The 72089-nt window shown below is 36.4% G+C and overlaps 1 protein-coding gene across 4 annotated transcripts; it reads right to left on the bottom strand.

Annotated features, from left to right (window-relative positions):
* Positions 1–27671: 27671 nt before the first annotated feature.
* LOC110719439 (ubiquitin receptor RAD23d-like) lies at positions 27672–59071 on the bottom strand. 4 transcript variants are annotated; one of them, XM_021898388.1, is made up of 16 exons: positions 58757–59071; positions 57239–57400; positions 54271–54327; positions 33370–33440; positions 33231–33281; positions 32935–33112; positions 31970–32023; positions 30457–30521; positions 30319–30366; positions 30012–30192; positions 29711–29863; positions 29568–29636; positions 29405–29452; positions 29176–29285; positions 28963–29041; positions 27672–28293 (listed from the first exon to the last, which is right to left on the bottom strand). In XM_021898388.1, the coding sequence occupies exons 1-16, from the start codon at positions 58820–58822 to the stop codon at positions 28183–28185; spliced, it is 1503 nt and encodes a 500-aa protein (XP_021754080.1). In that variant the 5' UTR covers positions 58823–59071; the 3' UTR covers positions 27672–28182. The 4 variants fall into 4 exon arrangements, with proteins under 4 accessions (XP_021754080.1, XP_021754095.1, XP_021754102.1 ...); XM_021898395.1 differs by having other exon boundaries at positions 27673–28293; positions 30012–30189; positions 58757–59070; XM_021898403.1 differs by lacking the exon at positions 31970–32023.
* Positions 59072–72089: the final 13018 nt, after the last annotated feature.

Raw genomic sequence — 72089 nt, 5'->3', positions numbered from 1 at the left:
AGATATGTGTATTCTACCTTCTCTAACTGATCGGTAAGAGTTTCCAGATTAGTTTGGTAAGGAGCTAGGCTTTCATTCCTTACTTTCCACCTTTTAGATATTTGATTGATGATTAGAGAGGAATCTCCAAATATCCTTAACTTCTTTACTCCCAATGACAGGGCTGTTTCAAGGCCTACCACACATGCTTCATATTCAGCAGCATTGTTGGTAACGACGAAATCAAGCTTTATTGAGATTGGGACGTGTTCTTCTTTAGGTGATACTAGTAGCACTCCGACACCACATCCCTTTTGGTTTGACGCTCCGTCAAAATACAAGGTCCAAGTATCATCTTCGGTGACCATCAAATCTTCATCTGGAAATTCACTGTCCTGTATTGGTGTCGAGTCTTCTATTGGAAAGTCTACCAGAAAGTCTGACACCACGGATCCTTTAATAGCTTTTTGTGGCATAAACCGTACATCGAACTGGGCTAAGTTGACTATCCATCTTGAAATACGTCCATTGAGCGTTGATTTCTCGAACAAGTATTTGAGTGGATCCAATCGAGATACCACGAAAACGGTATGCACCAACATGTAATGTCTCAACTTAGTTGTGGCCCACACCAAAGCGAGGCACAATTTCTCGAGTGGTGTATAGCGTGTTTCGTATTCGAGCATCTTCTTACTTAATTAATAGAATGCATTCTCTTTGTTTTCTACCTCTTGTGCTAGCATGGCTCCCATTGTCTCTTTGGTAACCGACAAATATGACCTACGAGGTATTCCGGGAAGTGCTGGCGCTAATACGGGAGGATTTGCGAGATAGGCTTTGATCCGGTCAAAGGCTTTTTGACACTCGTCATCCCATATTACTGGTACATTCTTCTTGAGCTTTTTGAAGATTGGTTCACATATCGTTGTTAGTTTTGATATGAACCTACTTATGTATTGTAACCGGCTAATGAATCCTCGAATCTGTTTCTCGGTCTTGGGCGGTGGCATTGACATGATTGCTTTAATCTTGGTTGGATCTATCTCTATTCCTCTAGAGCTTATGACGTATCCCAAGAGCTTGCCCGAGGTGACTCCAAAAGCACATTTTGAGGGATTTAACCTCATATTATATTTTCTTAGCCTTTTGAAAAATTTCCTTAAGGCTACTTGATGGCCTGGACGGTCTTTTGATTTCACAATCATGTCGTCTACATATACCACGACTTCTTTGTGCATCATGTCATGGAGCAAGGCAGTTGTCGCACGTTGGTAAGTAGCACCTGCGTTTTTCAACCCAAATGGCATTACCGTGTAACAGTAAGTGCCCCATGGTGTGATAAAAGTTGTCTTCTCCATGTCTTCTTCCGCCATGAGAATCTGATTGTACCCTGCGTATCCGTCCATGAATGAGAGGAGCGCGTGATTTGCTGTGTTGTCTACCAGAATATCGATGTGTGGCAAAGGGAAGTCGTCCTTTGGACTTGCCTTATTTAGATCTCGATAGTCGACACACATCCTTACCCTTCCATCTTTCTTTGGAACTGGGACGACGTTAGCGACCCATTCGGGGTATTTGGATACCTTGATGAAACCTGCAGTTATTTGTTTTAGAACTTCTTCTTTTATTTTAAGTGCTACGTCGGGTTTCATTCGACGTAACTTTTGTTTTACAGGTTTCATTCCTGGAATTAATGGTATAGTGTGTTGAGCTATTTCTCTGTTAATGCCTGGCATATCTTCATATGACCAAGCAAATACATCGATAAATTCTTTAAGCAAGTTAATTAAATCGGTTCTTTCTTGTTTATTCAATGTTAGTCCGATTTTAACTTCTCTTTTATGAGTTGAATCATTTGAGATATCAACTGTTTCAGTCTCCTCAATTACTGGTGTTTTCTTTTCAAATGTTTCCATTGCTTTAATAAATTCTTTATCTTTTTCATCGTTAGCTAAGCAATGTTCGTCATCTTGGGTTAGGGAATAACACGAGAAGTAAGGAGAGTGAGCGATATTATTATACTCTGAGATCATTACATCAAAGAGTGATATGTCCTCGGGGACTGGATCACTAACTATCCTAGGAGAAGAAATAGAAAGGGAAGGCGTTATAACTAAAGACTTAGAAGATTCTAAAGGGAAAGACTCTGACCCTGACGATTATTCAAACATTGGCCCTTGTCCTGTCGTGATTGATATCTTCCTCCCACATGGAGTAATCACCTTGATAGTCTTGCGCCACCCTTGCAATAATCCTTCAGCTGGAGTAATTAGCTTCGAGGGATCGAAGTTTTCGCTTTGTAGGACCGTTTGAATGAGTGAGGAGTTGTCTTCCTCATAAACTGGCTCATTCTTTTCTCGCCCAAACAGTAATCCCATGACGTTAAAGTCAAAGCATGGAGGTGCTTTCTCCTTATGGACGGGAGTTGGGATTTCATCAGTGAAATAGCAATCCAAGAAAATCTCGAATCCTGGTTGTCGTATGCCATTTACAAAAAATGGTTCGGGAAATTCATAGCATGGATAGTCCTCTCCTTCTTTTATAAACTGACCATTAAGCGTAAGAGGGTACTGATCCATTGGAATTGCTTTCTTTTGAATGCGAGCGTCCCTACGTGCTTTCAATTTGTCCTGGGCTCGCTTGAGATCTTTCTGAGTCGGTTCGAAACCAAGTCCGAAAGTATCTAGTTTAGGGAGGCCAGGTGACTCTATCGATTTTGCTATCCCCTTCTTCTTTCCTAAGGTCATCCCAGGGAAGTGTCCTTGTTTTTTCAGCATAGTGTTGATAATCATGTTGGAATGGGGGTCGTGGCAAAGAGATGTCCTTTCATCCTCTTGGATTAAGGAGACTTCTTCGTTAAAGCCTTATAGGTCTTCATCATCTTCGTCGTGCTCCACGTTGATGATTGGATTCTCTATTGACTTGATCCTCATTGGCGAAGCATCAATGGTGATGGGGATTCCTCCAACTATAGCTTTCACTTGTTGGTGGAGAGATGAAGGGACGGCCTTTAGATCATGGAGCCAAGGGCGTCCTAACAACAGATTGAATGAGGCTTTGATGTCTACCACTTGAAAAGTAGTAGCATGTTCTATTGCTCCTGCCGTCACATTTAGGGTTATTTTGCCAAAAGCTTGACGTCGAGTATTATCGTAGGCTCTTATTCCTTGTGTGGACGGAGTTAAATCCTTATTCTTTATGCCGAGCATCCTCGCAGTCCTAAGTGGACAGACGTTAATAGCCGATCCATTGTCTACAAGCGTCATGGGAACATTCATTCTTTTGCAGACTACTGTGAGGTTTAACGCTTTGTAGTGCTTGTCACCTTCCGAAGGTAAATCTTTATCAGAGAAGGTGATTAGATTAATTGGACTAGGGAGATCACTCGTGAGGAAGTTAGCTAGTCCCTCAGGAGTGGTGTCAGAATCTATCCCGATTTTATCCAAGGCATTCATCACAGCCAACCTATGTTCTCGAGATGTTGCTAGAAGCTTCCATACATTCATCTCAACTTTTGTCTTCTTGAATTGTTTAACAATGTCATTGTCTTCGATGATAGGTATGGGAATTTGTTGTACAGTAGGCATGGGTTGTGTTGAAACAGGAGGTTATATTCTCCCGGATCTTGTGAGGACGTCTATTGATGCATCTTCTTCAGCCCAAATGTTGTCTGTGGTGTATGATATGGAAGGTGAAGGTTCTAATATTTCTTTTAGATAGACATCTTCTTCATCACTGTCCCATACTCCATTAACATTTATATCCTCTTCTTGTTGAACTTGGACTAATTCCTTTCTATCAATCATTTTCTGCACCAAATCCTTGAATTTGAAGCAGTTTTCTATGGTGTGTCCTCCTGACTGATGGTATTGACAGTAATATCTATCTGTTCTTTTTAATGATTCAAATGGTTTCGGTTCGAGAGGTTTGACCTTGCCACTCTCGGAGAGCATTTTAAACATTTGTGCATACGGGATCCTAATTGGAGTATAAATTTTATGGCTCTTCTTGGGTCTTTCGGTGACTTGTAAGGGAAAGTGTTTTGCCTCATAAGTCGTTTTTACTGGTGTGAATTCTCTCTTAGGTTCTTGATCATATTCCTTGCGAAGTTCATTCAGAATTTTGAGAGTTTCATGTAACAGTTGTGATGTCTCCCTCAGATATAGTGTGAGTATTCGTATCTCTACCTCATTTGCTAGTTCTGGAGGATTATCCTCGACATCGAAAAAGATCTCTTCTTCTTCTTCTTCGGTCACTTTGACAGGCTTAATGAGAGATGAGGGGTCAACTTCGCTTTCTTCATCGGAGATAACCAATGTGTGAGCTAGAGGTGCATTATCAATACTCGATTTCTTACTGGCAGGAGGCAACGGCAGCTTATTACTGTCAATCAGGTCTTGGATAGCTTCCTTAAGTTTCCAACAGCTTTCAGTAGAATGGCCCCTACCTTGATGATACTTGCAATGTGCATTGGGGTTCCAATTAGGCGACCTTTTCTCGACTGGTGGATCTCCGAATGGTCCAATGGGAGTTATAAGACCTTTTGCATTTAGCCGATCAAACGCGGTGTCATAACTCATGCCAATAGGAGTGAATTTTCTCCTAAACAGTTTCTATTGTCCTTGGTTGTTCATGGCTAGGACTTCTCCTAGATTAAAGGCGCTAACATTATTTGAGTGGGCGGTTTTGGAAGAAGAAGGATTGTCGTTCTTCTTTCCTTTCCAGCCACTGTTGGAGTTATTGTTGGCAGCTTTAGATTTAGCTAAGTCATCTTCAATATTAATCCCAATATCATAAACAGCCTTAAAGGTATGAAGGTTATTTTGATATTTAAGATGTTTTGAATATTTTTCTTGGAGATTTTTAATGAACAATCTCACGGACTCTTTTTCACTTGGTACCTCAATCATTTTAGCTGAGGTTTCTCTCCACTTGTTAAAGAAAGATGTGAAGCCTTCATTCTCCTTCTGCTTGAGAATTTCAAGTTCTCTATGGTCAGTTTCGACTTGAACGTTGCACTTGTACCTATCAACGAAAGCGTTTGCTATGGATTCCCAGGTAGAGGTCTTTTCTTTTTCAAGAGAAAAGAACCATTGTTGGCAAACGGTCTCGAGAGATAGCGAGAATAGAGAAGGGAAAATTTTCTTATCGATACCCTTGATACTCATTATTGTTTCAAATGCCCTTAGATGGAAGTAGGGGTTGTCGATTGCCCTAAACTTTGGGATGTCGTTGGCACTGAACTTCTGCGGAAGAAGATCCTTATCCACCGAGACCCCTTGGGATGTGAGTTCTTGAAACTTGTAGTCGCTGGACAACTTGCTTAGGCTTTCTTGCATGAGGTCCATTTGTTGTTGCTTCGCGGGATCCTCGATCTTAAGTGCGAGAAGCTTTAGTGTCTCAGTTACAGTAGCCAATTGGTTTTTGAGATCGTTAACTTCTTCCTGAGTTGCCATTATAAATCTTGCTTTCCTCTTGCGAGCTATAGGTTTGTCGAAAAGTTGGACTTGTATGAAGAGGTTATCTTTGATTAATCGTCCTTCCTTTCTTGACCACGCGCTGTAAATTAAGCCAGTTTGCATTTTAATTACTTAACTCGAATCAATTTGACTTTATGGCTTTTGTTTTAAAAAAAAAAGTATGCATATTTTTAGGGAGCAATAATGTACATGTGTTTAGGGAACTTAAGTACTATTATTTATTGGAGGATTAATATCCGACTTACCCCCCTAAAAAAAATGACGAAAAAAAACGCGCGCACACAAGACTTCTTTAATCATGGTCAAGACATGTGTAATAGTGTGTGTATTGTGTGTAAGTGACATGCTTGGACTCTTGTGTAAGACCATGGGACTTAGTGCCTAAACTCGAATATTGATTCAATTAAGAAGAATTAACCGAATTAAACAGGAAATTGAATAATTAGACATTAGGTGATGACTCGACAAATAATCCGAACTGTCGGCCAAGCGACAAGACTGGCGTCACAATATGGTGGTTGGCGCCAGACTTTTTAGTAAATGTCTGGCGCTACACACCATACAGTGGCGCTACAGCCCAGATTTTGGCACCAACATTGGAGCCTCGGTCTGGGACTGTTTTCGATATTATTAGTCAACTTGGGTATGCCTAAAGTCGTACTAGGTCAATTCCGATTAAAAGAAGAAAAACTTTATTGACTCGAATTAATTAATTAATTAGGCAAAGTTCTTTAAGTCATTAATTATAATCACAACACAAATCAACAAACGGTTAGGAGGAGCATAGAATATATATGCGCAACAAATAATGCACAATTAGTCAAGTAGGCAAAATATGATGCAATGAGTTCGTAACCTAACCATGGCGCTAGCTCTCTAAAGTTCGGGATATGGTTTAGTCAAATAGGGTCCATGGTTAATTGTTCAGATGCACCGCGTAGAAGCCTAACCGTGAAGGGTTAATGCGTGTGGATAGAACACCGCGAGTTTTTTAGAAAAAAACTCACTTCCATGGTTTGGTGAATTCAACATCTCAGATGTACCCTTTGTTGCCAGGAGCGTTCAATCGGGTAGATAGAGCATGAATTCCCAGAGGGTTATTTCCATATGTAGAACACATATGGGTTTCAGAAAAATGAGAAAAAATTCAATCAGGAAGTAGGATCGAGCAAACAATACGAAAAACCGGTCGAAATTAGAACGCATATTTCTGGCTCGGTATTGGGGGAGATTGGCGCCAGCAAACAGAGACTGGCGCCAACTTTTAACTGTAGCGCCTGGCGCCAATACTAGCGTCTGGTGCTACGGCTAAAAACTTGGCGCCAAGCTCTGGCCCCTGACGCTACTTCCCACTTGCCTCAGCAGCTTTTTGTGCTCGATAAAATCATCCAGTTTCGCGCGGTGTTATTTCAATCCTAGTTGTGAAAAACATTTCTCAAATTTCCTACGTGTAAAATCCTATGTTTTTGACTCATTACGGATAGTCTTTCCAATGAGAACCTTTTTATGCATATGACAATAATGTTAATCAAAATTACGCACATGAAATAATTAGAACTTTTCGAGTCTCATCCACTCATTCTAAATCATTGCCGAAACAAATTCAGGAATTAAAATAGAAATCTTCCCCAGCGTAGTCGCCAAAAACTGTAGGGAATAGCTTCAAGCCTTTAAAATCCCACTAGCTTGAACCCCACTGTGATCATACACTAAAGTACGGTGGCGTTCACGAGGTGAAGGTTACACCCCTTAACGATCCAAGAGATCGTCAACTCCATAAGGTCATGAACCAAATAAGGGTTCGGGGATGATGGTACAAATCCAACCTAAAAGAGATTGAACCTGCCCTAATAATAGGCCTCTACTTTATTCTGCTCGTATTCATGTGCGCTTTCTAATTAACATACAATCAATAGGATTAACCCTAAACCTGTTTAATCTATGTTGGTTGAATTTAATGCACAAATAAACTATTATTGGCGATCACTTGAATTTCAATCACAATTAACCTAACAAGATTATTAATTATCTTATCAAGCGTGATTGCAAATACCAATTCCCTTTAACCTGCAATAAAAGGTGATCATGCAATAACAATATATAATATATATCAAGCAACATAATAAATAATCATCATCAATCATAATCATAAATGTTAGAAAGAATATAGGAAGCATCATACTTTTAATCACGCTTAATATTAAAAATACTCTAGACATGATACTAGGAATATCAAAATAACAATTTAAGCATGATATCTACATCATAAAATCAATTAAACCATTAAAGTACTTACTTGGATGCCTCGTACCTCTTTCTAATTACAAAATACACACGTTAGTAACTTCAAGGAAAGTAATAAACAAAGCAATTAAATTAAATAATTGAAATAGAGATTTGGTACCAAACCCTCAGAAATTAAAACCTTTCACGTCTAGGGCGAAGGCAACTTCGAATATGGCTAGGTGTATCAAGATCTTGTGAATGCGGAATTTTGTGTTAAAGAATAAAGTTAAGAAAGAATGAATGAAAGATTAATGATTCATAAACTAATTTGTTGACGATTGAAGATTGTAGATGATGAATGAAAACGGAATTTATTAAAACTTAAGAATAAAAGAAATGGTGAATGATAGATGATAATCCGTCCATGAAAACGGAGTTTTTGATACGATATTATAGAGAAAATCAGCCAAAAAAGATAATTTATCAAAACAGAGTCTGAAGATCGCAAAAACAACTTGGCGCCAGCCCTGGCTCATTGGCGCCAGGACTAGTGGCTAGCGTCAGGCGCCAATGGCTGGCGTCTGGCGCTAATCCTGGTTCCAGGCGCCAAGGCCTGGGGTTGGACGTCAAACCGACTTTTAACACGTTTTCGAAAATCTGATAATTTTACCGTACTGGAAGATAAAATAATATAATTTCAGTCGAAAATGCTATTTGATCTAATTAAAACTCTACAGAATCCTAATTGAATTAAGAATGATAAGAACCTTCTAGAATGTTCTAGAAGACCAAAACCATTCCTAATTACATTGGGAATGATAAATCATATTAGGCCCTCCCATCATTGGGCCGTACTTAAAACTCAAACCGGGCCCATTTTAGTAAATTGGCCATAAATTCCTCAATATTCATCGGAATTGGGCTTATAATATATCATTGGAAAGGTCTTTGCAAGCCCCATCTAACTATACCACTATTGGACCCATATCATGGACCAACCAAACTGGATTAGCTGTTTTCTTAAAAAAAAGTTTTCAAAAACAGAGAGAAGAGAAAAGAAAAGAAAAGAAATAAAACTTTCCGCAACACTAGACCTTTCCACACTTTCGTTTCATTCGATTATGATTCGGCGTGAAAGGCACTCATCACTGGGTTTGGTTTTGGGGAGACACAAATGGGTGTCTACACTAACCTGATTATTGGGGGGTGAAACTAAGTAACCACAGTCATCATCATCCTCTGACTCATTAGGGCTCTCAATGTCACTAAACTCCTCAAAATCCGTTCCTATCTCACCAAGACCCTTTGATGCAGCTACCTTCCTAAGCATATCCAATTCCTCTTCATATGAATGTTCAGTTTTTTTATCCATTGCAATTTTATCCCTAGCCTTCACAAACTCTTCATCATCCTCATCTGTTCCCTCTGTATCATAGTCTATGTCAAATTGGGTTGCCTTAGGAATTTGGGTTGGTTGAAAGACATTTTCATAAACTGAGAAAGATTGTGTTGCCTTAGGAGTTAGGATAGGTTCATCATTAACCTCAGAAACATTGTTATCTGTTAATAAGCTCATAAATTGTCCCCTTCTCCCATGATTGAACAATGGTGTGGGTGGTGGTTCATGTTCATTGTAAATGTGAATCAGTTTGTATTGAAGGAGAAGAGACAAGAAAGGATCACAAAGCCTACTTTCAAAGCTTAAGTACCTAATGGCACTACTCAAATATTTCCTTGGATCCAAAAAGTGGAGCTTCACAATGTCATTATAACCTAACCCCTCTACTAATCCTTTCACATAATGCCCATATATGTTATTGGGAACGTTATCAAAAATATTTATATTCCCACCTACATACAATGCATCAGAAGAAATTTGCCATTCACCACCATGATGTACAACCAAACATGGTTTTAGATCCATTTCTGACAATAGTAAACAACACCAAAATTAACAAACGAAGCAAGCAATAAACTGAACAAAGTCAATGAATAAATTTTTAATTTATTGCAACTCAAATTTTAATAGTTGATATAGCTCATCCACAAACCAAGGATTGAACTAAATAGCTGATTTTTTAATTATTTTAATGTATAACAGAAAAAAGGAACTGCTTTATCCTATACAATAGTAAACATATTTAATTAGCATTATTGAAATGATAATGGTGGATCATATCATGCATGATTTATTCTTGTCTTATTACAAACCTTAAAGCATAATTTAATAAGCATATACAGTAGTAAACAAAACTTTGATCATCATCATCATTATTCATTCGTTCTTAATTCATCAGCAACTAGATATGGCCGTTGATTAATTGCAACTTAAATTTTGAAAAAACAGAGCATAACCAAACCCTAACCTACTTGTAAAATCATTAGAACTCTAACCCAAAAAAATTCAATATTTACCAATCACAATTACACATAATACCACAAAATAGCAGAATCAAGCATATTTGAACCAAAATCAACCAAAATAAGCACAAATTCCAAAAAAGCCCTAATTTTTTTCGCAATAACATAGCAGGGTTTGATCATATAATTATATGGAGATTAATTTTTACGAAGACAGGATCGATGACCGTACCTTGAGCAGATGTGAGTTTCGCCATCTTCGCTCTCTCCGACGAATCACCAAATTCCCAGCCATCCATCATAAACAATGGAGTAATTGAGTTTGAAGATGAAGTGTGGGTTTTTTTTTGGGTAACCTTCTAGATTCTAGAAGTCCCTAAACTATATTACTCGTATGTTATCATGAAATATATTTTTTTCACAATTGTAAAATGATAGAAGGTCCCTAAACTTTACCCTTTCATTAATTAAATGCCAACTCATACCCACAAGGTCCTTAAACTTTGATTAAAAAAATATTTTTTTTGCCACATGGGCACTGTAGTCCCTAAATTATGCTGACTCATAATTTTTTTCACCGGAAAAGTCACGTAAGGGTGCAGAGGGACCAATTTGCTTCATTAGAAAGATGAGGGACCAAAATGCTACAAATACTATAGTTGAGGGACCGTATTTATGCTTAACTCGTTATTATCTGATAGTTGTTTTCCAGTTTTGTGAGTTTCATATGAGTATCTATTGTTTTTTTTTTAATTTTGCTAATCGATTATTTTTTATTTTTACCAATTTTGTGCGTCGTATTTAAATAATCTTAGTTTAAATAATGATCACTTCAGTGATAGTAAATGTTCATATATGTTTAATGTATTTTTTATAAAGTAAACTACTTGTATATGTTTATTGTAGTTGTATTAGAATACATATGTTGTACATGTGAATTTCAATTATTTTCATTGTTTTGTAAACACTTATATACATTTTAAGTGAATATATTTTAATATTTGCTCTGTCATAATAATGTTCATTTATGTAATTATAAATGTTGATCTATCTATTTATTTGTGTTTATAGAATTATATGTTGTACATGTGACTTTTAATGATTATCACTATTTTGTAGGTTCAAAAATAATGTTCAGTTATGTAACGATAGATGATCATTTTTATTTTTACATATGGTAATTTAACTGTAATTGACCAAATGCATCATTATAATTGAACATTATTGCTAATGTATTTGTTTATTTATTACATGTTACATTATTGCAGTGAGGAAAAAGGATATAATTATTTTTGAAGAAGCAAGTAAGTCTGAGTTGGTGGGAAACAATTTAAATCTACTGAAGATGTTTATGAAATGTGTTCAAATTCCAATTATGTGATCAAGCCAATGATCAAGTTGCTTCTAGTGCTCAAAAGATCAAGTGCTCAAATTCCTCCCATTAGCTTCCAAAAATATACAAATTCCAATAAGTGTTCAAGTGACTCCTAATATTTATAAGAATACCTTTAACCTTTTGTTATTAAGTACTATTCTTCTTATTGAAATATTTATTTATTTTTTTAATTTTTTCTATAAGTGAATATTTTCGTATTTGAAACTGATTATTTAGGGCTTGTTTGACATCAGTTTTGGTTTTCAGTTTCCTGTTTTTTTGAAAACCAAAAACAGAAAACAAGAAAAAGGTGTTTCCACTTTTCTGTTGTCAGTTTTCAAAATTATCATAATTTTAATAAGTTATATAATTTTTGATTTATTATGGGACTCATATCATATACTTTTAGAAAACAAAAAACCAAAAAACAGAAAACCACAGCAATGCCAAACGAACCCTTAGTTTCTATAAGTGATCATTAAGGACATGTTCTCATTGACTGGACTCAGCTGAACTGAACTAAACTAAACTGAATTGAACTGAACTGAACTGAACTGAACTGAACTAAATTGAGCTGAGCTGAACTGAACTGAACTGAACTAAACTGAACTGAACTGAATTTCAACGTAAGAGAACAGGCCCTAAGTTTTTGTAAAGAGTCATTTAGCTTTTGTGAATGATCAAAATTGATAAACATAATACTTTACATAAAACCCACAATTTTCATACTTGCTCTATTTTTCTTTTATTGCACCATAAGAACTTTTACACTATTCATTTAATCTTCTTTGACCATCTTTTGTGATTTATCTATTAGGAAAAACATAGTCATGTGGGATCTAGTTAGTTTCATCTCGAAATCTACTTTTTAAATATTAATTTTTTATAATTTTTACAAAAGTATAACTTAAGATATTAATAGCCAAAGTAATGCATTGGCAAGCATGAAACCCCTTATGGTCCAATAAAAAAAGAACGAAGGAAGTATAAAATTGTAAGAATTATTCAATAAACAAATAATATCTATCAAATTTTAAACGTAAAAAATTAAAAATAAAACAACATAGAGTAATTATGTTAACAAATAATATCTATAAGTTTTACCAACCAGCTAAGGACATATATCTATCCATAAGTGGACATATTATTTTATGGCGTTGCAAATCTTCTTGTTGCTATTCTATTATTCTTAGACTCATGGTTTATCTTCAATAGCATTAGTTGAGCAGTGTATTGCATCCTCAACCTTCTGATTTGGCCTACCTGTTAATGAAAACAAATTGTTATTAAACTAAACATTAAGTGCTATATAATTGAACATTATGTGCTACAAAATTGAACACTAAATAATATAACTTGTTTATTAAATTTTGCTCAAAATGTTAGCTTTAAATGCATAAACCTAGATTTCTAACTTCTCTTGTTGCCTAGTTTTTGAAGAAATTTTAAAGTTGAATTAATGATTTGTATATACTTTATGTTATGATAAGAATGAATAAGTATAACTAAGCGTCATAATCATGAAAATTTAATTAGTTATCTATATTTGAACATACTTTTTTATTATGTATGAATGTGTGTCTTGAGTTTGTTCCAATTAAAAAGTGTGTCTTGAGTTGTACGTATATCATCTCCTTTTCACTTAAAATGGTATAAAAATTACAATCCTGCTTTGTTTGTTATGAATTTATAAATTTTCATATATGTATGCAGAAATGTTCATTATATTTAAAAATAATAATGAGCATATTAATGAATGTAAAAGCACAAATATAAACTATTAAATAAACATTTAAATATATGGTATTTCAAGTGGTTGTATGCATTCATAATATTTTATACAAATGGTAGGTGCATATTATGTTAATAAACACATATTAATATGTAATTATAGGTAAACATGTGTAAATAATTTCATTATATGGAAATGAACATATTGTGCTTTGAAATTGATCATTTTACCTATACATCCGAGATATTATTTTTTCAATTGTAACACTCGACACTTGTATATCTTTAAAAGTGTTGGATCTACAATAGGACATTTTTGTTTGCATTTTTTTCTAATATTCTGTAGAGGTGGTTTATCATATCACTATTTTTACATTATATATTATTTATTAATAATTTTTTTGAAGAAATATTTGTAAATTTAAAAAGTTTGAGTAAATATATACTTGCATTTATGAAGAATAGTTGTTTTTCTTCCCTACAATAGATTTCTCCGAATTGAAAATTAAATTGAAGCACAATCACAAGCAAATTCTCAAAAAATTATGATTTGTATTTATATTTATTTATTTTTGGCTATAAACATGAACATTAATACTTACTCTTTTGATTTCCGCTTTTTTTTTTGTGAAATTTGCTTCAATTGTTTGATTTCATCTGCCATTGTTGAAGTTTTAGAGCTTAAGATGAGAGAGAAAATGGAGAGAGGAAATGTAGAGAGATTGAGATGAAATGTCAGTTTTTTTTTTTTTTTTTTTTTTTTGTGGGGTAGGAGAGGTTACTAACAGCTTTTTAAATTAGGATAGTGGGGTGTATTGTGGGGAGTTGTGGTATGCTGCGTTTTGTGGGGGTGTAGGGATAGTTCCCTACCATAGAGTCTAGCCATAAATAATTACCATGAAGCTACATTGTATTGTAGCTAGTTAGGGTGCTAGGGTGTTCTATCTACACCCCTCTTAAATTTAACAACTTGATTTTTTTTTCTTTTTTCTTCCGTTGTTAGTTTTCTTTTTTTTTTCTTCCTTCTTTTTTATTTTTTTTTAATTTATTTTCTTTACTTATCATTTAATTATCATATGCACATCTATAAGTGATATAATAATAGATTAATGTTCATTTTAAAATTGATAAATGATCATTTGTGTATACAGTTTTGTTTTTGATAATAATATATATACTACCTCCTTACACATTATGTGCAACATTTGCCAAAAAGGGATGCTACACATTATGTGCAACAAACTAATACTTTCCATTTTTAGTTCATTTTTTTGGCTGAAATTACTAACATACCCTAACTAAAGTTCAATTAATACATTAAATCAAATATTGTTAAATAATTGATCCAATTTAATTCATTGACTAACTTAACTTAACATCCCTCGTTAAGATTTAAATCTGTAACCCATATTCTCTCTCCTCCTTTCTAACCACCAGTCCACCACCAACACACTTCCTCTCTCATCTCTCTGAGCCACCAACATCAACACACTTCCTCTCTCATCTCTCTGAGCCACCACCACCAATCCACAACTACCAACTTTCTTTATCTTCTCTCACATCCACCACGTTTCCTCTCCCTTCCCTCAAAAACCACAACCACCACCACAACTACCACATTGTCGTCGTCCTTAACTGTCCTTTTTTCATGCCTAATAAAAAAGCAACTCCCTTCTAGCGCTAATTGGACCCGACTCCCTTCACCCCCTTCTAGTCGTTGCCCATGTCCCCGCTCTAGTCAGATTTGTTAATTTTGAGGGTAGGTGGGATGGTTTAGGGGTTGGTGGGTTGATTTTAGATCGGTTATGGGTGATTTCGAGGTGAGTGAGGTGGATTTTTGAGTAGATGTAGGGTGGGGAGGTAAGTTTTTAGTGTTTCGTTGCGGCTTGCAATTGCCGACAATGTTGCCGGAGTGTTCGATGGTACGTGGTTGTTTGGGTGGTGAGGTTGAAGGCGGTGGTCGATGAGGGTTTGTCGAGGGTGGTGAGATGTGGGTTGAGGGCAGTGAAGTTGAGGGCGGTGGGTTGAAGGCGGTGGGTTGAGGGTACTAAGTTTGATTATGGTGGCTTGGTGCCTTGGTGGGTGTTGCTACCAGCGGGAGAATGGCAAGGTAGTGGTGATAAGGTGGAGTCCCTTGAATATTAATATTCTCATTTCCTCTCTCATGCTCTTAATCATATACCCCTCACTTTCTTAAACAACCATTAAGAAGTTTTTTCTTGGGAATTGTGCACATGAGTTTGTTGCACTTAATATGTAACGGAGGTAGTATTTTAAAATTTGATCATGTGCAGTTTTGTTATTGAATATTTTATATATTTATAATTGATCATTTTTAAACTTGTTTAAGTTCACTTACAATAATTGTAGATTATAGATTTATGTAGTATAAAAAAGGAAAAATTGCCCACAATAATCCGAACTTTTCCTCATTCGCTGAAAATAATCCCAACTTTAGATTATTTTTTAATAATCCGAACTTTAACTTCAATTTGCTCGTAGTGGTCCTAACCGGTAAACCAACTTGTTATAACAAGTTATTGGACACTTGTCAGCACATAATTTGTTAAAAGAATTAAATTAAAAAAATAAAATTAAACTTAAACTTAAAAATAAAATTATAATTAAATAAAAAAAGTCAAACCCAGCTTGCCACCTCTGGTTGGCGGCAACCCTTGCCACTTTCGATTGGCGCAACCTCGACCACTCCGGCACCTCTTCCTTCTTGTCCTAGTTTCCGGCGCCGATAGGAGCAAGGTAGTTTGACACGAATGTAGGATCGGAGTAGTTTTTGTGGATTCAGGTGGTGGCTTCGGAGATGGATTCGAGTTTAGAGAAAGTAGAACGACCGAGGAGTTCGGTCCATGGGCTGCCTTGGGAGCGGAATGCAGGGGTAGCGATGGGTGGGTTGAAAGATTGTACGGATGGGTGGAGAACTTGAGATGGTGGTGCTGAAGTTGCCATTGATGGTTGAGCTTTTTGGTGGTTTGCGAGAATGGGGAGGAGGACAAGACGCCCAGCAGAGGAGGGGGATTTTGGCACCTGAGTGGGTGGCGGCTAAGTGCTGGTGGGGGAAAGACGGGAGATGAAGGGGGTGGCCGACACATTGTCGGGGTTGGTTTGGGTTTGTTTGATTATTTTTTAATTTTTTATAATTAATTTTTATTTTATTATAATTTAATTTTTGACAGTAAATTATTATTATTAAATTTTTTACCTATTGATCAGGTTTCCTGTCACTTGGGACTGTTAGAAGCAAATTGAAGTTAAAGTTTGGATTATTAAAGAATAATCCAAAGTTGGGATTATTTTCAGCGAATGGGAAAAAGTTCGGATTATTGTGGACAATTTTTCCTATAAAAAAAGGATGATATGGTTTATGAAGAAGCAATAATTAAGTCTGAAATTTAGGGCAAAGAGTTTAAATCTCAAGCAGAAGCTTATGAAATATATATCGAATATGCTTTTAAGAAAGATTTATAATTGACAATTGTTTTAAAATGGTAATGCTCAATCACAACTGTAAGTTATTATGAACATTTATTTTTTGTTAATGAACAAATTTCTTTTTTGGTATGACCATTGTATATATAGTAGACACTTGCTAGATCACTAGATATTTATATTTGAAGGATTTGGCTATAATATGTAGTGCTCAAGGAAAAAAAAAACGAATTACTATTCACGTGCATATCGGGGTTGCTGGTTTTGTCAGCAAAAATAATTTCACGTGTATCGGGGTTACTATAAGTTATTACTATTCACGTGTATCTAATTTCAAAGCCTTTTTTGTGCAGCAGGCCACACTAAGTCAGAAAAAATAACAGATCCAGACGCGCGCATAAAGGGGTTACTATTCACGTGCATATCGGGGTTACTGGTTTTGTCAAAGTTACTTGTATTTTTCAAGGGTTACTTGTATTTTTTTCATGGTTACTTGTATGGATTACTTAGTCAGGGGTTACTTGTATTTTTTTTCAGGGTTTACTTGTATGGATTACTTGTCTAGGGTTACTTGTATGGGTTAATTCAAGAGTTACTTATTTAAGGGCTACTTGTATGAAATACTTATTCAAGGGTTACTTGTATGAGTTACTTCAGGGGTTACTTGTATGAGAACTTATTCAAGGGTTACTTGTATGAGTTACTTATTCAAGGGTTACTTGTAGGCCCCATACCAAACCAATAACACCCTACAAGTAACCTCTGACCAAAACCAGTAACACCCTACAAGTAACCCCTGACCAAACCAGTCACATCCTACAAATATTCTACAATCTACTCATATTACTATTTTGTTTTTATTGCTGAATTTTTTATGAAGAATGTTCAATCTAAGATTCCCCGAAAAAAACCAGCTCACATTTCTCCGGTTCTCATCAATTTCACTACTTCAAATGTTGTTGATGATTTTAAGGTTAATTAATTGCAATTTTTCACAGCAATTTGACACCCATTTTCTACAATTTCGGGCTTTAATTGCAGCAATTTAGCAAAGAGGGGAGAGAAAATGGGTGGAATAGAGATATGGTTGTTGGTGATGTGTGCGGCTTAGAGAAGAAGCTAAGAAAATAGGAAAGAGAAAATGGGTGGAGTAGAGATATGTTGTTGGTGATATGCGATTTGGCTTGGAGAACAAGCTAATAAGAAAAGAGGAGAGATAAGACTTGCAGTATTTTTATAAAAAAAATTAATAGAAAGTGCGGCTGGCCAGTGTGGCCAGCCACATACAAAAATTTATGATCCAATTTAACTTAATTTATTCACCATGATTGTGTAAGAGGGGCAAGGTCAAATATGTGAATGTCATATTGAAGAACAATATATTAACCTTTAGGTAATATAGATACATAATATGACTTGGAAATGAAAATTGTAAAGACTTATATGACTAAGAGTCTATGACCATGACTATTATTTATATAGACGAGTACAAAAAATTTTGTATCTTATTTTATTATTTGAATATTATAATTTGATTTTAATATTTAGAATTTTTTTTTTACCGTATCATGCTACCATTATATTTCTAGACTTTTTTTATTTGAGAAATAATATTTCTAGACTTTACTATATAATAGATGCTCTGACCATTATGCTCGTATCAATAAGTATCATGTAATCCGAAACTACCTCCGATTTTTTTTAGTTGCAACTTGGAATATTTTATATTTCTCAAATAATACCCCAAAGTTGCAACCAAATAAAATCGGAGGTAATACTTGTATAATTCTTTCCTTTGCTCATTATGTCGCAAAAATATAGCTAGACTTTACTATAATATATGCTATGACCATTATCACGACCATCTATTATAATAACTGATTACATTATGAGCAAAGAAATATCACTCTATGTTTTTTTTCTTTTTTTGACTGGAAGAAATATCACTCTATGCCAGTATGCTATTAACAAAGGCAATTACCCAAAATATAATCCTAACACTTTATTTTTTATTTGAGATTTAATATTTCTAGACTTTACTATAATAGTTTAGTTAGTTATTTTGTAACACCCCAACTTTAAGAACAGGTTGTTACATATTTAGAATAAGATTTTTAGAATATTTTTTTTTATATGGAAACATAAATGTATAATAAAAAAAATAAAAAAATTAAAATAAGACATCGAATCATAAAGAGACATTTGTCAGCTTTACATTGAAGCGCTTGTCTTTAGTATAATATATAGATAGATATATAGATAGATTCATTTATCTAGATTTTTCAACTAGTTTGTATCATGCTAGCTTTTAAAGTGATCTAGAAAATTTTTGACATTAGAAGAAACTAGAATTTCGTGAATATTCTAGAATATTATGTTTACAAGAATTAAAGAAAGTTTTAAAATCTTCCGGTCATTTCTTCCAAGCTCTTCATTCAACTATAAATAATTTTTTTTTTTGCGTTTTTTGAGAAAAACATTCAACTATAAATATAAGTCATGGACATTCAACTAATAACAAGCCTTCCTATCCCCAACTCCTTGTATACAGTTTTTATAATTAGAGTTTGCTTGTCCTCTATTCAAGGGTTTTTGTACCCTACTATTTTCATATGTTGGATTATTTCAGATGCTCGTCATTCAGGATTTCTTTCTAAATTTTTCCCATGTTAAATATGGTGTATTTCTTTTACCATTATTTATCTTGCCTTTATTTATCTTCCTATTACTACTACTCACTCTCTACTAATTTATTTTGCTTCCGCTAGACACTCACCAACCTTAACAATATTTCCTCGGTTTAAAAGCAATATTTGACTTATATATTATTCATATACTCTATTTTCACTATACTTACGTGAGATCTTGTTAAATTTCGTCATAGTTTATATTTTATTACTATTAATTTTTTTTTATTGATAATTGAAATTACGTATTGGCGAGTATCAATGAGAAGGGTTGAATTTAAATGAAAACAAAGGAGGCATGAAATTAATCTATATACATACGATGCGTAAGATAATTAAATTATAAGTTAAATATAAAATGAAGATAGATTTCATATAACATTAGAATCATCAAATTTTGTAGACAAAAAGTTGAACATTTTGTGTTAAATCCACATTTGTTTTTTAATTGTTGTTTGAACAAATGTATTTGTTCCAACCCATTTATAAATATAGTTTATTTAATGAAAATTTGTAAATTACCACCCAAATAGGAGACCTGTTTTGAAATTACCTCTCGTTAAATATATATATTTTTATTTTACCACTCTTTAAATTAAAAAAGTATTCCGATTCCCACCCTTTTCAACAATTCGGTGGATTTTCTGTTTGAGGGCCCCAACTAAAGGCTATATTGATATTTTTGACCGATTTCCCCCCAATTTTTCTATTTAAAACAACTTCTAATTTCAATTACTATACTCTTCACCAAATTCCACCAAATTTTCTCATATTTTGTTACTTGTTGTTTGAAAACTAATTCCCACAATTGAAAACACCCAATTCGCAGTATGGTATGATTCCATTTGTTCTTAAATTAGGGTTTTTCGCCAACTATAATTGGAGTGAATGGGTAGATTTGGGAATTAAGATTCTTGGGGAAATTGAATTGGGCGTTTTAAACAATTAGGGTTCTTGGAACAATTGAATTGGCGTTTTCAACAATTTAATGTCAAAAACTTTACCAGCTTCTGGTCCCAAAGAACACCTAAAGATGGCGACTTTTCGCATTTTTTTCCCTTCACCAGTACATACAAGTACAGTAAATCAATTACTTTGTAGAAAAACAAAACTTAGGGTTTTACTTAAATAATTTTAGGGGTAGTTAAACACTTGACAGAAAATTTAAGAAGAAAGAGGGAGAAGATTGAAGATGGTTCACCGATATATTGAAGGAATTGAACGAGGGAAGTGATAGGTAGAGTTTAACATTTAGTTTTGTAGGGTTCTCAAATGAAAAATCCACCGGATTTTTGAAAAAGATGAGAATTTGAATACTTTTTTAATTTAAGGTGCGGTAAAATAAAAATAAAAAAATTAACAGGTGGTAATTTCAAAACAGTTTCACTTTTTAGATGGTAATTTTATAAATTAACCTTTATTTAATGGGTTTGGTATAAAGTTATAAGATATATTATGGTAAAACAACACTCCCTCTGTCCCAATTTACTTGCAACAGTTTGAATGAACACGCTTGCCGATGCTCAAGATTGACCATCAATATCTTTTATTATATACATATATAAGCTATAAAAAGTTTATATTAAGAAAGTATACATTAAAATAAACTCAATAACATCTTATATGATTACATTGACTTTCATATAATAGCTAAAAAAGATGGCCAGAGTGAAATGTGTGAATAGTGCAAAAAGTTAAAATGTTGCGAGTAATTTGGGACAGAGGGAGTAACTCATTTTTATATATGGAACACGTTTCACTTTGACTGGTTTATTCCTCTCTCTTATTTAATGTGTATATTATATTATGCTTGTATAGTTGTATGATGTTTTCTAAAATTTCTTTTATCGTTTAGTAGCATTAATAATTTACTCTAACATGTATATAATAGAAATTATTTTGTTAATGAGTGCCCTTGAGACGTAAGATAATAATTCAAAATATTTTCTAAAATTGTATTAATTTCAGAATGCATGTCAAAATCACGTGCTTTAATGCTTATTTCAATTTAATTTTTTTTAGTCATCTTATGCAATGCCTCCAAAATATTAGTTAATCTTTTTTCTTATGAATTATTGTTGATCAACATTAATATTTTGGTCACTAATTGTGTTTTTGGAAAATTAATGCCTATGGTTTTGATTGGTTGACAAATTAATGGTTGAATACCAAATCTAATATATATATATATAAAGGGGAGTTTTTTCCCGAGTTTTTAGAGAGCCACATAGGATTTAATTTTCTTAGTGTGCCATGTAGGATTATAAATTTTAGTAGTAACCAATTAAATAGGAGATTATTAAAATCTTTTATAATAAAATAATTCAAATGTCACGTAAGCAAAATTGGCGAATGAGATTTTTCAATTTAAGTTAATTAAATATAAAATATTATCTTTTGATATTAGGAATTTTATCTAAATATATAATAAATTTTAGCACATAAATATATATATAAAAAAAATTATTTTAAAAAATTCAAACAAACTGTGCATCGCACGGGCTTCATCTAGTTTAACTTTAATTTGTAACTATCAATTTAATGTCAATGATTTATAGTTTTCAAAATATAAACTTTGAATGATAGCTCTCAGTTAATGTCATTTGTTAATTGTATTGTTTTAATAATAAAATTTCAAAACTTTTAATTTTTTTATTATTATTGGGTACGTGCTGTTGCTCATATATTTATTAGGATATGATTTGCTATAGCTAGAGAAGTAAGGGTTCATATAGTATCTCGGCTACCCACTAACTTTTTTATAGGTTGTATGACTTCGTCGGTTTTTGAGATTTAATAGTAATAGTAATAGTAGTAGTAACAAAAACAATAACAATATTGGCTATGGACTTCACCTTTGACGCAATCGGGGTTGTCTGACTTCGTTTTTGGGTCGTGTTGTGTGGACGGCGACTCAGCGGAAGCGGGACAAGTATGGGGCGCGTTGCAAGGCTATTGGCTATGGTTTTCTTCCTTTCCCCTTTTCTTCGTTGGGGGAATTAGAGAAGGAGGCTATTGTGTTGCCAAAGCGGGTTCAGGCGTTCGTTAAGACTCAGGATATTGGTGCTCATGCAGATGCTTACATCTTCAACATGATCGGGTTCACTACAGCTAAAGGGGTGTGAGCCATATTGTATCTCGACTCCCCACCAATTTCTTGTAAATTATTTGACTTTGTAGGTTTTTTGATATTTTTATAATAATAATAATAATAATAATAATAATAATAATAATAATAATAATAATTTCTGAGAAACCTAATTCCAAAATTCCCCACACTTCAATATAGTTAACGAAATATGAGTAAAGGTATCATGGTAATTATAGGGGGATATCACAGCCTTCCCCTTGGCTTTATAATAGAGATACACTAGATGAAACTCATGCAATGCATGGTTTGCTTGGATTTTTTTTTTTTTTTTGTATTTATGTGATAAAATTTATTATATTTAGATAAATATTCATAATATCAAAAGATAATATTTTATATGTAATTAATTTAAACGTAAAAATATCATTTGCCAATTTTTCTTGCATGACATTTGAATTAACTACTTCTAAAAAAAATTAATAATCTCTTATTTAATTGGCTACAACTATAATTTATTACTCCCTCCGTTTCAATTTGTTAGTCCCATATACTATTTTGGGCGTTTCAAAAAGATATACTCATATCTAATGTATTCCACTTTTAACTTAGTTTTTATTTCCTATTTTATTCATATTAAATTCTGATTGGTTAGATTAATTGATTGTAAATTAATGACATGACTCTAAGTAAAGAAAGTACTCCCTTGATTTATGCAAATATGACTAAAACTTTCCTTAAAAAAAATCAAAAAATTAAATAAGGCAAAACTATTTATGAATTATTTTTTAATTTATTAATAGATTCCAAATATTATCCTTTTCTTATTTTATGTGATTGATTCCATATGGGACTATCATATTGAAACGGAGGGAGTATCTTACATGGCGCGCTAAAAAACTTAAATCACACGTGGCTATTTAATACCTCAGGAAAAAACTCCCCATATATATATATATATACACACTACCTCCTTCCCCGAAAGAACGACTCATTTGGGTTGATTTCGCGGGTATTAAAAAAAGTTAAATGAAAAGAAGTAAAAGTATATTGGAAAGGTAAATTTACATGGGGTTTACAAAAAAGTAGAGAGATACAGTAATAAAAGTATATGGAAAAACAAAATTTTATATGGAGAAGCTAATTTTGCACAAATATTGTTGCAAATTGGTGGGTATTTTAATGCTAATGGGTCATTCTTTTTGGGACTAAAATTAGGCCAAATGAGTCGTTCTTTCGGAGATGGAGGGAGTATATATATACCATAATTTTATAAAAGCTCATGCGTATCTCTAATTATAAGTTTTTGTAAATCTCTTTGATTAGATATTCTCATTAAATAATATGTATTATGTGTATATCTTTTGTGTAAATATGTATGGTATATTCTCATAGATTAGGTTGTCATCCCTATATATATTGTTTAATGAGAATATCTAATCAAATAGATTTACACAAACTTATAATTAGAGTTACGCATGAGCTTTTATAATAAAAATTACACAAAAGTTTAAAAAAATTACGGGTTTACAATAAGTTATTGAGTGGCCGTGATTACGGCCCAATCTACACGTGTGAAATTTAAAATTTGTTACCACTCTCATGTTTTCTCTCTCCTGCTTTATTTTCTTTTATTTCTGTTTCTTCTCTTTCCTCTGCTCTTCTTTTTCTCTCTCATCTTCTTTACCCCTCTTTCTAGTTTCTATCTCCTTTGTTCTTCAATTTCACTCTCGTTTTTCTATCTAATCTTGGTTTTCAACTTAATTTTGTAGTTTCTTTTGTTAATTCTTCTTTTACATCCAATTTTGAGGTATGTATGTTCATATTTTTTTTTTGTATTTTTGGTTATTTTAAGGTATGTTCATGTTAATTCTATTTTGATTTTAGTTTTCGAATATAATGTCAAATGTTAAGCTTTTAAAGAAGGGGAAAATTGCTCCTCCTACTACTAGTTCAAACGAAAAATTGAAGGTATATTTTCTAAATTTTGTGACCTAATTTTTTTTTTGAAGGTCGGCGGACATTAGTGCGTTTTTGTAAAATATGGGTCACTTTTGCAAAAAAAGAGGTCACTTTGTGATAAAAAAAAAGGGTCACTTTTGTGAATAAAGGATCACTCTTGCGAAAAAGGGTCATTTTTGTGAAAAAAAGGGGTCACTTTTGTGGAAAAAAGGGTCACTTTTGTAAGAAAAAAGGGTCATTTTTATAAGAAAAAGGGTCATTTTCCGCAAATTGTTCGATGTACAATAAAATTATTGTAAACCGGGTGCATGCAAAAGTTTTTGTAAAAATTATGGGATGAAATATAAATTATATTAGTTACATAAGTTAAGATAAGTTTAGATAAATTCAGTAAAGAAAAAAACAAGTTCAGATAAGTTCGTTCAAATCTAGAAAAATAAGTTATCATAAGGGTTGCCCAAAAAAACACTTTATCTTACAAAATATTAGTCATAGGATTTATGTATGAGAAAATAAAAGAAATGAGATTAATTCTTGTTAGGAATTAAGATTATAAATCCGAACTTTGTGCGGTCTGAATTAAAAAATCCGAACTTTTGATTATTAAAAATCCGAACTTTGATACCTATTTTCTTTTGGAGGACCCAACAGGTCACCAAACCTGCTACTCCAAGTTAATATGCCACGTGTCACATGTTAAGTGGTCCAAAAATAAAAAATCAGAAAAAATAAAAAAAATATCCACAAAAAATAAAAAAACAATAAAAAAAATTTAAAAATCAGAAAAAATTAAAAAAAATGAAAAACCCCACAACCCCCAGCCACCACCGTCCCCACCACCACCACCACCCGCCGGTCGTACCCCCACCCATGCCACCGTCCGGCGCCGGCGAGGGGGACCCCTGGCCCCACCCCCTCCACGACAGCCTCCCCTTCCCCATAACCACCACAAAACCCCTCAAAACCCCATAACCACCCTCGAAATACTCCCTCTACCCCACGGCCGGCGCCGGAACTCCCTCCCCGGAGTGCCGGCGAGTAGTTTTCGCCCACCCCCTGCCATGCCCACCCCCTTCCTCCCCTTAAACAACCCCCTAAAACCCTAAATCAAAAACCCCCAAATCAGCTGTGGGGTAGAGGGGTGGTGGCTGGGATTTGGGGGGTTTTCGTTTTTTTTTTCTGATTTTTTTTCTTTTTTTTATTTACTTTTATTTTTTTCTGATTTTTTTTGGACTACTTAACATGTGACACGTGGCAAATGAAATAGTATTAAAAAAAGTTAACCTGTTCTTCAGATCACCGGTTATTTGGAACCTTTAAAAGTCAATGGGTATCAAAGTTCGGATTTTTACAGAATAATCAAATGTTCGGATTTTTTTATTTCAGACCGCGCAAAGTTCGGATTTATAATCTTAAATTTTCCTTCTTGTTATTATAGATTGTTGTAAAATATACATATATGAAATTAAACATTAAATCTTCAAGTTCATGAATATGATTAACTTTTTTTAACAAACCATTGTAGATATAAAAAGTGTCATTGGAGTAGTGGTTGAAGTTAAATTACAATTAGCATGTGGTCATGGGTTTAAACATTAATGCTAACAATTCATACTTCATATTTCCTCCATTATGTTATTATTGCACCATAGGGATTGAGCACAACATTTTTGGTATTTGAAAAAAGGAGGAGTGATAATGGTAAAGATACAAAATTACCCATATATTATATACATAAACTTAAAATCAAGTTTTGAAAACTAAGGGTATATTAGGTATTTATAGTGCATACATTGATGTTAATTTTCTAAAATGGCTATAGTGTAAAATTTGTGAAACTTCTGTAAAAGCTAAGTGATGCAATATTTAAAAAAATTGAGGAATTATAAATGTATACTCCCTCCATGTATTAATAAGTGTTACACTTTAACAAATATATAGTTAAGAGGTAAGTGGGGTAGATGGAGTATTAAAAAATTGTAAAAGAAAGATAGTTAGGTTAATAGTTTATTAAAAAGTAATGAATGTGAGAGAAGAGAATTTTTTTTTTTTAAATGTAGTATTGGGTTTAGGTGGGGATCACGAGAGAGAGATATATATATAATATCAAAATGTAGCTTTTTGCCAAAAAAAAAAAAAAAAGTGTAAAACTTATTTAAACATGGCCGCATTTGATAAGTGTAACACTGTTACTTATAAAAACACGGAAGGAGTAAATTATTGAATACATCAAGTTATTTTGGAATTTTAGGTATTAGGTTAGTGAATTTATAATGATAGACGTGTTTGTTTGATTAATCATGGTAGAGGTTGTTTATGGCAAAGATTTGTATGGGATTGAAAAGAAGTTAATCTTTTGAATATATTTAGAAGAATTTTTTTTCCTGATTACAACGGATCGATAAACTCTCTCGTCGAAAAAAATTGTAAATCACAATGATGTAAAAGAGAATACAAATAATGCACGATTTGCAACTAACAATGATCATAGCTATGCAGAAAGGATGATTTTTATTTAATTCAGTTGTCATTTCTTTACGAATCAATTTCCATTTGCTTTTACCAATCAAACATGAAAGGATTACCACACATTCATTTTGATTAAACTAATCTAAACTCAACTTATCCAAAGTTATCCATTTTTCCCATTGACAACCAAACAAGCACTCAGAAACCCAGCCTACACTGTTCATTCTATCCCTTAAACAAGTATATGTCATGTCATGTCATGAGTTGAGTTTGTACTTTATGGAGGTAGTCAGTAGTGGAGGGCTTTGTCCTATCAATTAGTGGAGATGTTCATGCGCGGATATCCTTCTTAATCTCTTTCTCTTTCAAGGCCGAAAAGTGGTGTGAATTAATGAACCCCTTTTTTTGCAGTACCATAACAATGGACCATATACTGCTCCTGTAAGGTTGGAAAACATGCTAACCTAAATTAATAAACAATAGAGTTTTTACTCAAATTTCATACTCATGCTGCTTAATGTTTATTGCTTCCATAAGATTGCTGTCTGTTTGAGGATTTATGATATTGGACCATTGTATCTTTCAGCTATGGTGCGTCATATACTCTATCCAAAATTCCAAAGGCATGCTCTGATTTACTGAACTGAACTAAACTGAACTAATTGAAACTAAACTGAACTGAGTTGAACTGATTGTAGATGAACTGAACTGAAACTAAACTGAATAGAACAGGCCCTAAGTGGGAGAATGGAATGACATCCTGATATTTTAATGAACATGAAAAAGTGTCGCACTTCAATTAAGTCATTAGAATAACAGAAGCTTCGAAAATAACTTTGATACAAGTGTTTGTTATTCGAGTTTTGTACAATTAAACTAAATTGTAGTATGGAATAATGGATTATCAGTTACAAGTATATCAAAATTCACAAACTACAAATATTGTATATTTATTAGTACACTTGTTTTTATTATATATAAAATGTAGAGTCAAATAGTTGAGTGAGGGGTAATGTAAGAGAATTCTCCATTCCCAAACACAAGTGTATGATGAGACTCGAATTGGTAACCTCAATCACAATTACAAGGTAAATTCCCCACTATTTCTACCAAGCTTGCTTGGCTTATGTATTTACAATAGTAAAAGTGTCTAATTAGTAATTAATGTATTTGTGCACCATAGGAAAAAAAAAAAAAAAAAAAAATCGAAACAAATTATGTTAACAGCAGCAAAGGTACAGGGAATTATACATTTATACATACAGTGGCCATCAAATGGAAGTCTGAATGGCGTTACAGTAAGAAAATGCAAACGGCCAGCTGACTTCTTGATGAACAAGAGCTAAGGAAGCACCACCATTAGTTCTCACAACTTAATCCTCAAAAGTCATGCATATGATCTAGAAGGTAGTTAGCTGTGAGCTCTTCATTTTTGTTGCAAGCAAAATACGCCTCTAATACAGTTGACCGATCAAAACCCATAGCTTCAAGCTGCACACAGTAGGGAATGACAACATAACTCAAAATTGTTATTTGCTAAAACCTCTCACAATCACAATGGTCTTTTTCCCACCACCACACAACTGAGGTAAGCAATGTAGTGCAATATGATGTATTGATGTAGAGTCTTCTCTTCGCATTGTTACTAATTTCAGGTGAGTTTGCAAGTTTAAAAAGATCAAAAAATTTACATATAAGTATATATCATCTGAATAGAGCAGGTTTGTCCTGAACCATGTCTGCTGAACATGTCTGCTGAACATTTAACATGTTAAACCACACTTTCCCAACCACAAATTAAAATAAAAAAGTAAGAAAAATGAAAACCCGTCAATGGAGTAGAAAGACATTTAATTTAATTTATCCATATTACCTGAAATACACTGAGATTTACTGGTACAGCGAGTAATCAGAAAAGGCAGATAATTAGATTTTCAAACAATTGTATCAAACAGTGGAGCCTGGATTACTGGATATATGCTTTGGTACATGCTGGTTTAAGCAAAGTCATAACCACCCAAATATAATAATTTGCAATTGATCCAACATCCTTACATAACAAAGATTGCATGACATAATGAGCAAGCAGATAGTATATCATTCTGTCCTTCGGAATAATCTAAACTCAGGAGGAAAAACAGAAGGCCGTTGAGGACTTACCCGTTCTATGGCTGCATGCTCCCCAGCAGTAACTTGCACAGCCTGAGGCATTGCAGTGGCAAATTGCTCAAGTATATTCCTGAACGGGGTCAATATGCAACAAGATGATTAATTGGTCAGGGAAGGTGGATAGCTATCGCGGGATGGCTAAAAACATATGTATGCTGACTGCCCGGATATTCAGATATCTAATGACAGGCTCAAAATCTTTACCCTTTTTCAACTCCAATAGGCTCATTTAACAATCGGTGGAATTCAGTCTCATGCTCTTGAATAAGTTTCATCACGTTTGGATTATGTTTACCAAACTCTTGAAGCATGGGCTGTCATGAAGAAAGAAAATGAGAGCAAACAAGATACAGTAAGAGCCAAAGAGATTGATGAATAGTGCATGACAGAAAAACAAGATCTTAACAACCTCAAATCATGGGGAACAAAGTACCTGCAAAACCTGCGGGTTAGCTTGCACCATGGCTCGCAAGGCTTGAAACTGCAGAGAAAATTTTTAATTAGAGTAAGCTGTCCAACTCTCCATTTCTCAGAGCTCCAATCTACTCTAGTGTAAAGGTGATTGAGTTTTATCAAATTACAAGTAGACAACATACTTGTTCACTGTTACGCAGAAAATCCAGGGCACCAGAGGGAGCAGCACTGGAACCCACAGTAGGAAGGCCCTGCTTCCAAATACAAATTTAGACCAAGGCAATTCTCCAAAGTACTGCAGCAACAGTCATCACCCATTGCATACCTGAGGAAAGGTATTTAAAGGACCTGCATTAGGTCCACCAGATAGCACTGATGCTGGTCGTCTGGGTTGTTGAGTAACAGATGAAGTATTTGTACGCTGCCGAGTCCCAATGGACTGAACAAGAGACGGCTTTTCAGATTTCTCAGGAATACCCTATAGCATTAAGAATATCAGCATTTCATAAGAAATAATAACTGACAGATCTACTCCAACAAGCGAATAGTTCATTGAGTATGACTTAAAAATTGTTAACTAACAACTACACATCTGAGTGAAAGATGAAGTGTGGATCGTAACTCACAGAATAAAGATATTCAACAGCTATCTCAGGATTATTGGATGCAGCACGAAGGGCATGTACAACAGTGTCTCTGTCCCAAATTCCTCCACCCATATCAAGTATGTGCTGGATTGTATTCTCGTGTTCATTTCCAACAACAAGATTTGAAGCTGCCTGACCACCAACATCAGATTCTGGCCTGCTTTATAATTACATTTCAGAAAGAATCCAAGCCTAACAATAGTTTGAATTTAACCTGATAGGAGTCAAAACATATAATCTCTTGAGTTTGGCAAATAAAAACAGAGTACAGTCAGTACACACTCACACAGAAGATATACTAGGAGTTGGCACTGAAGTAGGCATAGGTGCAGGGCTGCCAAAAATACAAACATTATACCATAAGAATTCAAACTTCCAGCCAGAATTTCTTGAAAACAAAGCAGCATAGAATAGCAGAACTCACAGAGATGCATCAGTTGCAGTAATTGGAGGTTTAGTAGATGCCTCAACACCAGGACTTGCAGGAGCCTTAAAGGTGAACAAATATCAGTTGTAATCGGACTATTGCTTTCAAAATATTAGCTGGCAATTATTACAATATCACAATTAATACAGTAACTTCTACAATTGACAACATACAAAATGACAAGATCAAATAAATATAGACAAGGCTGGAAACCATGATAAAAAAAGCATCGAATATCAAATATGTAGCATACAGACTGATCCTTGATTTTCATATAAATTGGTAGGAATGTATGGCACTTAGGAGATAACAACAGCTTATACAACCAAACTAAGGGTAAAAGCTGAGACTTTGTAACCTTCAGAAGTAGGTTGTGCTAACTACTAAAACTTGATTCCTAACCAATCATTCATGCATTAACCCAAACCATCTACCAATGACTACTAAAATGCCAGAATCCTAAAGCCCAGTGATTTGTAGCCAAAGATACAAAATTAAAAATTTCCACTTCTATGTAGCTAATTTCAAAATCTACTTAGGATAAAGAAAACCAAATTGTGCTAGATCTAATTGAAGTAATCCAAGTGGAGATATGGAATTATTCTTCATTGAAATAGGACTTCAACTCTTCAAGTGTCTGCCTCAAGTCTCCTTCTCAGCCACAGTTATAGATTAGGATTTTCAATCAAAAACCACCCTAAACGAGAGGTCTATTCTCATAACCACACCTTACTAAATAAAAATTAATATTAACCACCTATAAAAATTATATGAAGTATTCTATAGGTCACCCTCCATCATAAGGTTTCTAGATAACCAATTAAGAACCCTTATTTAACACAAAAAATAAGATACGAACAAAGCAAGAAGTGACCTTTGTTTTGTGATATATGTTCATGTCAGAGCCATTAAGATGGATATATGATTGGCTGGGGATTTAATGCCAATGGAAGATATTCATAGCATGATAGTGTTGAGTTCAATCAATAAAGTATTTTAAATAAGTTAAATAAGATCAGGATCTAATAATTAATAGTTAATTATTTTAATGGTAAGAATTATTTAATAGTTGATTAGTTGGTTAGTGGTGAAGGTGGCTTTGAGATTATAATCAAAGACTTAGAGGAGCTTTGGGTTTTTTAGCTTAAAATTCTATAGATTATCTTACTTAAACAGTCAAGAGGAAGTGCCATGGTGCATGGTATATGCAGACATGCAGTAACATAGTTTTTAAGTTCCAATAGCTTTAAACTCTTTTTTTTTTTTTTTTTTTTTTTTTAATTTTTAAAGGAGCTAATATTAACAGTTTTTAACAATACAAGGGTATGATATTATATTTTAAACTCTCCAATCCCTTTCTCACAAAATGGGTTTTACTTGTTGTTGCTGCAACTGAACTGTACAGAAAACCATTGCCTGCTGCTGTTGAGACAACCCCCTTCCACCATCAATTGTAACATTGTACAAAAATTTGAAACATAAGTCATGGACATTGTAAAGCTGTTCTTACCTCAGCTGTCATAGCTGCTGCTGCCACAGAACTATCCCTAGCCAAACTCTTACTCTGAAAACACTCATTTATTCAGCATCAATGAAAATGCATATCAAATACAGACTATGAAATTGCTAACTTAACATGCATGTATCACTGGTAAAATGAAAATCCCCTTTTAACGTTATTGCTATAATTTGTCAAAAAATCCTTAACTTCACAAACCCTAATAAAGTATTTGAATAAAACAAGTTCAACCCTTTGCATTCATTTCAAATTACTTCTATGTGCTTCTATAATATATTGGAACTTTTACTGAGTCCCCAAGCCCTGCCCCACACCCATGATGTACTTCCTTGCTTTCAGGTATATCTTCTGAAAGAAAGGGTTTTCTCTCGTGTTCAGTGCTTTACACTCTTTCCTCTCAAACAGCGAGGGCCTTAAATGCATTGGTCCCTATGACTTGTTGTAATACCATGGAACTTCCCTCCATGCCACTCTCAATCATTTCATTGTCTAAGAAGGAAACATTGCTAAGGCTTTTTCAGAATTCAATGCCAGTGATGCCAGTTAATATTTATGTCAATTCAAAAATTAGGTAAGGAACGGAAAATATTTTTAAGTCAATGTAGTGCTCAACAGGGGGGAAAAGCATGAATTGTGGATATGCACCAAAAACTAAGGGCACTAGTATATTCAAACCCTGATGACGTATCACATTGCTCTAAGCCTTTAGCTCAACATCCACCACATTTGAGCTTTAGGCCTAGAGCAAAGAAAATACAGATGAAGTATTTGTAACCCAAGGCATTTCAGCTTGCTCAAGAATACCGTATAACATTAAGTATACTAGAAAGATCCTAATTAAAACCAAGTGATGAAATGGACTCCAGCCAGCAGAAACGCTGGGAATCCTCAAGGAGACAAGAATCCTTTGACTGCAACTACACAACTAAGCAAAAGATGTAAGGATCTTAACTCACAGATTTTAGATACTCAGCAGCTCTCTCTGGGTTATTAGATGAAACACGAAGTGCGCGTACAACTGCGTCTCTATCCCAAATTCCTCCACCGATATCAGTTACATGCTGGATTGTATTCTCAATGTCATTTCCAGCATCAAGACTTATAGCTGCCTGTCCACTGACATCAGATTCTGACCTGCATCAACATAAAGTTTCAGAAAAAATCCGAGCCAATAGATAATTTGAATCCAAACTAATAGGAGTCACTAGAATCTCCTTTAGATATAGCAATTTAAATGAAACTAGACACTCACACAGAAGATGAAATAATGGGAGTTGGCACTGATGTAGGCACAGATGCAGGGCTGTAAATTAAGCAGATGTACCATTAGAAAACAGAATTCCTGCCAAAAGTGCCTAAAGAAGTAAAAAGCATCGAAATACAAAACTCACAGAGCATCAATGGGCACAGTGGTTGGAGGTGTAGTAGATGCCTCAATAGGAGACTTGGGTGTTGCAGGAACCTAAAGGTAAAGAATAATGATTGTAAAAGAGAAAATCGCTTTCATGTAATTTCGCTAGAAAAATGATTTTCAAATCATAAATTCAGTCAACAAATACAATGACAGGATCAAAAGAATCAATGGACATTGGACAAGGTTGACAACTATGATACAAAAAATCAGGTATTGACTATGGAGTATATCACATACAGAGGGTCTTCTGCAGTTCTGTATGCAGTTAGAACTAGTATTATTGTCGTGCACCTAAGAAACAAAGGAGTAAAACTTTTCAACTACACTGTGTGTAAAATGTTGAGACTTTGAGACTTCATAGCCATCAACTAAAGGTTGTGCTGAATCATGTCAATGATGCATTATGCCATCAACCAATGACTATTCAAACACCAGAATTTTCAATCCTAGCAATTTGCAGCAATAGATACAAAATGAAGGATGTCTACTTCAAAGTCGCTCAATCCAAATATAGATTTTATAGCTCTGTACGCAAAATAGGCAAAGTATTTAGAAATCACATTCTTGATCTTCAAAGGTGCACTCATTTAGGCGTAAACATTTTCCAGAGTATTCTAATAGAACTACAAAATCTATTTTTTGACGTAGATGACCAAATTGTCCTAGATGAGATTTCTGTAACCTCAGGACGGAAATTAAGGACAGTATTATAACAAGGTTTCACCAAGCATTTTAACTTAAGTGTGTAATGATTAGCCTAGTGGAAAAAAAATGATGATCTAAAAATGGTACTTTTGAAATTACAGAAAATTAAGACACAAATGTCATATTGTCATGTATTTGAGAGACTGCATGTTTTTCCAAAGACAACTTAAATTTAGCTAAAATAACTTCTCAGATATTCTCAATGCCTTCTCTTCCTATCCTCCTTTCATTATATAGGCTTCCTGAGTCCCCCGTCCCTCTAATTTATTTCCTGCCCTTTTCCTCAGGCTTCCTAACTGATTTACTGAGCATTCCTCATCATAATTTCCTCCTCTTAGTCATAGTTGTGAATAAACTTACTGAAACGATCCAAGGGGAAATACCAGAGTGTATGCACTTAGAAAATAACACAGATTTGGTAAATGTGAATTAAAAATCCATCAATGATAAGTAAGATGTTAGGAGAGAAATTTTAAATCCAAGGTTTGAAGTGGAGTAGAATACAAAAAAGTATGGATATGTTTGTTTGAGATCATGGGACAGGAGCTACATATAAAGCAGAGAGCATTTTAATATATGGAGCCAGTCAATTATTCAAAAGTTTTTTATAAAGAAGAAGCACCTTGGAAGTTCTCTACAATAAGAAAAAACAATTAAAACCCAAGAGATTAAATCATGTGATAATTAGGCCAATGAAGCTAGTTCAAGCCTATAACATAAAGAGGTGTTAATAAGTGATTAGTACTTGTATGTTCCCAATAACTTATACAACTATTGAATAATTTAAAGAATTGTAGACAAACTTCATATTGTTTGATTGATTCACTTAGGTTAAGGTGTTGTGTCTTAATTAAACAAGTAATTAGGAGCAATTAGTCACTCGGTATAGAGGAAAGTATAGCAGCCCGGTTAGGGCTTGCTCCGCCCGGCGGGGCGCGAGTGGAAGGGAAGGACGGCAAGTTCGCCACCAAGCATGGCCACCGCCGTCCGGCCAGGCACGAGGGCAGCGAAGCATAATAACAGGGCTTTTGCCCAATCGGGCCTTCACCGCCTTACAGGGCACGAGAAGCCATTTCTGAGATTTGGGTTTCACTGCCCGGTAGGGTGGCCGGGCGGGCGCGTGAGGATCCAAGTTCGTCAACATATTTGCCCGGTCGGGTGGTTGCCGACCTCGTCAGGCGCAGGTGGTGCCTTGGGCTGATTTGACGGTTATTTCTTCATCGTTGCTTATTTATTGCAGTTATTATATATATGTTCAAAGAACATATGATGAAAAAAAATATTCAAGGAAAGTCCGTTTGTTTTCTTCTTCTTGAAATCTTTTGCAAACCCCAATTATCATCATCTAGGTTGCCCAGAAACAGATACGGGGACAAAAACGTGTATGGATATGGGGACGGGATACGGAAAAATCAAAATTTCAAAAAACGGGTACAGCATGGATACGGCAAAAAATAAATCAGAAAAATATAAATCTATAAAATTATTTTAAAAATATTAAAGAAAAATAGGAAAATAAAAAAATAAAAGTACAAACCTATTTACGCTACTGTCCGCTACAATCAATTGAAAGAAAAGAAATACAATCAAATAATCAGATAGCCATTAAAAATTAAAAATAAAACCAAAACTAAAATAAAAACTAAGTATTGCTAAGGTCGGAGAGAGAGAATAAAAAATTAGAACTGTAGAAATAGATTTAGAATATAAAGTAGATAGAAGTTTCGCAGTCTCCGATGTTGGGGTGGGTCGCCGGTGGTTTCCGGCAAGGAATCGTGGCCTTATGAGGTCGCAGCAGGTGGTCGCAGACAAGGAATCAAGGAATCTCGGCCTCTTAATTTCTAGGGTTTTTGAGAAATCAACCTCAAGTAAATTGGGGGATTTTTTTTAAAGAAATTGGTTGGGCTTGTAGTGGGGACGTCGAAATAGAATAGGATCCGTCCCTGAGACGTTTCCGGAGCTCCTCCCAGCCGTCCCCAAAATAGCTTTCTGTACCACATTTCAAGGGTACTCCTTGGGGACGTATTTGGGCCGTACCCGTACCGTACCCGATACGTCCCCGGTACGATAAACGACTACACTTTGGCGTACCCGTGCACCCTTGATCATCACCATAATCACTCAAATTTTGCTTACATTAGATTACACGTGCATCCTTGATCATCATCATAATCACTCAAATTTTGCTTACATTAGATTACAAACACACTACACATTGTTGTGATTGTCTTCATTGTAAATCCCAGTGAGAAAGTGATTTTGTTCACGCCTCGAAATGTTAAATTTGCCCAATTTCGTTACATTTTTGTGACCCGTTAAACCAATTTCCCAATAATCCAAAGTAATAATTTCCTACAAAGATGGCAACGATGAAAGAATTGACATCAAACTTTCAAAAGCTGGACAAGTTTAAAGGAGTGCATTTTCAAAGATGACAGAAAAAAGATGCATTTTTTGTTAACATACTTGGAGTGGCATATATTCTCACATCCTCGAAGCCAACGAAGGAGGAAAATGAGACATTGGAGGTTGATGTGTGACATTTATATAGTATTTTACTCCCGTCCCTTGGTCATAATTAGTAGTGTTTTTGGCTCTTTAGAGCCACTTTTATTACTAATTGGTGTTTTCAAGTGTTTTTTTAGTTTTGCTTAAGTTTTGTAGGAAATTGCACTTTTGAAGCGTTTTCCCAGGTTTTCATGGAGCAACTACGGACATTAGAAGAACACGACCGTTTTTGAAGCCCAAGGCCGACTAGAGTCATCAAGCCGGTGATTAAGGGCTCGGCATATGTGATACCGGGGCATTTGGACCAAGTATTAAAGACCCGAAGAGGAAATCCGGATTGGGCCGAAGAATCAAGCCCAATCGAAATCCAAGCCTCGAGGTGAAGTCGAGCCCGATCGGGTGTAGGGAGGGCGCGCAGTCAAGTGTTGCTAGCAAGGCGCACCCGATCGGGTGAGCATTGGCTCGATCGGGCGCAACTGCTTAGAAGAAGATACGAAGAAAAAGGCGGGCCCGATCAGGCGGCCCTTCGCCCGATCGGGCGCGTGTTTCTGAGAGACCTGATTTGCCGAATTTTTAGTTTCTAATTAGGATTGTTTTAGAGTTGGTTTAAGTACGATTTTAGTACTTGATTTTTGTTTACCTTCTTTTTTAGACTTTCTCTCTCTACTTAGATTATTTTCTCTCTCTAAAATTCTCTCTAACTTTTACTCTTGATCTTGACTCAACTTTGTAGTTCCATTGATTTTGGTAACGATTTCTTCTCTATTAATTTCAGCAATTTTATTCCTTTATTCTCTTATGGCTTATTTAATTGCTTTATTTAGTTTATATTAATTATGTGTGAGTAGTTTTATTTCTAGGGTTTATGGGGATTCAATAAATAATATGAAGGGGTAATTTATAATTATTGATTGTCAATGCTTAATTATTTTCCTATTGATTGATTTAATACTATACAATTAGATTAGGCCTGGTTTAATTGAATGAGTTTAACAATATTGATTCGAGATTCGAGAGATGAGAATTGATGTTTAGGCTTAGTTTTAATAGGCGAACTAATTTATAAATGGTTAAGTCGGGATTCGAGAGATGAGATTTTATACTGGTAAATTAACTCTGTAATTGTAATACGTAGCGAAAGCCTTTTATGATCTGATTAATTGATGCATTGATGGTTGATTGTTATGTTTTACCCTGAAATATTGTTTATTGGTGAACCTATGCCCTAGGCTTTTATTTCATTGAATTCCCTCTTACTTTTATTCCTTCCTACTCTTACTCTTAGTAGTTTGGTTACCCTTATAATAATAATTTGGTTACTTGATAATTTAGATTATTTTGATTAATTAGGAATAAATTAACTTGTTTCCCTATGGTTCGACCCTTCTTCCCTATCTACATAGTTAGTGGATTTATGTATTATTTTTTATTGGGTGATACGACTTTAGCCCGTCAAATTTTGGCGCCGTTGCCGGGGAAACGGTTTTATTTTTATTTTTTGATTATTTTTGTAGTCTAGATCATCCCCTCTTGTCTCAGAGTAGCAATTCTCATATTTGTCTTTTAGTTCTTTGTTTATGCCCAGGTGTTCCAGATCAGGTTACATTCCATTCGATCCTGAGATCGAGCGCTCGTTCCATAGACAAAAGAATCTCTATAGACATATCCTGGCTGGTTCTGAGGAAGACAATAATCGAAGAGACCCTCTAACTGATTCCAGTGACTCAGAAATTCCTTCAAATCCAGAATCAGAGCTGGCGATACCTAAGAAGCTCAGTGATTACTCGCTGCCAAAGCTCACAGATTTTCCACACCTTACTCCCACTCCGGCCCTTGATGGAGTGCAATTTGAAATCAAACCCCAATTTATCACAATGATAGAGAGAAAGAGTTACCATATGTAAAAGATCATCTCCCCCCAAGCCAAATCAAGCAATGCCCTCATTGACTTGGGGGTGTAGCTAGGAGTAGCTACTCGTAATCATCATCCTCTGATAGTCACCTCCATAGCTAGAGTCGGCACCACCATGGCTCGTACCAACGACACCATAACCCGAACCACCTACAAAGTAGTTAGGGTCTACATTCCCCCCAATCCTACCAAAAGGAGCATCGGCCCCATAACCATGGACCGAAGAATAGTCCACGTAAGTACCATAAGCTCCGGGGGTCGAATACCCTCCTTGGGGGTATTGGAACTAGTCGGGAACAAGAGCCTCGGGGGAATAGCCCCTCGGCGTACATAATCATCGTACATGGGGTATAAACCCCTCCCGAGGTTCCTCTCCACATACCCAACCCTCCTATCTAGAGAACCTACTCTAGAGTTCAGGTTTTGCACCATACCCTCTACTCTCCCCTGCCCCCTCTCAATCCTGTCAAGTTGGCTCCTAAAAGTCATATGGGGCATGGGGGTCAATGTTGTAATCAACGGAGGAGGTAGGGATGTCATATGTGTAAGGTTGGGGTGGTGGTTGGAATTGAGGTGATGGGTGGGGTGGTGGTTGGAATTGAGGTGATGGGTGGGGTGGTGGTGTATGGTGAGCCGCTTGAGCCTCTCCTTGACCGTCTAACACAAAAGTGTATGAAGGCTTTCCCTTCTCAAATTTGGTCAAATAAGTGGGGTTGGGTAGCTTAAAAGCTTGGCCTCTCCTTGACCGTCTAATACAAAAGTGTATGAAGGCTTTCCCTTCTCAAATTTGGTCAAAGAAGTGGGGTTGGGTAGCTTAAAAGCTTGGTCTCTCCTACCCGACTCTCGGTGGACTATCCACCATGTCTCACCTCCCATGGGTTGAACCCAGTTAAGGCCTCCTAGGTAAGCTAGATCCATAAGGGTAGAACCCTCTACTTTCCTATGGTCGGTCGGGGTCCAACCTAGATGTTTTACCGCTATGTGGGTAACCAACCCCCCAAAATAGATAGGTTCCCTAGACCTACCTCCCTCGGCCGCATTGGCCGCCCTTTGGAAGTGTTGGGCTATCCTATGCGGTATGTTAAATTTTTCGGCACTAGGGATCATGTAGGAGGCCAACAACTCAAGCTCATCCCTCCTAACATTAGTCGGCTCGTGCCTCCCAAAGACTGTGAGGCCGACAAACCGTTGCCAAAACTTTGGGACGAGATGTTGAAGGTTAGTTAAACCCTCCCCGGTGAGTCTTCTATAGACCAAGGCAATGTGGTTTTAAGAGGGTTCAATGGGTTTATCCAATTTTAGCTCAAATAATTTTCCAAATTCTTTCAAAGTCAAAACGCACATCATTATTAAGCAATCGGAATTGAACATGAGTAATCAAAGCATTAGTTTTAATCACATTGAAACTAGAAATAAATTCCAAAGTCAAATAATCATAAGTGTCATAATGCATTTGAAAAAAGCCACTCATTCCAATACCCTTGAATAATTTTTCTATTGGTTTATCAAGTCCTAATCTAGACAAAGTAGGGTGATGAATAAAGCGTGTAGAAATTACCTGCCTCTCAATAAGGTTAAGCATCCTAGTTTTTTGCTCGGTTGAGGTGATTACCACTTCGTTCCATCCCGGAATTTGGAGTTCCGGGTCAACCATTGGTTGTTGTTGTTGCCTCGAACTCTCACCCCTTTGTTGCCTTGATCTTTTGGAAGCCATTTGAGTGTAAAATGTAGGATTTTAAAGCTTTCTCTCTCTTAGGGTTTTGAGAAATCTTGAGAGAAAATAGGCGCGCAACTGCAATGTCCAGAGCTTATTTCGCCTGATTGGGCGAGGCTCTCCCGATCGGGCACGCCTATTTTCAGTCGTGCCTTTTTCTTTCTTTTTCCCTCCCTTCTTTTCTTTTCCTCCTTATTTCATCTTCTTCATTCACACTTTCTCTCTCTAAAACCTCCATTTTCATACCTTCAACCTCACTTTCTTTCCAAGATCTCCTCAAATTCATCCATCAAAATCCAAGAATTTTTACATATTCTTCATCCTTTCACCTTCCTCTACATTCTCCACTAAATTTTTACCACTTTCTCTTAAGATTTCTCAAAACCCTAAGAGAGAGAAAGCATTAAAATCCTACATTTTACACTCAAATGGCTTCCTAAAGATCAAGGCAACAAAGGGGTGAGAGTTCGAGGCAACAACAACAACCAATGGTTGACCCGGAACTCCAAATTCCGGGATGGATCGAGTGGTAATCACCTTAACCGAACTAAAAACTAGGATGCTTAACCTCATTGAGAGGCAGGTAATTTCTACACGCTTTGTTCATCACCCTACTTTGTCTAGATTAGGACTTGATAAATAGGTAGAAAAAATATTCAAAGGTATTGGAATGAGTGGCTTTTTTCAAATGCATTATGACACTTATGATTATTTAACTTTGGAATTTATTTCTAGTTTCAATGTGATTAAAACTAATGCTTTGATTACTCATGTTCAATTCCGATTGCTTAACAATGATGTGCGTTTGACTTGGAAAGAATTTGGAAAATTGTTTGAGCTAAAATCGGATAAACCCATTGAACCCTCTCAAGACCACATTGCCGTGGTCTATAGAAGACTCACCGGGGAGGGTTTAACTAACCTTCAACATCCCGTCCCAAAGTTTTGGCAACGATTTGTCGGCCTCACAATCTTTGGGAGGCACGAGCCGACAGTATTAGGAGGGATGAGCTTGAGTTGTTGGCCTCCTACATGATCCCTAGTGTCGAAAAATTTAACATACTGCATAGGATAGCCCAACACTTCCAAAGAGCGGCCAATGCGGCCGAGGGAGGTAGGTCTAAGGCACCTATCTATTTTGGGGGGTTGGTTACCCACATAGCGGTAAAACATCTAGGTTGGACCCCGACCGGCCATAGGAAAGTAGAGGGTTCTACCCTTATGGATCTAACTTACCTAGGAGGCCTTAACTGGGTTCAACCCATGGAAGGTGAGACAGGGTGGATAGTCCACCGAGAGTCGGGTAGGAGAGACCAAGCTTTTAAGCTACCCAACCCCAATTTGACCAAATTTGAGAAGGGAAAGCCTTCATACACTTTTGTGTTAGACGGTCAAGGAGAGGCTCAAGCGGCTCACCATACACCACCACCCCACCCATCACCTTAATTCCAACCACCACCCCAACCCTACACATATGACATCCCTACCTCCTCCGTTGATTACAACATTGACCCCCATGCCCCATATGACTTTTCGGCTTTTAGGAGCCAACTTGACAGGATTGAGAGAGGGCAGGGGAGAGTAGAGGGTATGGTGCAAAACCTGGACTCTAGAGTAGGTTCTCTAGATAGGAGGGTTAGGTATGTGAAGAGGAACCTCGGGAGGGGTTTATACCCCATGTACGATGATTATGCACGCCGAGGGGCTATTCCCCCCGAGGCTCTTGTTCCCGACTGGTTCCAATACCTCCAAGGAGGGTATTCGACCCCCGGAGCCTATGGTACTTACGTGGACTATTCTTCGGTCCATGGTTATGGGGCCAATGCTCCTTTTGGTAGGATTAGGGAGAATGTAGACCGTAACTAATTTGTAGGTTGTTCGGGTTATGGTGGAGCTGGTACGAGCCATGGTGGTGCCGGCTCTAGCTATGGAGGTGGCTATCAGAGGATGGATGAGGATGATGATTAGGAGTAGCTACTCCTAGCTACACCCCTAAGTCAATGAGGGCATTGTTTAATTTGGCTTGGGGGGAGATGATCTTGTATATATGGTAACTCTTTCTCTCTTTTCTCTATTTATCGCTTTCTAGTATAGATTTAATTGTTTTCTAGTGTAGTTTTTATTGCTTTCCTATTTGAAAAATACAAAAAATTAAAAAATTCAAAAATACGTTCCAATGAATTGTAAATCATGCTTCCCTGTGTCCCATATTTGAAAAAATATTGTTTTGATTCTTGGTATATGATAATGAGCTTTGTGAGTTTGTTGATCATGATTTGAAGTTTAATTGTTCAGATGCCTAAACATGCGTCAATTTTGCCAACTGTTTGTGAATATAGTGCTTGACTAGTTGATTTGATTAGGAATTGTGTGATAGTTCCTGGTATGACAAGGAATTTGAGTATTGGTTTGCAACTATTAGTAATGTTTGTATGGCTCAATATTATGCACATTGAGGAGGACGAAGGCATTTGTTCTTTTAGGTAGCCTTCAGACGATATTAGATACATTTGTTCCCTTCTTGCTACCCATGTTGTGGCTTGTGCCCTTTTTATTGATTATTTAGCCACATTACAAGTCTATATGAGCCCCATTGGTTACTAGTCCCAAGCTTGGCTTGGAGAGCTATTAGTTGGTGAGGTGAGGGAGTTGTGATGTGCACTTTATTTGCACAATGTGGGAATAAAAGAAGAGTGATTGTTCTTTTGATATTATGATTGGAAAAATGTTGATAGTTTGTGTTTCAAAGTTAAAATTTCCAATGTGAGATAAAAAGGAAAAAAAGAGCAAAGAAAAAAATTGTTTCAAATGTTCAATGTGAAGGTTGCTCAAGAAAAAAAAAAAGAAAAAAAAAAATTCATGAAAAAAAAAGTTCAAGTTTGAAAAAAAAAAAGAAAAAAAAAAATTGAGTTCAAAGTTTGTTTTAATTTACTCTAATTCTTTATTATCATATTTTTGTGAGTGAATGTATAAGTGTTGGGATTATTGTTATGTATGGGATTGTTTGGTGAACTTTTTTGTGGAGTTAAGTTGTAATTGGAGATGATTTGGTCATTACTTGTTTTTGACCTCTGGTTTTGTTAGGATATGGCTTCCTTAAGCATGGCTTTTCTCTCACATTTTCTTAAATTTATCCTACTCATTACCCTAGCCTTACGTTACAAGCTTTAAAGACCTTCTGATCGTTGTGCACAGAGTTGTATGAATGTGAAAGTGTTATTTATCAATACAAGTTATGATTTGACATATTTCGAGTCGACTAGTAGGTTGAGTGTACATCTTTTTAAACACACGAGAGAATGAGTTGGGAGGGCATTGTTCACATTAAAGGGGTTGGTTGGAGAGCGATCGAGTACATCTTTTACTCGCCACATAAATGAGAGTTGAGTTTGTGAGCACTAGTCTTGAATTCTATATGCTCATGTGGTTTGCTCTACTTGACATTGTTGGGGAGGAAGAATGATTAGATAAATGAAATTGATTGACATTAAAGCATGTTTATTAGATTTGCCTTGAATCGTTTGTGCTTGATTTTGATTACTTGGGATGAAGCGTGTTTTATATGTTCATCGATGAGCTCTTTGCTTTGGGACAAGCAAAGGTTTGGCTTGGAGGAGTTTGATGTATCTAATTTATATAGTATTTTACCCTCGTCCCTTTGTCATAATTAGTAGTGTTTTTGGCTCTTTAGAGCCACTATTATTACTAATTGGTGTTTTTGTAGTTTTGCTTGACTTTTGTAGGAAATTGCACTTTTGGAGCGTTTTCCCGGGTTTTCATGGAGCAACTACGGACATTAGAAGAACACGACCGTTTTTGAAGCCCAAGGCCAGCTAGAGTCATCAAGCCGGTGATTAAGGGCTCGACATATGTGATACCGGGGCATTTGGACCAAGTATTCAAGACCCGAAGAGGAAATCCGGATTGGGCCGAACAATCAAGCCCAATCGAAGTCCAAACCTCGAGGTGAAGCCGGGCCCGATCGGGCAAGCTTACGCCCGATCGGGCAAGCTTACGCCCGATCGGGCGGGCGCGCAGTCAAGTGTTGCTAGCAAGGCGATCCCTATCGGGTGAGCATTGGCTCGATCGGGCGCAGCTGCTTAGAAGAAGATACGAAGAAAAAGGCGGGCCCGATCAGGCGGCCCTTCGCCCGATCGGGCGCGTGTTTATGAGAGACCTGATTTGCCGAATTTTTAGTTTCTAATTAGGATTGTTTTAGAGTTGGTTTAAGTACGATTTTAGTACTTGATTTTTGTTTACCTTCTTTTTTAGACTTTTTCTCTCTACTTAGATTATTTTCTCTCTCTAAAATTCTCTCATCTTTCACTCTTGATATTGACTCAACTTTGTAGTTCCATTGATTTTGGTAACGATTTCTTCTCTATTACTTTCAGCAATTTTATTCCTTTATTCTCTTATGGCTTGTTTAATTGCTTTATTTAGTTTAGATTTAATTATGTGTGAGTAGTTTTATTTCTAGGGTTTATGGGGATCCAATAAATTATATGAAGGGTTAATTTATAATTGTTGATTGTCAATGCTTAATTATTTTCCTATTGATAGATTTAATGCTATGCAATTAAATTAAGCCTGGTTTAATTATGAGTTTAGCAATATTGATTCGAGATTCGAGAGATGAGAATTGATGTTTATGCTTAGTTTCAATAGGCGGACTAATTTATAAATGGTTAAGTCGAGATTCGAGAAATGAGATTTAATACCGGTAAATTAACTCTGTAATAGTAATACGTAGCGAAAGCCTTTTATGATCTGATTAATTGATGCATTGATGGTTGATTGTTATGTTTTACCCTGGAATATTGTTTATTGATGAACCTATGCCCTAGGCTTTTATTTCATTGAATTTCCTCTTACTTTTATTCCTTCCTACTCTTACTCTTAGTAGTTTAGTTACCCTTATAATAATAATAATTTGGTTACTTGATAATTTAGATTATTTTGATTAATTAGGAATAAATTAACTTGTTTCCCTGTGGTTCGACCCTTCTTCCTTATCTACATAGTTAGTGGATTTAGGTATTATTTTTTATTGGGCGATTACGACTTTAGCCTGTTAGAGGCTATTAGGAAATGGAACAAGTGGGAGAATGATGACTACATTTGTCGTGGGCACATCCTTAATGGTATGTCAAATGAATTGTTTGATATTTATTTGTTTTATGATCCCGCTAAAATGCTTTAAGAAGACTTAGAGTCTAAAATATGGTCGAGGATGCATCTAGCAAGAAAATCCTTGATAATAAATTTAACAATTATAAGTTTGTTGACAGTAGTCTAGTCATGGAACAATTTCATGAGGTTCAAAGGATTTTAGGGAATCTTAGGTAACATGATATTAATCTTGATGAGACCTTTATAATGTCATCTATAATGGACAAATTACCTTCCTCTTGGAAAGACTTCAAACAAAAGGGCAAAGTGGTGATGGCTAAAATCACGTGCTTGTTGGGTTTGTGGAAAACCCGGCCATTTAAAGAAGGATTGTACAATCTGTAAGAAGAAATTGAGCAAGAAAAAGTCTCAAGGTGGGAAAGGCGATGCTAGCCAATCCCAAGACAAACAAGGTAACTCTTGTGCACAAATTTCATTTAATTCATTTATAGATTATGTGTGTATTATTTCTGAAATCAATTATGTACAGGGTGATTGTTCGTGGTTTATCGATTTGGGCTCATCAAGGCATGTGTGCAAGAATAGATCATTATTCAATACCTTCACATAGATCAATGATGGAGAGATTCTCTATATGGGTAACGACTCTACCGCTAAGTTGCTAGGCAAGGGACAAGTTTAGCAAGTCTTTAGCTCGGGCAAATCTCTTATTTTAAGAAATGTGTTGTTTGCTCCCGAACTTAGGAGAAATCTTGTATCCGGTGCGATCTTAAACCGATTAAGGTTTAAAAATGGTTTATGAATCGAATAAATTTAATTTGTCTAAAAGTGGTCAATCTGTAGGACTTGGATATTTGTGTGAATGACTTGGATACAATTCTTCTCAATGGCATTTAAGACTTAGTCGTGTTAATTATAAAAAGTTATATTTTATGTCAAGCGTGATTTGATACCCATGTTTGATCCAATGATAGAGAAGTGCAAGACATGCATGTTAACAAAAATCACAAGGAAACCAATTCCTAATGTCGTTGAGGAAAATACTTCATTACTTGATTTAGTGCATAGTGGCTTTATGATTTTCACAACATACCTTCTTTAGGGAATAAGAAATATTTGGTCCTTATTAATGATTTTTCAAAGTTGTGCTATGTTTATTTGTTATTCTCTAAAGATGAAGCCCTAGACAAATTTAAAATCTATAAAAGTGAAGTAGAATTGCAAACTAATTGAAAAATTAAAAAGTTAAGAACCGATAAAGAAGGTTAATGTTGTGATCCAAGTTATTTCCAATCTATAGGTTTAGTACATGAAACTACCGCGGCATAACACCACAACAAAATGGTGTAGCAAAAAAGAAATAGGACACTAGAAGAAATGGTTAATTCTATGTTGTCTTATTTGGGTTTAAGTAATGGATTTTGGGGTGAAGCCATTAAATCGTGTTCCCATGAAAGGGAAAGATATTATCCCACATGAGCTATGGTATAAAAAGAAACCAAACTTGAGTCATCTCAAAATTTGGGGTTGTAGGGCAATTGTAAAAGCGTCGAACGTAAAAAGTTAGGTGAAAGAGGAATGGAATGCATTTTTATAGGATATGCGGAACATAGCAAATCCTATAGTTTCTATGTAATACAGCAAAATGACTTTTGGTCGGTTCATACCACCATAGAGTCTAGGGATGCATCGTTTGATGAAAGTAGATTTTCTTTAACTCCTAGACCAAAGGATATAACTCCAAATACCGAAACTCAAAGTTTTGATCAACTTTTAATTGATCAAGAGCTAGATGACCAAACTCATTTAGAGGTGGCCCCTACATCATCATCACAACCGAGGAAAAGTAAAAGGGCAAGGAAAGGAAAATCCTTTGGCCCCAATTTTTATGTGTATTTGGTTGAAGGATCAAAGGATGAAGTTTGAACACAACATACATACATTTTTAATGTAGAAGATGATCCTTTAACTTATGAATATGCTATAAAGTCGCGGAATGCTCCATTTTGGAAGGAAGCAATTAATGATGAGATGAAATCCATCATGGGAAACAATACATGGGTGTTAGCTAATTTACCACCTAACTTAAACCAATAGGGTGCAAATGGATCTTCAAAAAGAAATTGAGGATTGATGGAACTGTTGAAAAGTTCAAAGCCCGGTTAGTGGCACAAGGTTTTACACAAAAGCCTGTCTGGTATTGATTATCTGATACATATGCACCGGTAGCTAGAATCTCAGCAATTAGATTGCTGATTGCACTTGCGGCAATCAAAAATCTAGTTGATCCAACAAACGGATGTCAAGACAACGTTCTTGAATGGAGATTTGGAGGAAAATGTTTATATGCGACAAACAGAAAGGTTTGTTGTGGAAGGCCAAGAGGCAAAAGTTTGCAAGTCAATTAAATCACTATATAGGCAAAAACAAGCACATAAGCAACGGCATCAAAAGTTTGATGAGGTTGTGTTGTCTAATGGTTTTTAATTGAAGAATTCGGACAAATATGTGTAAAGAAAATTTGATGACAATGGTGAAGGTGTTGTAATTTATCTATATGTAGATGACATATTGATCCTTGGAACGAATTTGTTACAAGTTGAAATGACAAAATCCTTCCATAGATCTCATATGGGAGGAGCATATATAATCTTGGGCATAAGAACAAGGCGAGACAAAAGAAAGTTGATCTTCTCACATCTCATTACATTGAAAAAGTGCTCAAGAAATTCATTGTTAGTGAAAGTTCGACCTTTCTATATTCAACTCCTATGGATCCTAGCAAAAATTTGATACCTAATAAAGGTAATGCGATTTCACAAATGGAATATGCTAGAGTTATAGGATGTTTGATGTATGTCATTACAAGTACTAGGCCAGATATCGCAGTTGGTTAATTAAGCAGGTTCACTAGTAATCCTAGTATGCTACATTGGCAAGCAGTTCGTCGTTTGTTGAAGTACTTAGAAAACCATGGATTATGGTTTGAGCTATAGTGGATATCCTTCGGTAGTTCAAGGATATTCGGATGCAAGTTGGAACTCACATAGAGATCATTCATTCACAAGTGGATGAGTATTCCTATATGGGGGAGGCGTCATTTCATGGGCATCTAAGAAGCAAACTTGCATTATGAATTCTAGAATGACATTGGAGTTCATAGCATTACATTCCGCTGGTAAAGAAGCGGAATGCATAAGGGATTTAATTCATGAGATTCCTTTGTTACAAAAGCTAATATCGCCAATTGTGATACATTACGGTAATAATGCTACTTTGGCTAAGGCATATAGACAAGTGTATAATGATAAGTCAAGGCATATTGGAGTATGGCATAATTACATCCAAGGGCTTATCAAGAATAGTGTGATCACTATTGATTATGTTCGAAGAAATTTCAATCTAGCCGATTGTTTTATCAAGGTGTTACCGGGAGATGTGAACAATAGGATGGCAATCAATTTGGGAATGGAGCCCTAAATAATTACCAATGAGGGAGTCTTAACTTAACGCCCGATAAGACGTTGGGCCTTAATTTCAATAAGATTAACTTTCTTATTTGGTAATTCAAAACTTGTTTAATCATCAAAGGTAAAGTTCCGATTTTCTATGATAAAAAGAGGTTGTTTTAAACTTAATAGAATTCCAGATATAGTGCTTTATCAATTTGGAAGTCTACTTGTATCAGTATGAAGAAGTTTAGCTGCTTCAAGAAGCTATTAGGGCATAGTTTTGAAGTACATACGAAAAGATAGGGACACATGGCTTTATTTGTCGAGTGTTAATACGATCAAGTAATTAATCTTGTGTGTGTAATATCTTCATGAATTCAATATGAATTGTTTTTAGTTCAAACTTTTTACGATACCGAAATGGATTCGAATTATTAGAATGTATATAGCACTAAGTGGGAGTTCAAGTCTTTGTGCACTTTCATTTATGCATAAGATTGCCTTTTATGATGATGATGTTTTTACAATGAGTCTAGTTTAATTCTCTAAATGGGGGAGGATTGTTAAATAATTTAGAGAGACAAACTTCATGTTGTTTGATTGATTCACTTAGGTTAAGGTGTTGTGTCTTAATCAAACAAGTAATTAGGAGTAATTAATCACGTAGCAGCCCGATAAGGGCTTGCTCCACATGGCGTGGCGCGAGTGGAAGGAAAGGACGGCAAGTCTGCCGCCTGGCAGGCATGAGAGCAACGAAGCAAAATAGCAGGTCTTTCGCCAGTAGGCCCTACAAGGCGCGAGAAGCCATTTATGAGATTTGGGTCTCACCGCCCGGTAGGGTCTCTGCTGCCAGACTGGGCGCGTAAGGGTCCAGGATTTTTCACCCACCTGCCCGGTCGGGCACGGGCGATGCCTTGGGCTGATTTGACGGTTATTTCTTCATTTTGTTGCTTGTTTATTGCTGCTAATATATGAGAAAACATATTTAAGGAAAGTCAGTTGTTTTCTTCTTCATGAAACCTTTTGCAAACCCTAATTATCATCATCATAATCACGAAAATTTTGCTTACAAAGCCTTATTACCAAAATGATTTAGGATCAACTAGCGTGAATCGTCATAAGGAACCGTCTGACTATTGGAAAAAGGACATAACAAATTAAACAGTTGAATATGTTTGGAAAAAGGTGTGTAAAGTGAGAAAAAGAAAAGGAAAAATGGAAATGAAAAATCCAAGCTTTCCACTTTTTTCTCCTAAATCTCCAACCTTTATTTTATTCCTCTAAAATCCAACCTTTATACCCCTCCTTCTCTAACAGATCCATTTTACCTTTGAATTTATTTTTTATTTAATTCTCTCAATTTCTTTTCTCACTCCTCCTCTTTCTCTCTCCTCTCTCCTAAAAAATGAAAACAACCTACAACTACCCACCAATACGCCACCAACACCACCACAACACCATACCACCAAAACACCACCAACACCATTCAACCACCCTCTCACCACCACAACCCATCCTGTAACCACTCTCACCACCACCATGACAAGAAATCCCACCATTACCACCCCAAACAACTCGCACCAACACCATAACCCAGTCACCACCACCAAAATCCGAAACCCGAACCCACCCAATTCGCAGTGCAAACAGCTTAAAGTAGTTGGAGAAATATACACCCAATTGAAGATCTTGAATTCAAATGAAAATTTTGTTTTGGATTTTCTGAAGAATTTGCGTTTGAATTTGTATCGATTTTCATTTTTTTTTTTTTGGGATTTTTCTACATTGTTTCTGTGAATGATGTTGCTTAGGATTATGGTGCTACAATGAATTAGGGTGATGGTGGTTGTTTGGGGATTGTGGTTGGCAAATTGGTGATTGCAAGTGGCGAATTGGTGATGAGGTGGAGATGGGTCGGTGCTGCGGCTGAAGGTTTAAGGTGGTGGTGATGGTGGTGTGGCTTGTTTGGGCTGAGGAACTGTAGCGGTTTGGAGTTGGTGGCTAGGCGGTTTGGAATCGGTGGTTACGATTTGCGGGGCTGCTGAAATGGAGGGTGGAAACAGAGTTGGGCGGTGGTGCGAGCTAGGTTGTGGCTGAAAAACAGGGTGGCTGGAAAGGGAGGGTAAGGGGAGGATGGTCGCAAAGGGAGGTGGTGAAGAATGGTGGCCGATTTAACGGAGGGTGGCGAGGAATGGTGGCTGGATTTAATGGAGGTGGTGAGGATGGTGGCCGGAAAATTTGATATATACTTTTTTTTTGTCTTTTAATTTTTTTTAATTATTTTTGTTTTTTAATAATTAAAAAAAGAATTGACCTATTAATACCTGACACGTGGCATCTAACTTAAAGAAACCGGTCATCAACAGGTAATGGAACTTTAGATGAAGAGGGGGTATAAAGGTTGGATTTTAAAGGAATAAAATGAAGGTTGGATTTTTAGGAGGAAAAAGTGCAAAGGTTTGATTTTTCTTTTCCATTTTTCCAAAAGAAAAAGTATCCAAGTAAAAATTACGAGTTTTAATAGAGTACCAAGGATAAAATTTAAGAAAGTTTTAAAAGAGTGAGTGGTAAAAACATGTGAGTAAAAAAACATAATGGTTTGAGAAATCTTTAGCAATGAAAATAAAAAAAAATTAAATTATCGAATTGAGTAAAATAATAGGCAAATTTGTCAAAAAAAAACCTTTTAAAACCTTTTTGGTTAAAAAAAACCACCACGTTTATTTTTTTTCGAGAGGAAACCTATTCCTTAATTATACTCTAATTAACTTAATTAGACTCTAATTTTCTCTCATTTCTTCTAATTAACCACTAACCCACCCAATTACTTAATAAATATATTTAATTTATATAAAAATAAAAAAAAATAAAAAAAACCACCACCACAACCACCAACCAACCATCCTTTCCCTTCTTCCTCCCTTTCCCCCTCCCTTTGAAGCAACCCCCTCACCCACTGGACCCACCGCTAAGATCCCCCCCACCTCCGGCGACCTACCACCACCGCCGGTGAACCATCCCTTTCCTCCCTTATCCCCGTTGGCGACCACCACCTCCCTTTCGAATTTTTGGATCTTATATACTCAAACATGCTCAAATCAAGTCCAAATCAATTCCAATTTATTTCTCAATCACCCTAGTATCACATACATACATAATCGAAACCAAAACAAGAATCAAGTGCAAAAAAGATACACAAAATTAAAAACCCTAAATCAATTTTCTAGGGTTTTTCAAAATCAAGGAAATGGTTGTTGATGTGATTAGGGAGAAAGGGAGGGTCATCTGGCGATGGAGGAGGTCGCTGAAGGTAGGGGGATTCAGACAGCGGGTCCGGTGGGGGAGAGGTTGATTTCATGGGAGGAGGAAGGAGGAGTAAGGGGAGGGAGGAAGGGAGAAGGAAGGAGGGGGTGGTGGTTTTTTTTTATATATATTAGTTAAATCTAATCATATAACTAATATATAAAGCTAAACTTTTAGCCAGGCGACGAGGTTTTGACACTTGGCGTTCCAACTTTTCGCCAAGTGTCGTGCCACGTAGGATAGAGTTACATAGAATTCAATTTGTAGGATAAAAAAGTTAGTTTAGAATTTTATTTCAAGCAAATTTGGATAGAATTTTAGGATGAAATTGTTAATTTAGGGCTTGTTTGGCATCATTTTTTATTTTCAGTTTTCTATTTTTTTGAAAACTAAAAACCAAAAACAGGAAACAAGAAAAAGGTGTTTTCACTTTTTGGTTGTCAGTTTTCAAAATTATTATGATTTTAATAAGTTTAAATAATTTTTGATTTATTATGTGACATATATCATATACTTTTATATAACAAAAAACCAAAAAACAGAAAACCACTACAATGCCAAACAAACCGTTAGAGTTTTATTTTTGATAAAGTACAAATATTTTTATCATAGAATTTTATTTTTAAATAAAGTACAAATTGAATTATAATTTTATTGAAAAAATAATTATAATATAACTCTCATAAATTATCATATAAATTTATTTTTTATATCATAATATTTTTCTGGAGCGAAGGACTTAGTTCAAAATGTACCACATCCATTGTTTATAATATATAATCAATTAAAATAATAGCCTTCACAGACTAATATAATTTTATTACTGTGTGTAGACCTGTAAATCAGGTCGGGTTACTAGTCATTTTAGGCTGGGTCATTATTTCAAGTTACGGGTCAAGAAACATTTTTCACCAATATTATTATTATTAGTCATTACATGTCTACAAGTTTAAATCGTCACAAAAACACATCAATTCCTAACTAATTTTGTATCAATAATATGTTTTAAAATTTGACATATAGATTTAAAATATATCTAAAAATTCAATAAACAACCCGGGCATCGTACGGCACAAAACTAGTTATTTAGTAATTTGGTGGGTTAGATGTTTATTAGAAAATTTTATAGTTTAATTAAGTTAGAGGGTAATTAGGGGAATAGGTTTCCTCTCGAAAAAAAAAATGAATGATGTGGTTTTTTTACCAAAAAAATTTTAATAGGTTTTTTTTTAAAAAAAATGGTGCTTTTAAAAGGGTTTTTTTGACAAATTTGCCAAAATAATACAAGTAAATGCTAAGATTAAATGAAAAAAGCCTATATATATAATTATGACATGTCGTCGACGTGAATTTTCTCCCTCCACACCTCCATCTAAGACCTTGTTTTCCACAATCCCTAAAGCACTAATATCACTCTCAATCAACCTCTTCCAAGTTTTCTTAGGTTTTCCCCTACCCCTCGTGATTCCAACACTTTGCAACTCTTCAAGCCTCCTTACTGGAGCCTCACTTGGTCTCCTCTCTACATAGTCAAACCACCTTAAGTGATTCTCTCACATCTTGTACTCTCGATGTAACCCCTACTTTCTTCCTAACTATCTCGTTCCTCAACCGATCTTTTCTTGCATCGTTACACATCCATCACAACATACATATCTCCGCCACATTCATCTTATGCACGTGTCAATGTTTTTTAGCCCAGCATTCTATACCATATAAGAAAGCCATCCTTAATACCATTTGGTAGAATTTACCCTTCAACCTATGATGTGTAAAGATCACATAAAAACTCCCATAAAAACTCCGTCACACTCTTCCACTTCAGCCAACCTGCTTTGATCCTATGAAAGCCCAATCTTATGAATTTGATAGCCTAATTTTCTTTCATAATAGCATTTTCCAGGAAAAATAAAAAATATAAATAAATAAATAAAGAGAATTCTGCAGGTATTTTAAAACAGCCATTTTATTTTATCAGGTTGGAAAAAAAAAAAAAACTTTTATGACCTCTAGGGAATGGTTTCATATAAGGACCTCTCTAAATCCCATCTCTGAGGCAGATAATTGTTGTTGCTTTCAAACTAAAATAATCCGGTGAAGAGAAAATTCAAGAAACATATTGCATGAACAACACCCTAAAGCTGTTCTTACCTTGGATGTAGGCATAACTGCTGCTGTCACTGAACTTTCCCCAGACCAACTCTTACTCTGGCAATCCACAATCATTCAGTGTTAATGAAAATGGAAATCAAAGAGATTCGACAAGGAAAACTAGCTAGAAATGCAATCAAAGAGTTATTTTGGCATTACTGTTACGTCTTTAGTCTAATATACTTCTGCAACAGTACCTTATTACACCTAACTTTACCCCTTCTAGTCTTCTTAGATCAATATATGAATTAAAAGGTTGAAAGATCCTTCCGTGAACATAGCACACATCCCAAATGAATTATCTAATATCAGAGTTCCATATCTCCTTCATTCTGGGAAAGAAAAAAATTTGCTTCTCCATATTTGAAAAATATCTAACAAAACAATTTACTCCCAAGCGCTGAGGATTGGTGTAAATCATGGAGCCACCTCTCCCTAATATCAAAATCATTTCATAGTTAAAGAAGACAACATTGCATTGGTTTTTTCAGAATTTATTGCCATTACAAATGATATTTGTCAAATAGACAAATTCAGAAGCAACAACATAAGGCCAGAAATACATAAGAAGAAGAAAAAAAAAAAACAACCCTCACACTCCATTCTTGAGAGTTTGCCTGAATTTTTCTTTTGGGGTGTCTCAAACTGTTCTATTCAGTTTTACTTATTCTATTTTTGGCAACCACATATTACCATGTTACCCTCTTACCTCGCAATATTTTGCACCTTTTTCGGTCACCCTCTCTTAAATTATCCAAATTTTTTTACATCCCTTCACTTTTCCAAAATTTCTTAGAAACAATAGTCCGTAGTATGTAATGGAGTCAAACTTCGGGAAAGGAGGAAATAGTTAAACTTGATTACGGTATCTCAATGGGCAAGAAAGAAGTAAGAAGTGGATGTACACCAAACCTAAGGGCACTTTGATCAAACCATCGTTTCTCTAAGCCTAATACTTAACATCTTTACAACTATTTTATATCAGAAATTTTTTATGCCATATCTCCTATCTATGGGATTAAGGCTTTGATTGATTGATTGATTGATCTCCTATTTTATTTCCACTCATTTTTTTCTTAGAAATTACATGTGTCCTCCTATCTCTACCTTCCGGTCTTTTCTCTTCTCCCCTAAACATTCTCTTTGACCTTCCCCAAAATAATTATATCATCAATTTTAACTCCGGAATTCAATTCAACAATTATAAAAAAATGAAAAGAAAATCAATTCAACAATTGTCAACAAACTCCAAACTCACACTATGCCAATGGGCTAAACAACTAGTTTTGGTTAAAATAAAGCAATATAATTTACACAGCCATCAAAAGAAAGAAAAGTAGTACAAAGTGGCCCGTACAAAGTTGCATCAAAAGCACACACTAATGGAGCACTAATTGGTTACAATCAAATTGGTAATGTAAGAAAAAGAAAAGTACATAGATTGTTCGTGGAAAAAAAACCTCAAAAAGACCAAAAGTCGAAAGTGATATTGAACACATTGGCCATGTTTGGTAATTGGCTTTTTAATGCCTTTTTGGTTAGCTTTTGGCTTTTTTAGGTAGTCAAACAGCCAAAAAAATGTGTTTGGTAATTGGCTTTTTAGTCAGCAAAAAAGCTGGCTTTTAAGCCAAAATGAAAAAGCTGCTTTAAGTAGTTTTTTTGTTGGCTTTTGGCTTATTGGCCCACAAATTATCTAATAAACAGCCAACAACCAACAATTAATTTACCAAACACTTTTATAAACAGCCAATTTCAAAAGCTATTATAAACAGCCAAACATTTCAGCTAGTCAAACAAGCCAAGTGAACCAGCCAACAGCCAACCGCCAACAGCCATTTGCCAAACAAGGCCATTAGCTTGAAGAAGACTTGTCCAAATAAACTGAACAATGGACTTGCCCATCCAAGGGGTTGAAGGGGAAGAAAAGAAAGGGAACAAAGAGAAGAATGGGTCGTAGACTCATAGACCTGTGAACGAAGTGGTCAGATGAAAAAGAAACACCATCATTTATCCTCTGATTACCTAGTGTTTTTCATTCTTACTATTCACAAAAAGAAAAAAGAAAATAAACAATAAAAAATAAAAAGCATTAAAAAAAAATGGGCCTTCACTAAATCAGAAATGATAGCAACAATAGCTAATTCCTGCAGCAGCTAGGCACATATGACTTAGGGAATCAAGCGAAAAGATCTGGACAGGACATCTTGTCAACAATTTGGCTTCTCAATTATAGCAAGACAGAGTGTCACATGGCTTCCTACCAACATAATGCCCCAGCAAATAAATGAAAGGAAGGCACAAAACAAGAAAACACTCAGATTGGTACTTGGCAGGAACGCAACAAGACAACAAATAAAATGCCTGCCCTTATAAGAAGGGGGGGGGGGGGGGGCTTGTGTTATGTGGATATGTACTCATAAGCAATGAGGAGCTGTGCTAGAGGGAAAATGAGATGTCATATTATTAATTATTGATGGGACTTTCTATATCATAAATAAACAAGGTTGAAAGAAATCCTAGGAGATGGCCACACAAAGTTCTTCTGTAGATTTTTTTAAGGAAAAAAAAGAAAAAAATCTAATAGCTTACAAATAATTTGATCACTAATTTGTGTTAATGCCCTTCCTATCTGACGGACCATTTGCATTTTAAGAATGCACTTTCCTTGACAAGCTGTATTGTGAAGTCCGCATTATAGCTGGTCAAGGAAAATACAGAACATTCAATACCTAAGATTAATGATGATCCTTACAAGTTACAACAAGAGCAGAAAAAAAATACTACTTCCGTTACATATTATTTGCAACGATTTAAAGTAGAGAGGAAAAATGTCTAATCGTTGCACATAATATGTAACGGAGGTAGTATGTCAACAAGGCTACCAATTCCTGGTAACAGATTTAGCACAGTCACCACATGAATTATTTATCTAAAGCAAATGATATATGTCATATATCAAGATATGTACCTTAGACAGCATGACAACTAAAAAACTATTTTCTGCAATTTTGTTTTCCTCCAATGTAGTTCCATCTGCAAGAACTTTCCCTTGATAAATAAGCATCTGCTGAGAGGCAGGCAAGACATTTGCTCCTTGTATAGATTCAATATTTTTCTTGACGTCACCTACCTAACAAGATTCATGACCAAATGAACACCAACAATAAGATTCATAGTGATATTATATATTAGCAGTGCGAATACTGCGGAACAAGTGTATATGTCTTGATTCTTGAAATGACAATTCTCAAAACTCATATTGATCCATATTAGAGATACGTGTAACAGATTAACCTAAGGAAGGGCAACATGGATGCTGGGTAGTTAATTTTAATATAAATAGAGAGAGAGGGAAAGGAAATATTAGGCAGACTTTGGAATGAATATTTTAGGAGAGTTGTGACCTCAAGTCACTATTAGAAATTTTGTAATCTCAAGTTACACTATTAGAGAGTTGTAGGCTAAACCTACTATTTTGTAAGAAACCTTGTTTATTTCAATCAATCACGAGTTCACGACTCAAACCTTTCAGCTTAATTTCCTTTTTTAATTTGAAATTTGTCTTTTACAAGAAGTAGAATCATCATTTTTAGTCAAGCCTCAATGTTGTGTTTTCTTTGAATATTTATGTGCGAGTTTCAGTCCATTACATAACATATGCCAACAAAATGATAATATTTCCAGTTACCCAATATCTGCTATACCACAAATTCACAACAATAGCACATCCTAGATGTTCTATACAAAAAATTTAACAAAATCAGCTCCTATAAAAATCCTACATGATGCGATTACAATAAGAAACATCATTGTGATTTCAAAAATTGTCCCTTTCAAATCAACAAGCATGGCTAACTCGGTATCTTTCGGTAGAGAAACACCCTGCCTCCTCATTAAATTGAAGTCAAAACATAATGCTCAATATACATTTTCAAACACTTTCAATTTCCTCAATTTGACATAATTAATCAGCAGAAATAGTTCATAACTAAAGGGAATACAACATATTTGTATGAGGTACTCCGTCAGTTTTATTATTGGCTTGCAGTTACCAATATACCAGAAAACTTTATGTTATAACCTTCTACGAAATTTAACAATTCTAACACTTAACCCCATTTCATAATTACTAGTTTAATTAACTTTGCAATACTCAATTTCAGTTAAATTTTTGTTTTTGGCTGGTTCAATAATTCTGGCCAAAATGATTTGCAATTGCGAAATTTCCCACAACAGTGAAAAAATACCCAGAATATTTTAGGTACAAACAAGTCCATTAAACAATAAAATAGAGCAATGTGAACCAAAAAAAAGTGCAAAAATTTCTATAAAAACGTTGCAGTTGCAATCAATGTCTCAAAAAAATGAACACGATTATATTATTTAAGAAAACAAAAAGCAGATTGCATGAAAAGGAAAGAACTAAGAAGATGAAGTTGGAAATTTGGAAATATAAAATTGGAATGATTGAGATGGAATTACGAACCGTGTCTTGGGGTTTGACTTGAAGTTGAAAGTGATTTCCTTTCAAATTCTTGACAAAAATCTTCATTCTCAGTTTCTCACTATCACTCACTGAGTCTCTCCTTTAAAATGCATAAAAAGGAATTTTTCTAGGAAAAGGACTAAAGGAGAGAACTCCGTACAGTACAATAATTTTGTGGAGGGAAATAGTTGGAGTCGAGTGAGTGCAATAATTTTGGTAAAGCATGAATAATGAATTAATGAGAAATGTCTTGTTAATATGTCATATTAACATCAGTTGTTTATATGAGGGTGCGAAAGACTTTTCGTATCATTTAGTAAGGGTAAAATAGTGAAGGGGAAAAAATGTGAGTAACTGGGGGTTAACGAACGTTAACTTGGACGGGGTTAAGGATTATTTCAAAAACGTTGTAACATGTTTGCATGTGCCGTTGATTGTAACACCGTTTTGCAAATGTGTTTAATTCTTTCGACATGGAGGGAGGTTACAGGAAGCGCAAAATGTGCAGCATTCGAATTGACGATGAGGTGTACAGTTATGCTTCAAACATGGATTAGACACTTTCCCCATATAGTTTGTTTATCTAACGTGTAATTAACATGCATTTTAGGATGGAATAGGAGCAGGACCTACCATGAAGAAGCTTTCCCCCGAGGTATTCAAGGTAATTAAGCAGTTTGTATTTGGTTATGGCAACTTAAATTAGTAATGGGCCTTATGTAGTGGCTTGAACTTGTAGGATGATTCCTTAACTATTGGTGGTCGAGTGAAAAGGAGAGGTGAAGTGTTACAAAGACATGTGAAGGCAACTTGTAGGGTAAGTCCTCAATTTCATAATTGTAGTTTTAGTATTTTGTATTGAGGGGTGATTGAGTTGGTAGCAGTATTTGTTGCTTGCACGATGATACCTGTTTGTGGTTGTAGGGAATAATTTCAAGCCTTTAAAAATCCCACTAGCTCGAACCCCACTGTGATCATACACTAAAGTACGTAGCGTCCAAAAGGGAAGAAGATAGAGCAAAAGAGTCGCCAACAAGTTTTTAAGGAACTTGTAAACCGTTCACGAGGTGAAGGTTACACCCCTTAACGATCCAAGAGATCGTCAACTCCATAAGGTCATGAACCAAAAAGGGGTTCAGGGATGAAGGTACAAATCCAACCTAAAAGAGATTGAACCTACCTAATAATAGGCCTCTACTTTATTCTGCTCGTATTCATGTGCACTTTCTGATTAACATACAATCAATAGGATTAACCCTAAACTTGTTTAATCTATGTTGGTTGAATTTAATGCACAAATAAACTATTATTGGCGATCACTTGAATTTATAATCACAATTAACCTAACAAGATTATTAATTATCTTATCAAGCGTGATTGCAAATACCAATTCCCTTTAACCTGCAATAAAAGGTGATCAAGCAATAACAATATATAATATATATCAAGCAACATAATAAATAATCATCATCAATCATAATCATAAATGTTAGAAAGAACATAGGAAGAATCATAAATAATTACGCTTAATATTAAAAATACCCTAGACATGATACTAAGAATCATCAAAATAACAATTTAAGCATGATATCTACATCATGAAATCAATTAAACCATTAAAGTACTTACTTGGATGCCTCGTACCTCTTTCTAATTACAAAATACACACGTTAGTAACTTCAAGGAAAGTAATAAACAAAGCAATTAAATTAAATAATTGAAATAGAGATTTGGGACCAAACCCTCAGAAATTAAAACCTTTCACGTTTAGGGCGAAGGCAACTTCGAATATGGCTAGGTGTTTCTAGATCTTGTGAATGCGGAATTTTGTGTTAAAGAATAAAGTTTAGAAAGAATGAATGAAAGATTAATGATTCATAAACTAATTTGTTGACGATTGAAGATTGTAGATGATGAATGAAAACGGAATTTATCAAAAATTAAGAATAAAAGAAGTGGTGAATGGTAGATGATAATCCGTCCATGAAAACGGAGTTTTTGATACGATATTTATAGAGAAAATCAGCCAAAAAAGATAATTTATCAAAACAGAGTCTGAAGATCGCAAAAACAACTTGGCGCCAGCCCTGGCTCATTGGCGCCAGGACCAGTGGCTATCGCCAGGCGCCAAGGCCTGGGGTTGGACGCCAAACCGGCTTTTAACACGTTTTCGAAAATCTGATAATTTTACCGTACTGGAAGATAAAATAATATAATTTCAGTCGAAAATGCTATTTGATCTAATTAAAACTCTAAAGAATCCTAATTGAATTAAGAATGATAAGAACCTTCAAGAATGTTCGAAGACCAAAACCATTCCTAATTACATTAGGACTGATAAATCATATTAGGCCCTCCCCTAGATCATTGGGCCGTACTTAAAACTCAAACCGGGCCCAGTTTAGTAAATTGGCCATAAATTCCTCAATATTCATCGGAATTAGGCTTATAATATATCGTTGGAAAGGTCTTTGCAAGCCCCATCTAACTATACCACTATTGGACCCATATCATGGACCAACCAAACTGGATTGGCTGTTTTCTTAAAATAAAGTTTACAAAAACAGAGAGAAGAGAAAAGAAAAGAAAAGAAATAAAACTTTCCGCAACACTAGACTTTTCCACACTTTCGTTTCATTTGATTATGATTCGGCGTGAAAGGCACTCATCACTGGGTTTGGTTTTGGGGAGACACAAATGGGTGTCTACAGAAGCCCCCACTTTGACTGAGTTTGGAGAAACGCAAGTTTCGAAAACGAAAGTCAAAGTATCGATAGGGACGGAGAATGATTCAGAACGTTCTGCGATCCTAAATCAATCTTATAACGCCGATACCTGCAAAACTAGCATTAGTTAAACAGATAAAAGAGTTAAGAAACGTGTATCTTGCACCGTCGAGCACACGTCTCTGAAAGTAACCGATTGCTTTGATGACCTCCTGCAAGCTAGAGAATGTCATCCCGCTTGAAAACCGCTACGCCTTGTAACTGCTTCCGAATTAGAAGATTGCTTCGCCTAAAACTATCCTCTCCACCGTGATAATATTCCACGTCCAAGGGAATACCATCGAAGATTATTTCTCTTGAAATAATTCTCATCCGCATTATGATCACGTTCCATGCCTCAGGAACTATGATCGAAGACAATTTCGCCCGAAATTACCTTCAGACAACTTTCCGCAAGCTAGGGAATGATGTCGAAGACATCTTTCTCTTGAAGTCATCCTCATTTGATGCGATAATCTCCCAAAGGAAAATACCGAAGATCCACACCCATCGATCTTTAAAAGTTCACCTGAACTTTGATTTTTTGCTATGCTTGTACGTCGGCGCTTTTTGCTCTTGAACCTATATGTCGGTGCCCTTTTTTTGCTAATGAACCTGTATGTCAGTGCCTTTTGCTAATGAACCAATGCTTAGGCGCTTTAAGCTTAGTGAGACGATCTTTTCATCAGGTCGATCACTTCATGTAATCAAGCCGATTACCTAATCATGTCAAATTGCTAAGAGGGGCTAACTGGCGTACCAAGGAACCCAAAATATATTGCAGAAGGCTAGCACTACCCCAAAAGGTGGCTGGCTGCTTTGGCGTCGCTGAAAATCGATCAGCGCCAAACATATGGCATTAGCGCCATGCGCTGAAATTGGCGTCTGACGCCAAGCACAGAATGTGACGCCAATGCCTAGGGACTGGCGCCAGCACGGGAATCACTTTAAAATCCCGTTTTCAGTTCATTTCGTGCTACTCGAAAGAAGTCGAAACTTCAATTGATCGTTGCTCATTCATTTATCAACCGAATTTGCTCAAATTTGTTGCAAATCAAAGCTCTTTTCATCCATATTCCCGATCTATGTAAGTTTCCTTCCAACTTACACCGGTTTTTATGAATTATTGGCATGTTCATTCACGAATTTCATGAAAATTCGAAACTTATAATGCTCAATTTGCTTTATTTATCAAACTTCATACCATGAAATTGCTTGTTTATGTTTGTATATTGCTTTGGGAGTAATTTGAGACTTGTTTGACTCAAGTTGGCGAAGAAATGAGCAATCCGCCATTGTTGGACCTCCTAAGGTCGTGAAAAACAGGCTCGTTCTTGATGTTTTTGCTAGCAATTCTTGTTCAATTTGTCACAATAATCACTATAGTGTTGCAAGAAATTGTTTGATTGCTTGAAAAATGCTTATCATGCTCAATTCGAATTTGTGCTCTGTTTTAGTACTACATACTCTGTTTTTGCGAACATAGTATCATGCGGCTAGGCAAACCTTTAGATACTATAAAACCTTGATTTATGATGATTCTGCACAATGTAGCATGGCTAGACAACGAGGCTCCGGTTCACGGTCTCGAAACACTAGACGGGAGCATGAACCCGTGGAAGACGACACCACACCGTCCACCTCGCTTGGTCAGTTCCAAGAGTGGGATGAGCGGACCTTGTTCTTTGCCCCTGTCCACCATATTTCTGAGAGGGTGAGACGGGGAACCGAGCTTAGAAGGACACGGCATCACGGCTCTGGCTGCGATGGTCTCGGCGATTTGTATAGGATGCATATCGCCAGAGATCGAGAGACGAGACTCCTATGGGAGTCTTGCGGACTGGTTGCCCTGTTTGAGACCTCCGAGGCTATGGTCGCCTCCAGCGGGGGTCACCACGTAGTACGCGCTCTGGTGGAGTTCTTTTGGGACACCACCAACACATTTCATTTTCCATGGGGTGAGATGATGGTCACTCCTACAGACTTCAGTCTCATCACAAGACTGGAGTTCTCTTCTGTGCCGCTGCCATTCGACGGCGGTATCGACGTCTTTTCTCCAGAGGTCGAGGAACTATTGGGACCGATTGCTGTTCGGGCTCGAGCTGAGGTCGAGACGAATCAGTTCAGTGCTAGAGGGATCCGACGCTCAACACTTGCAGCGGCTCTTGATGACGATGCGACCACCCGAGAGCAGCGGGTGCACATCTTTGTGCTGATGTTATTGTCAGGGACATTCTCCCCTGATAGGGGTAGTAGGGCATTGCTTTACTATCTCCCTGCTGTTCGCGATCTCCGGCGGATCGAGACTTATGACTGGGCCAGCTTGGCCTATACTGACTTTGTTCGCGCACTGAGGGACTCGTGTCGCCACCGGTCTCTTAGGACGAATGTCGCTTTGTCTGCTTTCTGGAAAGTTGTAGAGGTAAACATTATTCCCTATAAAATTTAGCCCTATATGTTTAGTTAGCATTTACTCATGCTTTAGCCTTTTGTAGATCTGGTTCTATGAATACTTTCCTTCCATTGCGCCGGCGAGACCATCGCCGAGGGGGTATCCAGTGAGCGCCTCTTGGGGCGGCCACCATGTGGACCTGTCTACTGCACGCGTCCGGAGTTGGATCATCTCGGTACGATTTTTGGTGCTTATCTTGCTCTTCTGCGACGTTTTATACATGTTCTTACCCGATTGGTATTTTTATAGGGACCTGAGGTAGTATACCGGCCATGGGGTGGTTGGACAGTCCCTGGATTAGCTGCACAGTACTCTGCTGAGCGCCGTTACTTTCTAGGGACCTACGGAGCGGTTGCGTATTTAGGAGAGAGAGTTGCTAGACAGCACTCTTCCGATGCCTTTGTCGTTCCTGCTCCTCCACCACGCCACATGTTCGACGAGAGAGAGTTGTCGAGCATGGCTGAGGAGCTTGGTTCTCTTTGGCGGTCCCATGTAATCCTTGGGCGGAGTTATGCTGAGGAGCTACTTCCTTTGTTAGCTCCAGCCCCCGTGCCGGCCGAGGATATGAGGGTAAGATTCTTGGCTTTTTGTTTTTCGCTGAGTAGCCCCCAAGTAACACCTTACTGATTTCTTTTCTGTTTTATCAGGATGGTCCCACTGAGTTTGTGCCACCCCGTATGTCCATCCACTACCAGGGGATGTACGGGCCGATCGAGGAGATGATTTCTTCGGCTCCTGAGGGCGAGCGCTTCGTGGAGCGGTCGATTCCTCGCCACCAGACCAGAGTAAGTCTAGCTCTAATTCAGAATCTTGTATTCAGTTATCATGCATTTTTACTGACTTAACTTTCCTTGACAGTTCTCACGCGAGGTGGTTTCGGCTATGGCACGATGCATAGATGCCTTCCGGAGCCAACTCGTCCGGAAGAGGAACGCAGCTACCTGTCGTCGAGACGACGCTGTCCGAGAGGTAACTTTTCTTTACTTATTGTTTCTGCACTATGCTTCAGTTTTCACCTTGTTTCTGATTTATTTCTTTTTGCAGGGTCAGCCGATTGCTTCTCACACCCGTACGAGGCCTGAGGGGCGAAGAGAGCCGGCGAGGTCTAGCTCGAGACGTCGTCGCACTTCGTCAGGAGGTAGAGGCGGCCGTTCCGAGGCTGCTCGAGCCGACGTTGCTGAGGGCTCAGGGTCTTCTTCTGAGGAGGTTCCTGCTGCACCGTTAGGAGAGGCTACCTCGGCTTTCAGAGGTGGTGGGATGTACGAGGTTGGCTCGTCATCGCAACAGCCGCCGCGGTCTCAGCCTCAGGTTAACCTTGGCTGGAGCGGTCCTGTTTTGAGTTTCCCTCCTCCTACGGAGACTGGAGCTGGTGGAGAGGTTGGAGCTGGTGGAGAGGTAACTCCTCGGACGGCGCAGTTTTATGGCGTAATGGGCCTACGTCCTCCGGCGCCGTAGTTTATTTCTGTATATGCATTTTATTTTGACTTTTTATAGAACTTTGCCTTTGACTTGTTATTTAGACACTCTGTTCTGTAAATCTATTATTATGTATTATTATTTTGTTAGTGTATGTTAGTGTGTGCAGATATGATAACAATTTTGCGCAAAAATTCCTTCATTTTTATTATTGATGGAGGGTATTATCCGACTCTCTCCCCCAAAAGGAAAAAATAAAAAGGAAAAATAAAACGGAGAGAAAGGCTGATTTTTGAATTTTAATATAAAATCCAAAAAAAGAATAAAAAAATTAACTAAACATAATTGCTATATTTAATTAATTAAGAAAAGGATAGAAAGTTATTTAGAAGAAATTAAAATGGGGCCATAAAGTCATTAACCGACTCCAATTTAATATCAAAACGCAAACTGAGCACGCGCGGCTGTCCTGCTGACTACGTATTCCAGTCAGGTTGAAATTCCTCACAATTTGTGCATAAATAGCCCCCTGCTTAGTCGATTATTCACATAATTCCAGCGAAAAAATTATTCTTCTCTTTAGAAAAAATAATAATCATGTCTCTAGCCACTAAAACCTTCACCCAATATTCTCATGAATGGTGTCGATCTCTCAATGCTAGAGAAAGAAAAGAATTGGATTTATTTCACTTGGGGGGAATATATGGCATTAAAGGGGTAGATCTAGACATAGACTTCATTCATACCGCTTTAGAATATTGGAACATTGACACACATTGTTTTAGAATAGGGTATGACGAAATTATCCCTTTGCCAGAGGAATTTGGTGCTATTTTAGGCTTTCCTGCAATAGACCTGGTAGTGATCCCTAGAGTAGATGCATATTACTATAAGGATTTTGAGCGCTTCTTTAATTTGAAGGAAAGGGATTTATCAAGGATAGTAAATGGCAACGTGGTGAACTTAAAAGAATTTGCACGCTATTATTTTGATAAACCGCTTTCTGAATCTCTTCACATATATAGAAGAAGGGCGTTCTTATTCAGCATGCTTAATCAATATTGTCTTAGTAGTAGTAAAATTAATGAGGGTCGATCAATTATAACCACTGTGCTAGAACAAATTGAATCAGGGAGAAATCTGATGCCTTTAATAGTTGGAGAGACTATGATTAGTCTAGATGAGTTAAAAAGGGACTCACAAGCACCTCTTCGCGGTTCTACAATTTTATTACAGGTCGAAAAATAATATTTTTAATTGCATAAATTAAAAAATATATTTTTGTATTGTAATATTGATTTATTTGCATTGAAATTTTATTTTTTTTTTCAGATGTGGCTAATGGAAAGGCTAGGATTAATTAGCCCTTCGGACGACATTGAAAGTTATACGCCCACTTGCTTTGTAAGAAGAAAGAAGCGCATCCCTAAAATTGGGCGCCATGGGTGGAAGAAAGTCTTTGAATCACGTGACTTTGCTATCAAGTGGGTCATCCCATGGTGGAAAATAAAAAGGATGGTTGGTGTTAACAAGCAACCTTTCTACCGTCTTCCAAGCTTGTCTCTCATGACATATTATTATCCCTGCAGAGTAAAGAGACAATATGGCTTGCTTCAAAATATTCCTTCCGGGGATCTTCGTCCTCCCTATGAGTATCCCATATCTCAAGAAGTAGATAAATTTGACACGTACTGGAGCGCTAGACCTTTATGGGAAGTGATTACCCAAAAGGTTTCCCCTTCTTTACCCAATGACGTAAGGAAGTGGTTGCTGAAGAAGTCTTCAATTGATCAGGGTAGGACCGATGTGAAGAATCGTCTAGGTGACAGGGTGACACCGGCCAAGGAACGCTTAGGTGCAAGAATTGAGTTCAAGACACCTATAATGCCTAAGAAGAAGAATACTACTAAAGACAAGGGGAAAAGGAAGATTATAGACAAGAAGGCTTGGGAAGAAAAGAAGCATGGGGTGCTAGCTGAAGGCGAAACAATCTATTCTAAGATTGAATGTAGGTCCTCTAAAAGATGCCTACTAGCTAAAGTAATGGATGAAGAGGAGGAGGCAGAAAAGAATTGGAAAAGAGCAAAGAAGGAGAAGAAAGATTAGAACATTGCTTAGCTTTCGATTTATTAGATTCTTAGTTTTTATTTAAAGTTATATTTCAGCTTTATTTAAATTCCATTAACAATGCAATTTTATTTTATTAATGAAATTTCAGCTTTCAATTAAATTGTTACTTTAAATTTGTTTTATTAAAGCAATGAAAAACCGAAAAAATTGATTTTCCAGAAATTCTTCGAGTACGGAAGTCGAAAATTTTCCGAAAAACACCGAAATTCGCCCAGATTTTATTACTGAATTGGCGTCAATAATTGCGAATTGGCGCCAGATATTGAGGTCTGGCGCCAGGCGCCAATACTGTCATCTGGCGCTGATGGCTTTTTGCTGGAGCCAGGCTCTGTTCTGCGACGCCAGTTACTTTTCCGACTTTTGTTGACTTTTTGTTGATTCTGGAATGCGGAGATGTCGAAAAATAAAGTGGCCGCACCCGTAATGGGTTGCCTACGTATCCTTTCCTAAGGAATAAGGCCGAACGTAGCTCTCTTGAGTGTCCTACTCAAGTAATTATGGGTAGTAATTTTTAAGTTGGTCAAGATTGGTCATGTTTGAGAATTCATTGCCATCCATGTCAGTTAATTTTGCTGCACCACCTAACAGGATTGTTTTGACAATGTAGGGGCCAGACCAATTAGGTCTAGACTTTCCCCTTGGATCTAAAACATTTTTCCTTAGTGCCTTTAATACCAAATCTCCTATTTTGATATTTCTTATCTTGACCTTCTTATTAAAATGTCTAGCCATACGAGTTTGATAACACTGAGTGTGATGTAGAGCTTCTAGTCGTTTTTCGTCGAGTAGGATCAATTCTTCATATCGTGCCCTAGTCCATTCGACTTCATCGAGTTTACTTTCTAGCGCAATACGTAGAGATGGTATTTCTAGTTCGACAGGTTGTACGGCATCCATTCCATATACCAAAGAAAATGGTGTATTTCCTGTTGACGTACGGATTGACGTACGATAACCCCACAATGCAAAGTGAAGCTTGTCAGGCCAATCCTTGTAATTTTCTGTCATTTTCTCGATGATAGTCTTTAAATTTTTATTAGCTGCCTCGACTGCTCCGTTTGCTTGAGGTCTATAAGGGGACGAATGATGATGTTGGATACCATATTTATGTAGCAATTCTTCACATTCGGCTTGAAAGTGAGTTCCATTGTCACTTATCATTTCATGTGGGACTCCATATCGACAAATGATATTTCTCTCGATAAAAAGTGCTACATGTTTTGCGGTGAGTTTAGCATATGATTGTGCTTCAACCCACTTCGTAAAGTAATCAATCGCTACTAGAATAAATTCATGGCCTCCTGTCCCTGGAGGAGCGATCTTGCCAATTATGTCAATTCCCCATGTAGAGAATGGCCATGGTGATGTGTAGGTGTAGAGCAAAGATGGAGGAACGTGCTGTAAATTGGCATAAATTTGACACTTAGGGCATCTTTTTACATATTGATGGCAATCCCTATTCATGGTAGTCCAATAATACCATTCTCGCATTATTTTCTGGACTAACATTTTGCCATTTATATGAGTTCCACAGATTCCTTCGTGGACCATTCTCATTATTCTTTGTGCATCCACCTTCCCTACACATAGGAGGGCTCAAACTTTAGGTATCCTTTTATGTAGCTCGTTGTCTATGAGTACATATTAAGAAGCCAAAAGTCTCAAGGCTCGCTTAGCTCTTTTGTCAGCATGAGGAGGGTATTCTCCATTGGTGACATAGTTGAGAATGTCTGTGTACCATGGTTTTTCTTCTCGTTCTTCATCTTCGTCTTGGACTGGATTGTCATCTTCTATAGCCTGTATATATGCTGGTTTGTGCCTTTTTTCGATAGTTAGAGGCATTTGCTCGATATCCGTGGGAATCCTAACCATTGAGGCTAATCTTGCCAAGGCATCAGCAAATTGATTTTCTTCTCTAGGTAGATATGTGTATTCTACCTTCTCTAACTGATCGGTAAGAGTTTCCAGATAAGTTTGGTAAGGAGCTAGGCTTTCACTCCTTACTTTCCACCTTTTAAATATTTGATTGATGATTAGAGAGGAATCTCCGAATATCCTTAACTTCTTTACTCCCAATGCCAGGGCTGTTTCAAGGCCTACCACACATGCTTCATATTCAGCAGCATTGTTGGTAAAGTCAAAATCAAGCTTTATTGAGATTGGGACGTGTTCTTCTTTAGGTGATACTAGTAGCACTCCGACACCACATCCCTTTTGGTTTGAGGCTCCGTCAAAATACAAGGTCCAAGTATCATCTTCGGTGACCATCAAATCTTCTTCTGGAAATTCACTGTCCTGTATTGGTGTCGAGTCTTCTATTGGAAAGTCTGCCAGAAAGTCTGACACCACGGATCCTTTAGTAGCTTTTTGTGGCATAAACCGTACATCGAACTGGGCTAAGTTGACTATCCATCTTGAAATACGTCCATTGAGCGTTGATTTCTCGAACAAGTATTTGAGTGGATCCAATCGAGATACCACGAAAACGGTATGCACCAACATGTAATGTCTCAACTTAGTTGTGGCCCACACCAAAGCGAGGCACAATTTCTCGAGTGGTGTATAGCGTGTTTGTATTCGAGCATCTTCTTACTTAAGTAATAGACTGCATTCTCTTTGTTTTCTACCTCTTGTGCTAGCATGGCTCCCATTGTCTCTTTGGTAACCGTCAGATATAACCTAAGAGGTATTCCAGGAAGTGCTGGTGCTAATACGGGAGGATTTGCGAGATAGCCTTTGATCCGGTCAAAGGCTTTTTGACACTCGTCATCCCATGTTACTAGTACATTCTTCTTGAGCTTTTTGAAGATTTGATATGAACCTACTTATGTATTGTAACCGGCCAATGAATCCTCGAATCTGTTTCTCGGTCTTGGGCGGTGGCATTGACATGATTGCTTTAATCTTGGTTGGATCTATCTCTATTCCTCTAGAGCTTATGACGTATCCCAAGAGCTTTCCCGAGGTGACTCCAAAAGCACATTTTGAGGGATTTAACCTCATATTATATTTTCTTAGCCTTTCGAAAAATTTCCTTAAGGCTACTTGATGGCCTGGACGGTCTTTTGATTTCACAATCATGTCGTCTACATATACCTCGACTTCTTTGTGCATCATGTCATGGAGCAAGGCAGTTGCTGCACGTTGGTAAGAAGCACCTGCGATTTTCAACCCAAATGGCATTACCGTGTAACAGTAAGTGCCCCATGGTGTGATAAAAGTTGTCTTCTCCATGTCTTCATCCGCCATGAGAATCTGATTGTACCCTGCGTATCCGTCCATGAATGAGAGAAGCGCGTGGTTTGCTGTGTTGTCTACTAGAATATCGATGTGTGGCAAAGGGAAGTCGTCCTTTGGACTTGCCTTATTTAGATCTCGATAGTCGACACACATCCTTACCCTTCCATCTTTCTTTGGAACTAGGACAACGTTAGCGACCCATTCGGGGTATTTGGATACCTTGATGAAACCTGCAGTTATTTGTTTTTGAACTTCTTCTTTTATCTTAAGTGCTACGTCGGGTTTCATTCGACGTAACTTTTGTTTTACAGGTTTCATTCCTGGAATTAATGGTATAGTGTGTTGAGCTATTTCTCTGTTAATGCCTAGCATATCTTCATATGACCAAGCAAATACATCGATAAATTCTTTAAGCAAGTTAATTAAATCGGTTCTTTCTTGTTTATTCAATGTTAGTCCGATTTTAACTTCTCTTTTATGAGTTGAATCATTTGAGATGTCAACTGTTTCAGTCTCTTCAATTACTAGTGTTTTCTTTTCAAGTGTTTCCATTGCTTTAATAAATTCTTTATCTTTTTCATCGTTAGCTAAGCAATGTTTGTCATCTTGGGTTAGGGAAGAACACGAGAAGTAAGGAGACTGAGCGATATTATTATACTCTGAGATCATTACATCAAAGAGTGATATGTCCTCAGGGACTGGATCACTAACTATCCTAGGAGAAGAAATAGAAAGGGAAGGCGTTATAGCTAAAGACATAGAAGATTCTAAAGGGAAAGACTCTGACTCAGACTCAGACTCTGATCCTGACGATTCTTCAAACATTGGCCCTTGTCCTGTCGTGATTGATATCTTCCTCCCACTTGGAGTAATCACCTTGATAGTCTTGCGCCACCCTTGCAGTAATCCTTCAGCTGGAGTAATTAGCTTCGAGGGATCGAAGTTTTCGCTTTGTAGGACCGTTTGAATGAGTGAGGAGTTGTCTTCCTCATAAACTGGCTCATTATTTTCTCACCCAAACAGTAATCCCATGACGTTAAAGTCAAATCATGGAGGTGCTTTCTCCTTATGGACGGGAGTTGGGATTTCATCAGTGACATAGCAATCCAAGAAAATCTCGAATCCTGGTTGTCGTATGCCATTTACAACAAATGGTTCGGGAAATTCATAGCATGGATAGGTTTCTCCTTCTTTTATAAACTGACCATTAAGCGTAAGAGGGTACTGATCCATTGGAATTGTTTTCTTTTGAATGCGAGCGTCCCTACGTGCTTTCAATTTGTCCTGGGCTCGCTTGAGATCTTTCCGATTCGGTTCGAAACCAAGTCCG

The sequence above is a fragment of the Chenopodium quinoa genome, unplaced genomic scaffold, assembly GCF_001683475.1.
Source record: "Chenopodium quinoa cultivar QQ74 unplaced genomic scaffold, ASM168347v1, whole genome shotgun sequence".
Taxonomy (NCBI): Eukaryota; Viridiplantae; Streptophyta; class Magnoliopsida; order Caryophyllales; family Amaranthaceae; genus Chenopodium; species Chenopodium quinoa.
Note: the sequence above shows the minus strand (reverse complement) of the source record. Positions and strands in the feature narration are given on the sequence as shown.

What these genes read in the sequence shown, in the direction of transcription:
- LOC110719439 (XM_021898388.1), bottom strand. Translation starts at nt 58,822, where the DNA reads ATGAAGATTTTTGTCAAGAATTTGAAAGGAAATCACTTTCAACTTCAA. An exon ending in ACTGTGCCCATTGATGCTCT is followed by an intron (nt 33,282 to 33,369) that starts GTGAGTTTTGTA and finishes CTTAATTTACAG; the next exon opens with CCCTGCATCTGTGCCTACAT. An exon ending in AGCATGCAGCCATAGAACGG is followed by an intron (nt 28,294 to 28,962) that starts GTAAGTCCTCAA and finishes TACTGTGTGCAG; the next exon opens with CTTGAAGCTATGGGTTTTGA.